The following is a 72,089-nucleotide window of genomic DNA, read 5'->3' on the forward strand; positions in this document are numbered from 1 at the left end:
CACAGTTTATAGCCAACTGAAAGTCTATTCTACTTATCTGGCACCTCATCCAAGGGTTTGGGGACTTGTATGTGGCCCTAGGTGTCTAGAATAGGGGTTATTAAAGGCAGAAACTATATTGTGCATTTTAGCTGAAGATGGGGGGGCGGAATCAAATACTTTAACAGAAACTAAGTTAGCTAGGACATCCAGTAAAAAGAGACAGCCACTCAGACCCAAATAATCACACAGAAATGGTAATATTACACTATTTGAGCAATGGCTCAGGTGTATTACTAGCTAGCACTTAAATATTAAATTAACCCATTTCTTTGTGTTTTCAGTCAATACAGCCTTTATTAACACAAAGTTTAATTTGCTGTACCATATACAAATTGGCCTAGTGTGTTACAATTTTGATGCCCTGAAGTTAAGGTTACTTCTAGACCTAACACACAGAGTAACCCACAAATACTGGTCTAAGTTAAATTTTATTTCTAGCTGCTGCTATAAATCCATCTTTTGGCCTTCAATTGCAGCTATGTGATACAAAGAACAAATACATGTTTGTTAGAGATTGACTGGAAAGCCTTGTCCTGGTAGCTCTACCACTGAGTTCAAAATACGTCCAGTCCTGAACATAAATCCTGTGTTTTCATTCCATCTATACTATGTGCCGGGATGCCATGAAACATTCCTAAAGATGACCAATTTACATTTAGCCATTTCTAATATGCTGGAAAGCACAATGTGTAGGCTTTTTTTTAAGGAGAGGTTATGGTTATGATTTTCATAGCTTCTAGAAAAGCTGTTCTGTGTTAAACAAGTCCTAGGAAGAAAGTGAAGGCCTGCATTGACAAAACCTCAGTGATAGTGTGTTTTACTACAGCTGGCATATCATACTCACTTCAGTGAAAACACTCAGTGTTTTCAAATGTTTTGTCTGTTTAGTATAAAAGCTGAATGACTACGCTATGAGTGTGACTTCAGGAGAGCCACAGCTTTTAGCATGATGACTGGAACATAAGCTAGCGGACGGTAGCTATCTAAGCAAACAACAGGGTCCATACCACATCCTCGCTTCATATTTTACAGCATTCTAATAACACAGGAATACTGAATGAGCTCAGAATACCTAGATTCTGAGTTGAGATCAGGTTCATAAAGTGCTGCAGAACATGTTTCAACACATACAAGTGTAATCCCAATGGACCATGAAGAATGAAAATGCAAGGGACCCTGGAGGCCAGCAGAAATCATGCTTTGGGCTATTCTAAACTCACAACACACAGTGATTCTATTAAAGTCCTCGTTTACTTGACTACATGTCTACAGTTCAAATAGTTACTACTGTTCCAAAAGTTGAATCTGGTAATCTTCCAAAATTGATTTTAAATAAAGTTTTTAAATTGTAGTAATAAACAAAACACAAAATGCAATTAAACAATACTGAAGTTTATCAAAACACACATAAGAAATTTCAACATTTATTCTTTGAGTTATGAAAATCAAGGTTTGGCTGAGTTGGGCTGGAGAGATGGTTCAGAGGTTGAGAGCACTGACTGCTCTTCCAGAGGTCCCAAATTCAAATTAACCCATTTCTGTTAATCTGTGTATTGCTACAAGGTTGTGGCTTAGCGGTAAGGTTCTGGCATCCTTCTCCTTGGCAGCTACATAGTGTCCCTTTGACTCTGCCTACTCTCTCTTCATATATCTCTGTCCAGATTTCCCATCTGGCTATATTTGTCCTTCCACGGGCCATAGCATTTTATTAACCAATGGCAATAAAATATATTCACAGAATACAAAGGGGAATCCCACATCATCTTCCCTTTTCTGTCTAAATTAAAAGGAAGGTTTTAACTTTAACTTAATAAAATTGCATATAACAAAACAGTTATCAAACAAGAATTATAGGTACAATATTTTGTTCATTTACATTTGGAAAATTAAGGAAAATATTCTACCTTCTAATCCTTTGTGAGTCTAAAGTTTTGTATCTAATTTATCTTTAATCATAACTAAGGAAAACCATAATTGTAAATACATAGTGTCCAACTCCATCAAAGACCCCAGAAGGATACAGTATTACCTCAGTAAATAGGACATGCATTGTAAACAACTTCCAAAACTTTGAAATTGACAGAGACATCTTACTGCCTGGACAGTCACCCAAAGGTCTTCTGTAACATTGGAGCATCCACATTCATCCTACAGGACCATAGAATCTGACAGACTTTTTCATGAAGTGTGAAATTTGAAAGACTCTTTTGCCTATATTAGCAATTTGTCAGTCACCTTTTTCTGCATCCTGCAGAATGTCTGACAGACTCTTTTATGAAGCAGAAACCCTGAAGGACAATATCACCTTTAGGCAAGTTCAACAGTCACTTTTCTGTGTGTCCAGTTCATACAGCATACCCAAAAGTAGTCCAGGGAAGAACAGTTTCTTGTCCAAATGGCTAATCTTGTCACAATGAAAGCAAATTCCATAAAGAGTTTCTTCAGTACTCATCAACCTTTCTAAAGTAATTGGTGCTGCCAGAAGCAGACATGTCTCACTGTTGAGAAAAGTCTAAGTTCTTGAAACAGTTTAAATGTCACATTCTGCAGATCTTTGAAGTGTAAAGATTATTTATTTAATTTAAATATATCTCTGTATATCTGAAACGTCTAACTAACATGAATATAGTTTGACTGGGGTATACAAACACAATACCTTAAATAAGTAGAAATACATATATACACAATGTAACAATATTGACCTTAAATTTGTATCAGTAGACCAAGAGCCATAACAATGCAAAATATTTACTTTATATCATATCCCTCTTATTTATTTATTCTTTTGAAATTGACTGTGATCATTAACCATTTATAATAAACCCTCTTTAAATAAAAATCAGTATTTATAAACAGTCATTTTGGGAATTTGGGTGTTGTTTTCTCCAAACTGATTCCTGCTATTTTTTGGATGAAGCATTTTTAAAATTCATGGAGAATTTTCCCGGGGTAGAATACCTTTCCCGGGGTAGGGGGTTGTTTCATCAAATCACATTAGTCTGAAAGAAATCCACATGTTCCCATTCTCTGTGGAAAGAAAGCAGAACCACTTTTCCAAAGTAACATATCCTTTGACTCAAATTTTGAACTCAAATTTTGATACTTTCAAAATATATATGTTGGTTTAGCTTAGCAGCCCCAGAATCAAATGTTTTTCTGCTGTCAAGAAATTCAAAGAAAACACAGTAATACATATAGTCCATACTCTTCATTATTTTTCATCTTTACGTAGCTTGTTTTTACTCTACTAATTTTAATATTTATTTTATTATCTTTACTTCTTTAATCAATGACTGTCTGTACTCTTTCTTCTCTCTTTTAAGCCCATGTACATTTATCCAACACTTTGACCCATTCAGAGGTCTTTTTCATCTGAATCTGTCTTATTGCATATCTATAATTATTTTCTGACTAGGAGAGTTTTTATTTTTTTATTTTTCATTTTTTTGAAATTTTTGCCTGTTGTCTCTCCCAGGTCCAACATGGTAGAGGTATGCTCTCTGCCACTGAGAGCCATGTTCACCGCCCCAGCTTTAGGGATGCAGCAGGTTTGTATCACCCTTAAGCAATTTGTAACATGCTACTCACAGACCCCACTTAAGTGCTCTGTAGCAGTACCTCCTAAAAGAGACAGAGCTGTTCATGCGACCAACACAAACCAGGAAGCCTTCTCCTAAAGAAGTCATGCCTCTGCTTGCAGCTGACAAGCAGAGCCTATCTAAAAAAAATGTAGCTACCAAAAAGGTACAATTGACTGCCATTTTTATGGGTCTACAAGCCTTTTTTAAAGCTTTCGTAGGCTTTATGTGGATTGCATGTTGCCAAACGCTGGGCTTCATTGTGTAAACAAAGACTGCGTGTTGGTTTCCTGGGCACCCAGACCCAAATAATCACACAGAAACTATATTAATTACAACACTGTTTGGCCAATGGCTCAGTTGTATTTTTAGTTAACTCTTCCATCTTAAGTTAACCCATTTCTATTAATCTGTGTATTGTCATGAGACTGTGGCCTACTGATAAGTTTCTAGCATCCTTCTCCTTCAACAGCTACATGGTGTCTCTTTGACTCTGCCTACTCTCTCTCTATGTTTCTCTGTTTAGATTTTCTACCTGATTATATTCTGTCCTGCCATATAGGCCAAAGAAGCTTCTTTATTAGTCAATGAGAATAAAACATATTAATAGCATACAAAGGAGAATCCCACATCAACCTCCTAACCTTTGCCTTTTAGAATAGAGTTGGTTAATTTCCCATGGTATTCTCCATTAAGGGAGTCAAATTCTGATTAAACCTGAAGTGGCAGAATACAAAGAGGGGCTAGGCGGTAGTGACTCATGCCTTTAATCCCATCACTTGAGAAGCAGAACCAGGCTGATCTCTGTGAGGTCTGGACCATTCTGGTCTACCGAGCTAGTTCCAGGGCAAGTAAGGGCTATACAGAGAAACCATGTCTCAAAAACAAAACAAAACCAAATAAACCAAGAATGCAAAGGGGGAACCTTTGCACTGTCTTGCCCTGTCACAGAGTTTCTCAGGCAGTAATCTGTGAGAAGGCAAATAAATGACAGATAGGAAAAGCCAGTAAAGCTTGCTAATGTAAATGCCTCTGGTAATATAGTTAGAAGAGTTTAAATTTGTCTTCAGTTTTTCATCTCTGTTCTGTAGAAAAGTACTCTTTTTCTTGTCAAGCCATTTCAATTTAGAAATGGAAGAAGAGTAGCAAACTTTCTAACATCTGTTGCTTCGAATATCCAGCTCAGATTTCTCAGAGTTTTAGTAGAAAATTCTGATCACCCATGTATCTGTAACAGTGATGCTGAGGCAAAGGAAACCCTGAGAGTTTCCAATAACTGTTGCAAATAGGATAGAGCTGAACCCAATACTAAGGCACCATTTAACAGGAGTAAGTGCAAGGCAAGGTATATAAGGATCATATGATTATCTCATTCTGCAAACCTGCTAGGCTAAGAAAACTTTGACGTGGCTTCTGAAGTGACAAAAGCTAGGATAGAAATTGCAGTATAATGGTTATATATTGTCCTTTGAAATGCAGTATATAATTTAAGCCGGAAATTTAATGATGGTGCTATTTTCTCAAAGTTAGAATGCATGAGTGAGCAAGAACTGCTGGTGAACCCCTATGGACCATTTTTTTTTGCAGGAAAATATGACTTGTATTTAGGAAATACAATAAAAGCAAAATTCTTTTCATTCCAAATATTTGTCTCTAACATAGAATCATTACTACAAAGAGAAATAAAACACATCTTTAATTAAATAAGTGTTAGGCCTAGAATAGGGAGCTGACCCCAGGCAAACTTCCGAGACTATAAAACAAGAAAGGAATTCCACTCTTTGATGTAACAAAGCAGGCACATATGAACAAAAGCTAGTCTTTGAGGAAGAGCAGTTCACAGCACTGCCTGTCTTATATAACTTATCCTGACTTGACCTGATTGTTGTGTTAGCTATTTGACCTTATTTATTATTTGCATAAAGAAAATCAAGCCTCTCCCATCTTTATCATGAAGTGGTTTCACAACTTAGGGCAGTGGATGCATTGTTAAGTGGCTGCATCAAAGCTGGGGGTTTGGAGGGCTAGCTCTCTCCGTGCTTAGGTTTCAAGGAGATCCACCTAAGTCCTTTTGAAGGACATGCCTCAGTCAGAGAGTTTGGAATTTTAAAGAGTCATATATATTTCAAAAATGGAAATTTCTAAGGTAAAGGTTCTGAGCAAGCAATATAGTTTGAATTTTTTTCATAGTTTCAGCAGCTTCTCATAAAATTTGATTTTTTTTTTTTAAATTTAGACAGGATGTCCCAAACTTTTCTATATCGGATTCCAACTTTTGGGCTTAATGAATTTTCTTGTCTCAGCCTCACAAGTAGCCTGAACTACCTGTATATGCCCTCAGGCTTAGTTTAATTTTGTTTTTGTTTGTAGTATAGTTGGTTATGTACAGAAAGCAGACAGTATGTGATGAACTTGGAAGCACACACTCCACTTCCACTACGTCTTTTGGTCCATCTCCCTTTTACTAATATCTTCTATTGGTATGGTATATTTCATACAATTATTATCCATTGTTGTGAACCAAAGTCTTTGGTTCACAACAAGGTCTTTCTATGTATTACAAAGGTATCTAGTGAACCAAAATGGCATGCACCACATCATTGTGGGATCATATAAAAGAGTTTCATTACTTAAATATCCCTTGATTCACTTACTTATCCTTTTCCCACTCCACTCTCATGTTTTGTTTTGTTTTTATTGTTTCTATTGTTTTATCTTTTGAAAACTATCATATAACTGGGATTTCTAAAAAAATACAAGATTTTTTTCATGGTCTTCTTCACTTAACATATGCCGTTGATGTCTTATCTTGACCTGAGAGTTCATATACTTTAAAGTACTGAATAATAGTCCATGGTATGAATACAACACAGATTTATACAATTAGCTTTCAAAGGAAATCTTCATTGTTCTAGATTTTAACTATTTTTAATTTTATTTTGTTCATACTAAATTTAATTACATCTTTCAAACAAAGTATGTTCCATCTGCTTTAACTTTTAGTTTTCATGTTTGTTTGTTATTTTTTTATCATTTTTTTCTGGAAGCTGAAGTCCTATCTTCTACACACAATAGATCAGAAGTACCAAGGAATGAACACATTAGATGTGTCCTTAGGCCCAGTGGAAGATAACTCTGAAATGTGCAAATGTCCTGACAAGATTAAGCTCCAGTACTAATGGCATACATTGCTGGAAAATTTACAATTAATTAGTTCTCTTTATTTCTCAGATTAAAGCCTTATATATTTATTAGAGCACTCGAGCATCTCCAATAGTCTTCCTGTGCCTGAATCTTCTCATTATCATTATCCAAGGGAAACAAATATATTTGGAAAAGTTTGAATCATGTATGTTGAAACTAATAAATTATTGAATTGTATTAGCAGTGCACTGAACAGCATTGGAAAAAATATGAAGAGGAAGCACACGAGACATGTAGGGATCCCCCTAGAACTGCGGCCATGGTTCCTCACTCCTCAGGTAACAATTACCAAAGTTATCCTGGAAGTTTTTCCTCCAGTTTATGCACCAGTAACCTCTCCTCTGGAGACTCTGTATTGCCTGTGAGTCCCTTTATTTCTGATGAAAGATGATAGGTAGCAGTTTGCCTGAAACTGTGATTCTCTGATGAATCCTAGAAAAGTGATTATTGAAAATGTGTGTGTGGGTGCTTCTTCAGCAAGTTTCATTGTTATAAGAATTGAAGTGATGGCTCCTAATCACTTCATTTATCTGAAGTTAAACTAGAAATTTGCAAGCAAGGCTGGAGAACTTAAAATCAATAGGCCCAGAAAATGATGTGCTTTCGTTTTGCTATACTTTCAAAGTGGAGAAACTGTTAGAATGTTTGATGCTTTAATGCAATTTCCTGAATTAGTATGTTTAGGATCTCCAAATAAAATCCTTGTGTATGTATTTCTGCTCTTGATTAAGGTATTGTGATTATGTAGTTCATTTAAAAATGTAATGTATAATTAGGAAATATAGGTTGTTAGTGGATAATCATAAATAATAGTCAAGCTTGTAGTCATGTTAGTTAGATTTTCTAGATGTACATAGATAAATTTTAGATAGACATTCTTCATATCTTTCAAAGGTTACAGAATAGGACATTTAATGTTTTAATAACTTAGGGCTTTTCATGACAATGAGACACTCTGCTCCTGGCATCACCAATCTACTTCATGAAGAAGATGGGCATCGAAGAGGATCGTTATGGAGTTTGATAGCCATTTGGGCAAGAAACTGCTCTTGCCTGGACTGTTGCATAAACTGGACACAAAGAACCCGCAGAGAGAGGACTGCTGAACTTGCCTAAAGGTGAGATGATCTTTTGGGTTCCTGATTCATGAAGGAGTCTGCAAGACATTTTGCAGGACACAGCAGATAGTGACTGAACTGACTTTGAAATTTCCTGCTTCATGGAAATGTCTCTGGATACTATGGGCCTGTAGCCCAAAGATGGATGCCCCAATGGTACAGAGGAACTTTGGGTGACTGTCCAGGCAGCGAGATGTCTCTGTCATTTCTAGAATTTGAAAGTTGCTTTTTTCTTGTTTGCTTAGATAATATTGTATCTTTCTGGAGTCTTTGATGGAGTTAAGAATCGTTAGTTATAGTTATACTTTTCCTTAGTTATGATAAAGATTATTGTAATTTTTACTTGATAACTGTTTTGTTATATGTAATTTTGCTATGTTAAAGTTAAAGCCTTTCCTTTTTGTTTAAACAGAAAAAGGGGAAGTGATGTGGGAGTGTCATATATCAATCTGTTGATTTCATTGGTTGAGCAATAAAGAAACTGCTTGGCTGGCCCTGATAGGTTAAAGCATAGGTGGGAGGAGTAAACAGAATAGAATTCTGGGAGGAAGAGGAAGTGAGGTAAGACTCCTCAGACAGACTTCATGCAGCTCCTCTCAGAGCGAGACACACATGATAGCTCTGCTCTCTGAGGCAGACGCAATGAACTCTGACCCAGGATGGACATAGGCTAGAATCTTCCTGGTAAGCGCACCTCGTGGTGCTACATAGATTATTAGAAATGGGTTAAGAGGTTGAAACTAATGGGCCAAGCAGTGTTTAAAAGAATACAGTTTGTGTGTTGTTATTTTGGGACATAAGCTAGCAAGTAGCTGGGGTGCTGGGGACACAGCCCCGCCGTTCCTTATTACAACAAAATATTAATTGACAAATCTTATTTTTTGAGCAATAAAGAGCAACCTATGTAATAGATAGTTAAAATTGTTTGGAAATAGTAGTTTTGATGTTTGATTCACCAATAAGAGCTCTTGGATCCATTACTTTTTTTAATTTAGCAATTTATGACTTGACTAATGGCTGTTTATTCAGAGTGAAAAAATATTAATCATTTTTTAAGAGTGATTTTTAAATTTTTTAACATAGCATTTAATTTTACTTTATTTTAGTTTGGTGTTTTGAGACAGGGTTTCTCTATAGCTTTGGTGCCTGCCCTAGAACTAGCTCATATAGACGAGGTTGGCCTCAAACTCACAAAGATCTGCCTGCCTCTGCCTCCCAAGTGTTGGGATTAAAGGCATGCACCACAAAAAAGCATTATAAAAGGTCTTAAATAATGTTAATAGACTCAACTACTTTTCTAAGTAATTTCTAGATAGTTTCATTAAAGCTAACATTTCATGGGCAGGAACAAAATGACGACAAAGTTTAACATTATCTATCTTGCAAATAACATGATATACAAGGCCTGAGCCAGGACCTCTCTGGGTCTGGGTGTGAGTCAAGGACCTCCAAAAGACTAGGTCTGAGCCAGGGCATCTGTGGGTCTAGGTGTGAGTCTGGGTCCTCCAAAGAAGTAGGCCTGAGTCAGGACCTCTGTGTGTCAGGGCACACCCAAGTTTAAGACCCCTGAGGGAGTTGACCAGAGCCAGAGACCTTTTCAGGACCAAGCTGAAGCCAGGGAATGATGGAGGAAGGTCATTGGTTAATTAAAGAAACTGCTTGCCCTGATAGGTTAGAATATAGGTGGGTGGAGTAAACAGAACAGAATGCTGGGAGGAAGAGGAAGTGAGCTCAGAGATGCCATGTTCCCCTCTCCCGGGAAGACACGATAGCTCTGCTCTCTGAGGCAGACGGCGATGCAGCCAGATACCAGGTCAGACATGCTGAATCTTTCCCGGTAAGACTGATGATACACAGATTATTAGAGATGGGTTGATCGCGATATCAGAATTAGCCAGTAAGGGCTAGAGCTAATGGGCCAAGCAGTGTTTAAAAGTATACAGTGTCTGTGTTGTTATTTTGGGGCATAAGCTAGCCAGGCAGCTGGGGTGTCGGGGACGCAGCCCCGCCACTCCTATTACTACAAGGGAACTCCGCAGGAGTGGACCCAGACTAGTGACTTACTGAAACAGACCTAGGCCAGAGAAGGCCTGAGACATTGACTCCACAGGAACAGGTACAAGGGAGCAACCCCTGAGGGAGTTGGACAGAATGAGAAACCTCTGAGGGACCGGAATGAGTCTGGGACCTCTGAGGGAGTAGGCCTGATACAGTACCTCTGTGGGTCCAGCTGTGAGTCTGGGACCTCTGAGAGAGTAGGCCTGAGACAGGACCTCTGTAGTCCCATTGTGAATCTAGGATCTCAGAGTGAGTAGGCAGGAACCAGAGAATTCTGTGGGTCCAGCGAATGAATCCAGAACTGTGGAAGGAGTAGGCTTGATCCAGGACCTCTGCCAGAGCAGGAGCAAGGCAGAAACTTCAGCAGAAAGAGCCCCAAGCAAACAATCTCTGTGGGAGCAGGCCAGAAAGAATCCTGGTATTGCAGAGCAAACCCCAGGAGCACCGAGTGACCTCCAGGAACATGGATTGACCAGTGGGGTGACTGGAACTGTGACCCTGACTGCACCACAAGGAGCAATCATCTGAGCCTTGGATCCACTGTCACCTGGAAGATTGATCACTAGAGTCACAGACAGCCCCAACTACACCAATCAGAAGAAAAGATGGGTAGACAAGGTAAGAACACATGCAACACCACAAAGAGCAGCACAGCATCAGTAAAAACAACTAGTGAACCTAAAACAACAAGACTTGAACAACCAAATATAGATGAATAGAAGAAAATTACCTAAAACGTAACTTTAGAAGAATGTTTGAGGCCCTTAAAGAGAAAATGAAAAATTCCCACAAAGAAATGGAGGAAAAGACAAACAAAAAATTGGAAGAAATCAACAAATCCCTTAAAGAAAACCATGAAATGGAATCAAACACATGAAAGAAACTATTCAAAACTTGAAAACTGAAATAGAGACAATAAAGAAAACATAATCTGAAGGAATTATAGAAATAGAAATCAAGAGAAAATGATCAGAAACCACAAATGCAAGCATAAATAGCAGAATACAAGAGATGGAAGAGAGACTCTCAAGCACTGAAGATACAATAGAAGAAATAGACTCATCGGTCAAAGAAAGCATTAAACCTAACATAAGCTTAACACAAAATATCCAGGAAATATAGGACACCATGAAAAGACCAAGCCTAAGAATAATAAGTACAGAAGAAGGAGAAGTTAACTCAAAGACATAAAAAAATACATTTAACAAAATTATAGAATAAAACTTTCCCAACCTAAACACACCTATGAAGATACAAGAAGCTCACAGAACACCAAATAGACAGGTTCAAGAAATTGGTCATCAAAAGAAGAAATAATACAATAAAAAAAAATGGAGTACAGACCTAAACAGAGAACTCTCAACAGAGGAATCTAAAATGGCTGAAGGACATTTAAGGAAATGCTCAACATCCTTAGCCATCAGAGAAATGTAAATCAAAACAACTCTGTGATTTCATATTATACCTGTAAGAATGGCCAAAATCAAAAACAGTGATAACAACTTATGCTGGGAAGGTTGTGGGGAAAAGGAAACACCTCTGCATTACTAGTGGGAGTGTAAGCTGGTACAGTCCCTTTGGATATCAATATTGTGATTTCTCAAAAAATTAGGAAGCAATCTATCTCAAGACCCAGCAATACCACTTTTGGGTATATATCCAAAAGATGCTCAATCATAACACAAGTACATGTGCTCAATTGTGTTTACAACAGCATTGTTTGTCATAGCCAGAACCTGGAAACAACCTAAATGCCCCTCAGTCAAAGAATGGATAAGGAAAATGTGGTACATAATGGAGTACTACCCAGCAAAGAAAAATAATGACATCTTGAAATTTGCAGGCAAATGGATGGATCTAGAAAATATCATAATCTGTGAGGTAACCCAGACCCAGAAAGACAAATTTCACATTTACTTACTCACAAATGGTTTTTAGACATAAAGCAAAGAAAATCAGCCTACAAATCCCAATCCCCCAAAACCTAGACAACAATGAGGACCCAAGAGAGACATACATGGATCTAATCTACAAGGGAAGTATAAAAAGACAAGATCTCCTGAGTAAATTGGCAGCATGGGGACCATGGGGAAGGCTGAAGGGGAGGGAAGAGGAAGGAAGGGGAACAGAGAAAAATGTATAGCTCAGTATAATCAATAAAAACAAATTGGAAAAAAGTGATATACAAAATCATCACATGAAAAATGCTTGCTTTATTTTTAATTAGGCATCAAGATATGTTTAAATTAGAGTAAGAAATGGCTTTATAATTTGTTAAAGAACAATGAATTTTCAAGTCTTTATGTGAATTTCTTAAACCAAATTTTCTTGTAAAAAACAAAATACAGTCTATGTTGCAAAAAAATACTTATTACTAAAGATGCTGTAAACCGAAACATATAAAAATACAGCTTAAATCGGTTGGTGATGTGGCTCATTAGTTCAAGGTTCATGTGCCAAACCTGAAGACCTGAGTTTGGTCCTTAAGGTCAAATGGTAAAGAGAGACAATCAACTCCAGAGAGCCATCTTTTGACTGCCCTCCTCCACACACATACACAGTTGACAGACACAAAATAGACACTCAAACTAATGCAATGGCAGTAGTAGCAATTAACAATAATGATGATGATGATGTGTGTTTGTCACTTTGTGTAAGTGATTGAAGTATTCTTTCTGTAAGTGAAGAGCTTTAGTTTTCCATTTTTGGTTTATAACCAAATATTTTAGCTACTAGAGCAGAGAAGAAAAAATAAAACATCCTTGTAGTAAAACTATAATGCAGGATTCTGGTAAGGAGCACATGTGTCCTATAGGCTGAATGTGAAGGAGATCTGAGGACAATTACTGCTTGGGCATCAGTACACAATGTTTAGACAGAAAGCATCAAGGAATAATGCACAGAGTCAATCCTGAAATAAGAGGGGATTCTTATTAGCTCTAGCTTTAAGTCTGGGTGAAGACAAACACATGGAGAAGGCTACCTGGGAACAGGCAATAGACAAAAGACATGATTAAGCACTGGAAATGTAAATGAATGAATATATTAATAATATCCTCCTCTAGGTTTTGCCTTTTTCTAACCAAATGAAGCCAAAAACAAGTGGCAAAAAAGTTAGAGAAGGTATGTGCAAAGACCCTCAAGAAGGTCCCCATCATAGCAACAGAAGCAAAATGTAAGAGTGTGTGTGTGTGCATGTGTGTGTGTGTGTATGTGTGTGTGTTACCTCTTGTTGGAAACGATAGTTTACATCTGCACTCTTAGTAATTATGAGGCTCAGGAAGGAAGTTCATAAGTTTGAGAGACCTACATGAAAAACATTACCTCTTGAGTGAAAATTCTAATGAATTTTTTTACTAATGAATTAACTGAATTGAAATAAAATATACAATAGTGGTTGAAATAAGGTTTCAACTTAGAATTAAATTACTTTATTGGATATCTGTAATGCACCCCACAACTTTTTAAATAAGTTAGTGGAAGGTTTAATCAGAAATATGAAAATTACTTTAGAGAAAGTATCAGTCTTCTTAATGACTATGCAATAAGCCAACAGACTAAAATGTCCCTGCATGGGAACTGACTAGGCCTGAGCTTTCAAGCCCTGTGGGGCTCAATAAGAGTTCTATGAAGTGGAATAAGAGGATGTGGTGAAAGAGAACTTTTCAAATGATTTTAATAACCTTTGAAATTAGAAATAGATGTTCTCTGACAAATAGCTTAACCTCGATTTTCTGTTAAAGTTTTATTGCACAGCAACTTTTCAAGCAAACTGTGGTATCATGAAAAAGTCAATTTTATATATTCAGCATTCTCTCTTGCTAATTGTACATTACTCAGAACACACTTTTTAATTAAAAATCATATTCCAGGATAATAATGGAGATTGAAAATTAATGATAACAATTAAGTCCCTTTAAATTTCAGTTGTGTTTAAAAACTTCTGTATTACCCACTGTCTTAAAATTCTTTGTGCCATTTCATTGCCACATATAAAGTGTCTTCCCTACCCAATGCCATTGATCTTGAGCCCTTCAAAGGAAGAATGGATGAAGAAAGTATGGAATATATACATATTAGAGTACTACTCAGCAGTAAAAACTAAGGACTTTGTGAATTTTGCATGCAAATGGATGGAAATAGAAAACACTATCCTGAGTGAGGTAAGCCAGACCCAAAAAGAGGAACATGGGATGTACTCACTCATATTTGGTTTCTAGCCATAAACAAAGGACATTGAGCAAATAATTAGTGATCCTAGAGAAACTAAATAAGGAGAACCCCCCCAAAAAACATATAGGCATTCTCCTGAATATTAACCTTCGTCAGGCTAAACCCATTCTTGACTTATGTTTCAAAATCATCGAGCAGCATGAATCTGTGAATCAGGTTCTATTTCAGATGTCCCAGCCCCTTTGTCCTATAACCGAATGGAGTACTGACAGAATCTGGACTCAGGAGCTACTTTCCACACTCATTATTTACACAGCTTCCCTCGTTTCCCATCATAAGAGCATCCTAGACTGACCTTGGTCTCTTGCCAGCAGGACACTGTCAATGCCAAGATCACCTACGCTAACAGCGGTTTCTAGTACATTACATATGTGGACCATCCTTGCATGTAAGCTAGCAGGAGATTCCAGGAAAGTGTTCATGGGGTTGGGTAGGGAAATGGTCTTGAGGATTATAAAACAGATATTCTGTAGTCCTGGGCTCTAGGCACTGATGGCACAATTAAGAAAAACTCAGGATCAGAAATTGGGGTTCAACCTGAATGTCTGAAAAGCAAAACAGCCAGCCACTGGCTCTTACCTTGACCTCAATCTGAAATGCTGATCCTACCTCCAGGAATCTCAGAACTAGACTGTGTGTTGAGAGCTATTTTTTCCTGTTTTATAACCCTTTCTAGGGCTGGGATTAAAAGTGTGCACCACTATGATTAAAGGCAGGCACCACCTGGTTTCTATGACAACTAGTGTGGTTAATGGGATTAAAGGTGTGTGTTATAAGCATATCCATTGGACTGTCACTACCTGATGTATTTGAAAACTTGCAATTAGTTCAGCTTCTGCCTGATCAGTAAAATATATTTTTTTTCTGATGATTCAGGCAGCTAATGGAAAAAAAAAGAAAGGTGTGTGTTTGTGTGTTACCGTAACTTGGTTTGTAAGGCTGACCAGTGGGACTGTTTTACTCTTAGATCTTCAAGCAGTCTTTATTTACTAAAATACAAATGAAATGCCACTACAGTCCGGAAGTCAGAACACAGGTGTGGAGGTCACAAACCTTTGGACTATGTCCCCACAGACTTTGTATTGATGGCCTGCCATCAGTCTCTCTTGTTGTGTGACATTTTCCTGGAGACACACAAACAAGTGTCTACACACTGCTGATAGGGCACCAACGGGCAGACTAAAGTACAATGTCATCCCAGTCCAACTTGGCAAACAAATGAGTTTGTTAGGCTTGCATACAGAACACGGGTGAGGGGTTGCTTACAGGAGTGTAGGCGACCTCAAAACATACACTACCAAAACATCTCACCAAAGCATGCACAATGACTCTCCCGTAGCTATATAGATGGAGTTCCCCCACTTCAGTTAACTTCAATTTTTTGTAAACTCTGGATGCTTTTGAGACCATAAGACCCTGTGCAGATAGGGCAGGGTTGCATATAGCAGAGAGAAGGAAATAGGCAACAGTGACCTATATGAGAAGACAGTCAACAGTTCCAGCACTGTCTCTTGCCTGGAGCTGCTTTGATGAAGTTATTAATTAACGGCTGTGAAACTTGAATGACAGCAGTGTACAACACCTGCCTTCCCGGGGGAAGACAAAACTCCCAAACTTTGTACAGCGCTGTTCTAAAGCAAATAAATTCCTCTCCTCACCAAATGGCGATCCAACTGTTTGTCCTTTTCTTTTTACCCCTAGAAGCTTTTTTTTTTTTCTGTCTGGGTGGTAAATGGTATTAGCTGGAGAAAGGGGAAAAGGTACAGATGAAGATAGTTCTTGCCTTCACAGAATCCCTTTGGAGTTTCCGTGTTACAGGATGACTTTTCTGGCCATAGTGAACCTTCGTAAGGTGAAAATGTGGGTGAAAAGATAGTTGCGTTCTCTGAACTTTGTTTTTAGCTATCTCAGTTTAAATATTAAACACTATTATAATTCAATAGTACATGCTAATGATATATAGGGCTGTGGATATATCTCCAACTGATTGGTTATGAGTACTATGATATCATATGGACAGTGTTAGTGATGGAAGGTGAAGAAGCATGGTGGAAGGCATACAAATATGAAATTTATATCAAGTAATCAATTACACAGTGAAAATAAAATTTCTTCAATACAAAGAACTGCCAAAAACCCCTTCTGTCTCCTTCGTCATAAGAAAATAAAGTGAGTGTTTTTCCAGGGTCTTACAGATATTTGTATCAAAAATTTTTATTCCACAATCTCATTTTCTTGATTTTTGCAGCATGGAAATTACTTTTTAGAGGGGGCAATTAATTACCTCATTCTCTTTCAATACTATGATAGTATAATTATTTTATTATTTCTCTTGGAACTACTACCATATATTATTCCATATTTTATTTCTCCCATTGCTTTTCATATAGTCCCCACCTTATAAAGTTGTCAGAAAAGATTTAATGCAGAAATAACAATGGGATACAATGCCTCTACTTATTCATTTATGCTTATATAACTTCAGAGGTGCTCAAAAGGTTCCACAAATATTGAATCATTAAAGCGTAGTGCCCCTGAGAGCTGCACTTGCTATTACCATTATGGTTTATTATTATTCAGACAAACCAAGTTTCCCCCAGAGTCCAGAACAACTCTTGCAGAGAGGGTTGGCTTTTTAACATCCTGCATCAGAGAGTCAAGATTCAAGTTGTTAAAATTAACTCATTTTTCCTAGGATTGTCTCTGGTGAGATGTCAGGCTTCATCTGCTTCAGGTATCATGGCTGAAATAGTGCTTACTTGGCTCCTAGAAAATTTCTAGTTGAAATGCTATTTTTTCCCCGTTCAGAGCTACAAAGATGAGACAAAATGCTTCAGGAATTGAAAGTACTTGGTGCTTGAAATGAAAATTACTGGTGTATTTGCTTGACTTGCATATGGAAGGTTGAGAGTTTAATCCTCACCACTGTAAAAGAACACACACTGACATACACGCTTCTATTCAAGTCTCTCCCAAGAACATGACTAGTCTATGTAAAGCGAAGGCCTCCGTGCTTCTTTAAATTGTTTCTTCTCAAATCTTGTTTCTACCATAATCACACTCAGTCCCAGGATCAGCTCTAGACTCTGGTATGAGTCGCCCCCCCCCCACCCCAATCTCAGTGTCCAATCTCCCCAGCACAATCTTTGAGCACCACCCACAGAGATTTGCAAGCCCCCAACTTTCTTATTTATAAATGAACATCAAGCACCTAGTGTTATAATTATAATTATGCTGGCCTGCCCCGTCACCTGGGTACCCTATCCCTTTAAGAGACAGGCTCTGCCCACTCCCAATCTCCCCTCCCCTCCTCTCAAGCCTCTTCTCCTCTTTTCTCTCTGCCTATGCTTCTGAAGAAGCAGCCTCTGCCTCCCTTCCTCCCCGTCTTCTCCCCCTTCTTTCTCTGTTCCACTCTTTTTCTCTTTCTCCCCATCACCCATACCGCCTATCCTCCCATAACCTCCAGTACCCACTAAATAAAACTCTATACCTAAGCTCTCTCCACGAGGTTTATCTGTCTGTCTCCCACCGGCTGTGGTCTCCTACCCTTAATGGAACCTGCCAGAGTCATCAGCTCCATAAATCCTAACACCCAGCCCCTACCATCATCCCCAATTATAGCATCTTCTTGACTTTTGTATTTTTCTTCCTTTGTCATTTTCCCTTCAGAAACCAAATTTATAGTTAAATCCCTTTCTCCAATTACATTGGACTCGAATATATGACTGGAAAAAATCACTGAATGTGCCTAGGAGACAAAATATGTTAATTAGTTTTAATTTTATGAATTTAATTTCATTAGTTAATGAAACAAGTGATTGGGGCAATCAGTCACTTCCTTCCTGACTCATTCAACTTTCTCATTTCAAGTGAACTTATTACTTGTGGAATCTCAGGTCTGTTGGAGATGCACTGAGGATCTGAGTTTTGTAAAGAGAGCAGAGAATTGTTAATTTTTGTTTAAGGGTGAGATACCAGGCTTAAAGGATTCTTTTCTTAAAGCCTGGGATCTGCTTACCAATCCATACTCCCTGCTGGAGCTAAAATCTTCACCATAGCAAGGTGCTCATTGTATTTGTGAAGTGCTGCCTCGTTAGACTTATCAGACAATGCCGATGAGCAGATGATAGGATGTCAAGCTGACATTCCTGCAAAGGGCAGCTGCCTTATTAGCCCTTAACTGCTCTGTGCTTTGAGCTCACATCAATCCAAGAGCTGTAAAAAACCCTTCACAGTGTCAGCATAATACACCTGCATTATCTTGTTTGTTTATAATTCATAAATGACATACTAATTTTAACAAGCATGGTTCATGTAATATCAAGTTGCTTTTGCATAACCTTCAGTTGTCAGGCCAGTGCATCTCATGGTTTTTACTCTCTGAAAATCATTTACTAATAAGGAGAACAATATTACAGGATTCTCAAGTAGAAAGCAGATCTTAGGCACCACATTGTTTGAATTTTATTGGTTGTAAGACTTAAGTTTAGTTGATTTATGAGATATTTCTATGAAAAATATTTTGTCAGTATAGCCAGTTTGGATCAGTTTTGATTGTAATTGTGAACAAAAACTAAGCTTTAGTGACTCTGTTGCTTACACTGGATGGAACTAAATGATGATATATCTGTATCTCTCTCTCTCTCTCTCTTTATATATATATACATATATATATACAATATATATATGTGTGTGTGTTACAGTGTTAAAGATGAAATCCAGAGTCCCTTATATGTCAGACTAAGCTATACATTTATCTCAACACTTTTTCTAAACATATTCAAATGTAAAACTTTAAGACAACTCTGAGGCAATTTCTGAGGCCTCTCAGCAGTAATGCTCCCCCCATCCCTGGGAACCAAGGACCTAACAACTATACATGCATGTACTGAAATGTTGGGAACTTTCCATCTCCCTGAGTCCTTGTGAATGTTCTCCAAATAGAACTCAGTTATTGGAATAGAGGCAAGATAACCCTTAGGTGTTGACTCAGTTCCCGATGTTGAGTTGGTAGAGATTGGCCATTCATTCCATTTTGGCAGAAATGATTCCACCAGCTCCTCTGGGAATTAGTTAGGGTCCTTGGGAACACCCATGGAGACCCATGAACTGTTCCCTGTAATTCCATTCCAGAACCAGTTCCTGATGACTTAGTCCCTGAGAAGAAGTCAAAGTAACCTTCAAATGTTACTCAGTTGATCTGGCAACCACCCTCCAGCCCTGGCTCAGACCAATCATTGTTAATATCCCTTTGAATAAGCCAATACTACTAATTGAAGAACAAACCCTGAGTAACCCCCCCCCCTTGTTTGTATGACTTTTTGCTTTAAAAATGGCTTGTGACAGGCATTCAGGGTCTTTTGGATTCTCAAATGCTGAAAGACCCTGTCACAACAGAATTAATTAAATCCTCTTGCTTTTACATCAACTGTGGTGTGAGAGTAGTCTCATGGGGTGACTTCTTCTCAGTGATTGGACTTCAGGGTCCAACACAAATATCTTTCTCTGGAACATTTCTGATTTGTATTATTTGAACATATTATTTTGAAAATTATATATAGCCATATAAAACAATAAACTATGAAGAATGATAAAGCAAAATTAGAATTATACATAATCACTTTACTGAAGATATCCACTGTTATAAATGGGTATATATGCTTATGAATTTTAATATTTACAACTTCCCCCTATGCCACATGGTTATGGCTACTGCTGTATTATTCCCTAGGTGAGATTCCTCCTGAGGTAAAGGAACTCTAAGATACAGGCTCTGGAATGGAATTGAATTACAAGGAACAGTTCATGGGTCTCCATGGGTGTTCCCAAGGACCCTAACTAATTCCCCAGAGGAGCTGGTGGAATCATTTCTGCCAAAATGGAATGAATGGCCAATCTCTACAAACTCAAAGGAAATTAAATTACTATATCCTACACAAGAAGTAAAACAAAACAAAATAATAAAAGCATTTGTTTCTCTTCCTCTGATTTCTCTGTTTTGAATCCTCACATCTTCAAGTCCAAAACAACGAAGAGTGAAGTAGATCAAGAATGTAAGGGGATGCTCCGCCTCCTATCCAGATCATTTCTGATTGAATAAATGAGGCCTGAACTGGGATTAATCTGAAGCAGCTTTGAAGTCAGGATGAGACTGAAGTTTCCATTAAATGTTAAGAGATTTTTACAATGAAAACATTTATTTATTTATTTATTTTTTAAATTGGAATTGCTTATATTTCTCCTAGTGACTTTTTGGAGTTTTAAAAGATGTAGCTATCCTTATGTTTCTATGACCAGGTACCCAAGAAAAGAAAATCAAAGGAGGAATGAATTACTTTACTGGGCCACGGTTTCCAGGGTTTTAATTCATGATTGCTTAGTCCCTTAAGCCTGAGCAGAATATCACGGAGCTGAAGGAGAGCTGCCCACTTCATGGCAAGCAGAAAAGAGGCCAAGGACACAAAACTCCAAGACCTAGAACCAACTTCTTCCAGTTAGGCACTGTTTACTAAACTTCTAGAACCTCCCAAAATAGTATCAACTGAGGACACATGGATCTTGGGAACATTTCAGATTGTAACTATACCAGCTATATCTGGGTATTTAAAATGTAATGGTTTCAGAGGTATTATAAAGTAAATGATCTCCAAAATAATTTCATTATTGAGTTACCTATTGTTCAAATTTCCTGGTTTATAATTTTGCTGATTTCTAGTTGTGCTGCATAGAAGTAAACAGAAGTTACCTGCAATATTACATAGTCGTATAAGCTATGCAGGTTTGCATTAGTAATAGATGTTATAGTAACATAAAATGTAAAGTTCTGACAATGTACACTTTTGGGTTTAGGTACAACTTCCTGAGTTACAGGTTACAGGTAACTACAACTATATGAGTGTTCATTAACACTGCTTATTGGTCAGTTTCTCTATGTGTGACATCATTTTGCTTTCTGTATTTTAGGAGTGGGCTTGGCAAAACTTACTGTTTATCCAGAGTTTCTCTTGGGCTTCTCTATTAGTTATTTTTCTTGTTGCTGTGATGAATTATCTTGCAAAAGCAGCTCAAGGAAGAAGAGCCTTACTTTCGGCAACAGATGCTGTGAGAACATTCTGATAGGGAACTCATGGTAGCAGGGATTTGGGGGTCACATTATGTCCACAGTCAGGACACAGAGAAATGAATGCTGGTGTGCAGCTTGTCGTTTTGTTTGTTTTTGTTTTTGTTTCCAGTCTGGGATTCCAGACTGTGGATGGGGCCACCCACAGTCGGGTTAGGTCTTCTATTCTCAAGCAAACATTTATGGAAACACTTTCTGAACTGTTTCATTTTTTCTCCAATGGTGTGCTCATCTGTCTACATCAACTAGACTGCAGCCAGTCTCTTGGGTGGAAGGAACATCAACTGAGAAATTACCTCCATCAAATTGGCCTGTTCTTCATTGTTGAATGATGGGGGAGGGTCCAGCCTAACTGGGCGACACCATTCTTAGGCAGGTGAACCTGAGTTGTATAAGAAAGGTGTTTGAGTAATTAATGAGGAGCCAGCCCGTATAGTGACTCTGGAGCCAGTCTGGGACACTGGGCCAGTCCTTGTCTCAGAATAAGAATGGAAGTACAGTTCAGTTGTAGTAGGCTTGAAGGACAATGGGAGTCCCCATTCCCACCCCTAACATCCCACCACTGCATAACACTTGAACGAAATGGATTTGAATCTACGTGTCATTTTGTAAATTTGGTCTTTAGTTTGGGCTAAAACTGTAACAAGCAAATAAGCACATGATTACATTACCTCTTTCCTGAAATAAAAAGAATTGATCATAGTAAGAACAAACATGCACAGTCCTATGCTACAAAGTAACTTAGCCTTGCAAAATAATTACAGTTGAATACATCTGTTATTTGCAGGAATCTACGTTCCAATTAATTCTGGCTACAGCCAGCTGACCTGGTTAAATGCCTCTGCAGCTCAGCTGGAATCCTATTAGAGGGAATGGTCTAAAACTTTAAATAGGAAGCTTATAAAGCAATTCGGAGAGGCTGCCTGCTGCCAGTATTTCTGTCTGTAGTTCTAGATAAACTAAAAAAAAAAAAAAAAAACGCTTAATGTGGAGAGAAAATGCCATTGAGCACTTCTTCAAGTTGAAAGTTAAAAAACAAGTTGAGTCTTTCTAGTACTTAAAAATCTTGGTAATGCATAGTACTGTTTTCTGTGGCTCACCTGCAGAAAGGCCCTCTTTCTGGGCTCCTTGTCAGTGCTCCTGGTCGCCGAGTGCATCGACATAAAACGTGGTTGTCAGGGAAATGTTGTCTTACTACTATTTATGGAGGGATATATGTTTTAAGATATTTGCCTTTTTAATATCATGAAATGATAAAGGTAGGTTTAACACCCAGAGAGGACTGAAGAGAAAAAAAAATCGTTTAATCTATTTCTAACAAAAGATGGAAAATACACTACACAGCTTATGTCAACTTTAGTAGGATTAGTAAGAAAAGTTATTTTCTCCACCATTCTGTAATGTACAGCTCTGCTCAGAAAATACTTGTTCAACTTAAGAAGATAGACCAATGAGGATGTGCCAATGTAGATGGCCATCGGAAGGCTGGCGCACTACTTGCTACCCATAAAGCGTCAGCTGCTTGGAGAGCTGTTTGATGCCTTAGCATCTTCCTCACCTTGTATCCCTTTAAAACATTGCTTGAGCTCAGGCTTGTTCATCACAAGATGAATGTGAATGTGGTGAATAGAGGAGCATGAACTACTTCCCAGATGGAAAGAACGTGGGCCACTTTATTTTTTTATACTAAATTGATCCAGCCTCATTTTTTGGAGATTTTTTTAGATAAAATTTTAGTAACATTAGAGTTTGAATAAGAAGAAATGCATGAATTGGGAAATATGCGACAGACTAGAGGGCCAATGACAAAGGGTCAGAGTTATCTAGTAGGAGCATGAGAAAGGAAAATGAATTATTTAGAGCTGAGGATGGAGCTCAGTGGAATGCTTGTCCAACATGCATGAAGCCACAAGTTTAATTTTCCACTCTGCAAAAACAATAAGCGTGCCAAAAATTTATCTATTTGGAAATCCCCAGTTACATAACCATCCTAGTTGGCTACTTATTGGCTGAGGTTGTTATATTTATCTAAAATAATCCTTTATCAGAAATGAGCTAACTTTTGTTTATATTTACAGTTGTGACCAGGGGAGATCTTGGTTCTATTTTCAATCTCAGTTAGAGTTCCCAACACCCTGTGTGAGGCTAGGGCTTGGCTCCATTCCCACCCCCATAGCTAGTTTTAAAACATTAATTTTTTTTAAATTTTTTATTTATTTAATATTTCTGACTCTTCCCCGCCACCGCCTCCCATTCCCCCCCCTCCCCCAATCCATGCCTCTCTAGTCCAAAGAGCATTCAGGGTTCCCTGCCCTGTGGCAAGTCCAAGGTCCTCCCAGCTCCATCCAGGACTAGGAAGGCGAGCATCCAAACAGACTAGGCCCCCACAAAGCCAGTACATGCAGTAGAATCAAAACTCAGTGCCATTGTCCTTGGCTTCTCAGTCAGCCCTCCTTGTCTGACACATTCAGAGAGTCTGATTTGATCATATGCTCCATCAGTCCCAGTCCAGCTTGCTTTGGTGAGCTCCCATTGGATCAACCCCACCGTCTCAGTGGGTGGGCACACCCCTTGCGGTCCTGACTTCCTTGCTCATGTTCTCCCTCCTTCTGCTCATTTGGGATGGAGGCAGCTTGGATATGGGAGTAGGGAAATATATATCTCAATTAAGGGAGCCATTTTGGGGTTGGTGAGAGACTTGACTCTAAAGGTGTTCCCAGGTGTCCATGGAGATGTCCTCAGCTAGATCCTTGGGCAGCTGAGGAGAGGGAGCCTGAAATGGCCCTATGCTATAGCCATACTGATGAATATCTTGCATATCACCATAGAAACTTCATCTGGTGATGGATGAAGCTAGAGACAGAGACCCACATTGGAACACTGGACTGAGCTCCCAAGGCCCAAATGAGGAGCAGAAGGAGGGAGAACATGAGCAAGGAAGTTAGGATTGCGAGGGGTGCACCCACCCACTGAGACGGTGGGGCTGATCTAATGGGAGTTCACCAAGGCCAGCTGGATGATGGAGCATGTGATCAAACCGGACTCCCTAAACGTGGCTGACAAGGAGGGCTGACTGAGAAGCTAAGGACAATGGCACTGGGTTTTGTTCCTACTGCATGTACTGACTTTGTGGGAGCCTAGTCTGTTTGGATGCTCATCTTCCTAGTCCTGGATGGAGAGGGGGAGGATCTTGGACATCCCACAGGGCAGGAAACCCTGACTGCTCTTTGGACTGGAGAGGGAGGGGAAGGGGGATGGGGGAAGCAGGAGGGAAATGGGAGGAGATGGAAATTTTCAATTAAATAATATAAAAAAATAAAAAAGAAAAAAATTCATTTAAACAAAACCTTAGATGGTGATAAAAACTTTAATAGCCTTTCAGAATTTCTCTTACAGGAATTTTAATGCATAGGGACAATATTATCTTAGAATGTATCTTTCTACCAGAAAACCAAGTAAAAAATTAAAANCCCCTCGCGGTCCTGAGTTCCTTGCTCGTGCTCTCTCTCCTTCTGTTCCTGATTTGGACCTGAGATTTCTGTCGGTGCTCCTATAAGGGTCTCTGTCTCTGTCTCCTTTCATCGCCTGATGAAGGTTAATATTCAGGAGGATGCCTATATGTTTTTCTTTGGGTTCTCCTTATTTAAAGACATTTGTTTTTAGCTGTCTTCATTTAAATTTTGGAATAGAAAGTGTGCATTTTTTATTTGTGTATTACTGTAACATGACACTTTGCCTTGTAGTTAGTTGCTGCTCAAAGGTCATTGGGTTAATCAAAATCTGGTATCAATATTTCACCATGTTAATTAAATTCCAAAATTCTCAGTATTATAGTTAGGTAATATCAGAGTGTCATAAAAAGGGAGATTCTGGTATCACGAAATACCTCCGCTTTTAATAGCTCTCACAGTGGTGAGATTTTGACTTAAGTCAAAACCCATTTACCAAAGCAATGGGTCATTTTCATTATTAGTAAGTTAAAATTGAAACCTCAAATCCAAAGGTTATGAAGTCACAGTGCTACTATTTAAGAAAGAAATGTACAAGTGTGGCTTTACAGGTAAGCTGAACCTCCTGATACAAGTAGTACAAGATAATTTCCCCAGTTTTCCTTTTAGGATAACCATCAACTTTTTCTTCCAAACTCAAAGAGTAGCAATAAACAGGATACAAACACAAATATATTATTTCATCCATTGGAATGAGTGTGACTGGTAGGACTCTATCACCGTCATCTAGGTGACATGTTTGTAATGTTAGGGCCTTCTGACTTGGATCACATTACAGATGCCACATTTGAAACTTTTTAAAATTGGGGGTAGGAGCTCTGAGGGTTTAAATGCCTACACCAGGTCTGGTGTTTATCTCTTCCTACTGCCGGAAGACCAGGATGTAGTTCTCACCTACTTCTCCAGCACCATGCCTGCCTATATGCCCCAGTGTTCCCTGGCACGGTGATCATGGACTAACCCTCTGAAATTAGAAGCAAACACCAATTCAATGCTTCTTTTATAAAACTTGCTTGGTCATGTTTCATCCTAGCATAGTAACCAAAGACAGTTACTGTGTAGTAGTATAACTACGCCAGCAAAAGACAAATAAGTCAACCACATTTTATGTAGGGCTAAGTCTTACAAAAATGTGAAGCACACAAAAATTACAGGTATTCCATAGTCCCAGGTATCTAAAAGCACATAGTTTCTGGAATTCTGTAAGTGGAACATCTCACTAGGTTGCCCAGGCATATCTCAAACACCCAAGATTGAGTGATCCTTTGGACTTGGTCCCCTGAGTACTGGAATGGGTGTACACTTCTATGATCAGATTTATTTTAATCTAGATATGAACTTATTCAAGAGCCCCTATTTTAATATTTTGAAAGCTATTGTTTGGAGGTTATGTTTTTAAATTAATTGTGACAAGTAATATTCAAATAATTTCATTTTAGAAAATTCTGTATCTGAGAAACAAAACAAAACACACAAAACTATCCAGGCAGAAAACAAGGAAGCAATTTCAGATTTTTAAAGATTTCTGTGTGTGCGCGCACGCGTGTGCGTGCACACTCCTGAGTATGTGCATATGTGTCAGGTGAGCAGACTGCATTCACATGTGGAGATCATGTGAGGGCACTGAGTCCCACCCTATCATTCCCCACCTATTCCTCTGGAGGCTGGGTCTTCCTGAACTTGTAGCTTATTTTCTTGGTTTGGCTGAAATCTAGCAAGCTGCAGAGATCAACCACGATCACCCTTGCTGGGATCAGATTCCAGTCCTTCTGGCTGCACAGCAAACACTTTAAACACTGAACAATCTCTCAAGCCCCAATTTCAGATATTTGAAAGTTTGTATTCTGTAAACATCCTTAGTGAAAGAGACCATATGTGACCATTTTTAAAATCAATTTTAGATTGTCAATGTCTCACTGATAGCTCATTTACATTTAAAGAGAGCAAAAATAATTATAAGACAAAATTGCTTTTGTTTCATTGGAAGAAACATTCTTTTACATTTTAAGGTCAGGATTCGTTTTGCACTTGATCTGTTTAGGGTGATGTTTTAAAACTGCTGTAAATAGTGTGTCCCATTCCTAGTATTGGATTTATGAAGTAAAGATAAATTTTGCCAAGATTGTGATGGCTAACTTCTTACAGCACTGGATTCAAAGAGCAAATTTTGACTTACGATATCAACATAAAATATAATGCACTGTACAAATTTCTGAAATTTTTCTTTCCAAGACTAAACATTAAGCACAGAAAACCATTTCTTAGAAAGTAAATATCACACTTTTCATTGTCATTTAAAAAGCTACTTGTGAAGCATACATTTAAACTTAAATGTGCTCAATTACGGTGTATGAAAACACCTTTCTTAATCCTTAAAGTTGTCTGCAGACACTGGCCTTTTGCTCTCCACTAAATCAAGGCAGACATGACATCATGTATTGGGGTCTCAGACAATATGCTGTCTTGAACACTGAAATTTACAACTTAAAAAGATGAAAACTTTGATCAAAGGAATTTACCAGAGTAAAAAGCTTCATCAACTCGTTGCTTCTTTCTCACTTCACTTTTTTTTTTTTTTTAATATCTGACTTAAACAAAAAAACAAAACAAACATCTTTATCTTCATTATTCTACCAACATACTTTAGGGCACATCTCATTTAACCTCAGCTCATCTATTTTTTACAACACTTTAACTGTGCTTAAAATAAAAACTCTATGTTGAGAAAGATATTTGAATACACATAGACCTATGTAAATATTTGAAATACTATTAAATTCAGTTTAAGAGAAGACATTTTAGGTTCAAATACAACTTTTTCCTTCGTGATTAGGCAACTGATTTAAAAGTAGGCAATGGGGAAAATATTATCAACTGTGAATCCATTGGAAAGAAAGAGAGCAGGAAGTGGGATACGAGCTGAACATTAGAGAAGATATAATGGAGGCAAGAATAAATGAATACAGAACTGTGTATAAATGTGCGGGCTGATGCAAGTTCCCAGTGGAGACTCAAAGGTGGATACAGGTGTAAAGTTAGGCTATGGTGAACAGATAATTAATGGTTTCAACATCAAAGAAAGGACCTAGGCCTTTTTTTTTTTCTTATAAAGAACAAGGGAAGAGGAGCAATAGAGATTCCATACATAAGAATCCAGAGATATTTTGGGTAGAACTTGAGTGATGTGGGATTCCCCTCTGTGTGCTGTGATTACCACTGATTAATAAAGAAACTGCCTTGGGCCTATAGCAGGGCAGAACACAGCTAGGCAGGGAAAACTAAACTAAATGCTGGGAGAAAAGAAGGGGAGGTGGAGTCAGAAGAAGCCATGTAGTCCCGCCAGAGACAGATGCCAGACGGAACTTTGCCAGTAAGCCACAGTCACGTGGCGATACACAGATGAATAGAAATGGGTTAAATTAAGATGTAAGAGTTAGTCAATAAGATGCTAGAGCTAAGAGGCCAAGCAGTGATTTAATTAATACAGTTTCTGTGGGGTTATTTTGGGGGCTTATTTGGGAACAAATAAACGGCCTCCATCTACACTTGAGGACAAAAAATGGAAGCTAGAGTGGATCAAAGAAAGAGATGTCAAAGATGAGGCTCATGCTCAGATTCTACAAAGCTGAGGGGACTAAAATATCTGTATTTACAAAATTTCAAGAGCATAAGCCAAATAATTCATTGATATAGATTTTATTTTTCATGCTAAAATGTTTTTTTACAAATTTTATTTTGTCATACACAAGTATAAGAGTAACAGTTACAAGTGAATTTAAAAAATAGCATTGAGGGGCATGTCTATTCTTTTGTTCCTATTGCAACCACATTTTCCTACACAAATGGCAATCATAACTATAATTCAGAACTGAACTGTACAAATAATAAATTTAATAGATGTACCATGATGGAGACCACTAAAGAGCAAGTATACAGAACATATTTTACATTTTCTATTCCACGATTTGAATTGACGGTTAGAGTCTAGCCAGCCTCTGTGTAATGATACTCTGCATCGAGTACAGCCTGGCTTTATTTCTCCTCATCCTGGACAGCACTAAGAATCACCCAAGACAGCTGATGCAGCATCCCCCAGACTTCTAGTTTCTAAAATTCTGAGTGAAGTGGGTCAATTTGGACTTCTACATGGTAGTAATATTACCTCTGGCCATTGGCACAATACTATTCTTTTGTGTTTTGCAGCATACAAAATATCCTGAAAACATTTTTCCTAAACACATTTCAATTAATGTAATTAAACAGAAGGCAATAACTTCCTTCTAGGACAGTTAGACTCAACTATGAAAAGCTTCTCATAATCTTGCTAAGCTATCTATGCAGTGCTTTGAGGGTTGAACACCAACCACAATGTTCTTCAACTTGAGGCTATGTTAAACATGCAAAAAAAAAAAAAAAAACTAGAAAAGGGATTGTATTAACATTTGAAAACATGGGAATTCCATTTAGTAACCATATCACTATTGGTTTTACCCAAATTAAAGATAAGTTTCAAAATTCCTCTGTGAAACCTGTAACTAAGCAAACCAAAGACACACAATGTAGTTCCAATTACAAACTGTGAATGAATATTGCTATGTAAGTAAATCTTGGATATAGAATTTAAATTTGTGATCCAAGTATATCATACATTCGTTTTAATCAAAAATAATACTTGAATAATGGTTCTTACCCAACTATCTCAGATATGTAATAATTTTTCTTAATAAGTTAAATATCTCATTTAAAACCTAGTTCCACAAAAAAAAAAAAAAAGTGAGAGGCATAAAGCTGGCCCCTCTAAGATGTTCTCTGGGCCAAGCAACTGTTGTATTTCAGTGTTCTCAAACTCTTACTAAGGGCACCCAGTTTACCTTGTGATTACATATCAACAACTTTAATATCAACTCTTATTACTCGCCAAAAAAGACAAATAATGTATTTGAAAACCTAAAGCTTGTATACTTTTAAAGTATATGAATGGAACAATCTTTTAAAATACGAAGCATTGTCTAAATGTCTATTAACTTAAGCACTATAAAAACCAAAGAGAATGGCAAAGACTCAGCAACACACTTGCCAATAAAATATCCAACATTATTTCCCAATAAGGCTAAGAACCAAAAAGGACTCATTAGGGCCAAGTTTCAAGTCTTCTAAGACATTACTTATCCTGTGTTTTGATGTCACCTCCTTCCCCTTTGTACACTGCACTGCCATTTCCTAAGTGCAAATTTCAAGATCTGAAGTGAGTTATATTTTATTCTTGTAACTTTTTAAAAAAAAATAAAATAACTACTTCATTAAGCCCAAGTAAACAGGAATCAAAAGAAAACTGAGCACAAAATAAAGTTATGGTCTATTAAATGTTACCTCAATATGGGATTTCAAGCAATTTCAAGGAATTATCTCATGTGTAATATTTTCACACTGTATTACAAATCTCAAACATAATAATCTTACTTATAAATAATTCACACTAAAATGTTTATTTTTATTGGAATTATTGAGGAGTATTAAACATTGAAACAAAAATTAAGTCCCTGGGTAGGCTTTAAAGTATCCTAAATACATTGTTCAATTTAGTTTTAGAAATATTTTAAATAGCAATTTGAAGTTGTCAAAATCTTAGCCCCTCACTATTAACTTCAAGAAACTTTATTCTATTTTTGCATGCATTTGTGTGTGTTATTTATGTGTGCATATACATTTGTACTGTGTGTGTGTGGACAACAGAGAACAACTTGTAGAAGTTAAGATCTCCCCTTTTGCTATGAGATGTACAAACTGAACACAGGTCATCAGTCTTCGCAACATCTTTATCCACTGAACCAGTTAACTGGACACTTCTAATTTTTAACAGCATTAAGCTAATTAGTCATGGCTTTCTGAGAGATATTTTAAATAATAGGGCACAAATATGAGAGACGGAGAACCTAATTCTGGCCACAGGGAAAGTATTTGCTGAAATATAATTTTACAGCAAATCCTCTCAGCATCCTGCTGAGAAGTCATGTAAGAAAAGCAGAGAGGAGAGCAACCAGTAGTGTATTGTAAACACAATATCCACACAGTCTGGGAGAGTACCGGATTAGAACAGAACAGAATTTACTTCCGAGAACATTGAGCAATGCTGTAATGTCTTCATCAAGTGTCTGGCTAGGTTATGAAGGTACCCATAAAAATATACTCATACCTACCCTTTCTCCATGCCAGAAGTCAGACTCAGCACTGACCCAAGAAAAGCCAAAGTCTCATTCATACTTCCCAATGCTTCTACAGCTATTGTTTAGTTTCTCCAATACATGGGTTCGGTTGTTGCTTGTTTCAGTTTCATTAACTTACAGCTTTTTACCACCCTGGCTTACCCAAGACTTACTTGATACCTCTTGAATAGTCATAGGCAATCTGCATCTCTCTTCCTTTTATCTTTTGCTTGGGTTTAAATTCCAGCTGTTTTTTTTTTTTTAATGACTCAAACATCACCAAAACTAGGCATTAAACCTAGATGTGTATACATGACTGAAATTTTAAAAGTTAAGAAAAAACTGCAATTGAATCACTGGGAGCAAAGTTGCTTCTAGTTGCTGCACTGTCCTGCCCCTCAGGCCTTCCACAGGCACTCTAGAAGAAGGTGAAATAGACTTGCTCACTTACACAGTGCAATCCCAGACTAAAACACACACAGAAGGAACACAGAAGGTGACTACTACTACATGAGGCATATGAAGAAATGAATGGATGATGATTTTGTACACCATGTAATGAGGCATAAAGGGTAGGGAAAAGCACAACAGAAAGCATAGAAAGATTTCTTTACATTTTGTTTTTACACATAGAAAGTCACTAAAGCATCAAAGTTAACTGACCAAACATTAAACTACATAGTTTACTGGTCAAGAAGAGACACAGGCTTGGAGCTCTAACTACTGATAACAGTGATTTTTCAAGAAATAGGATTAAATATTTCTGGACAAAAGGAAAATCAGATGAGTCACAGCCACTGGTTACGTTAAAATGAGAGAATACAGATAATGAAGTGAGTTTAATTCAGAAAGAATAAGCCCAACAGGACATTTGTGCAATTTGTGCAGACTGGAGGAGAATAAATGTGGAAGGTGGTGGGGGAGAGGATGACCAGCAAGCACAGGAAAGGAAAGCATCCATCAAAGACTGGTTTGACTAGAGAATGAATGACTGCAAAGAATGGTCTGAGTGTGACAGGAAGGCCAGCCTTGTAACCCCTGGGAATGTAAGACACACACACACACACACACAAATGGACGCTGGAAATGTTCACTCACAGTGAGGAATATGGTATGGGAAAGACATAAATGTACTTAAGGGACAGGATTAAGCCATTAGAATTTATGTTTGATACTTGAGAACCAGACTGGTAAACAGGCTACACACCACAACTAAGGTAGGCACTTGGGGATGTGAAAAGGAAAACCCAATTTCTTCAATGAGAAAACAAAGAGAAATTAATCTGGTGATATGGTATTTTCCTCTGTGTGTTGTGAATGCCACGGATTAATAAAGGAGTGCTTTGGACCTATAGCAGGACCGAACAGAGCTAGGCAGGGAAAAGTAAACTAAATGCTGGGAGAAAGGAGGTGGAGTCAGAGAGAAGCCATGTAGCCCCACTGGACACAGATGGTGAAACTTTTCCCAGTAAGGCACAGCCTCGTAGTGATACACAGATTAATAAAAATGGGTTAAATTAAGATGTAAAGATAGGCAATAAGAGGCTAGAGCTAACTGGCCAAGCAGTGATTTAAATAATATGGTTTCTGTGTGATTATTCAGCCGAGTGGCTGAAATGACCAAGCGGCCTCCTCCAACAATCTGGTATCATACTTAGCTCCTATGATTAGTGTTAGGGTCTTAGAGTTTTCTGAGTGAATAAGGTAAAGAACCTTATGGAAAATGATGCTCAAAATATGTCACAAGGTGAACACATCCATCATACTTGAAAAGAGTGCTAGATGAAATTTAAAAAGGGAAGACTATATTAACTGCTAAAAGCATCAAATCAGTATGATTACAAAGACTAAAAATTTAAAAGCAAACTACAGGTTTTATTTTGATACCGCCATCAATGTTCAATGAAAGGATTTCTTGAATAATTTTTAGTAAAAAATAATTTCCCTCCATAAAGTATTCATAAAATTGATGATACCTAATCACTGTGAAAAATATTTATGTAATTTTTAATATGAAAAGCAACATAAAAGTAAAGCATCAAACTGTTTCGTTATATATCTATTTTGTGCCTGATCTAACAAGTAGTCAGAATCTACTGATACTTTATAGATTTCTGCATTTCATTGCCCTGTTTTATTTTTTATGAACAACTTGCTTTACTTCTCAATCAGTACCACTTCATTTGACATTTATCAAAGCTGTATAAAAGCCATGCAGTTTATTTACAATATTGTACACAAAAGGAATATGTTTGATGATCACACAAAATTCACGAAGCACATACTAAGAGGTTCTTACAAAGTGTAGAACAGAATTTTGCATACTGTTATGGTTGGTAAATATTATGCAACCATTAGCTAAAAATAAGACAAAAACATGCACATGAGTAGAATTTCAACATATTAAAGGCTAAAAACATTTAGCTAATAGTTATCATATAGTCAAAATACTACCATCATGTAAGAATGGGAATTTATAAAACAGGTTAGCTTTTAAAAGTCCTCCATGACTTTCAGTAATTTCATATAAAAAATCTTCAGAAGTTATTTTTCAACTTATGTTCATGAGTGAACTATATTATCAATAGAACTATAGATTAAGTCTATGATTTTTATATGATTATTTATTGTATTTAGAGGAAGTCTCATTTTTCATCTTGGGAACGAATATCAGAAGAAAGCCAATCAGTTAACTTACAATCGAATAAGGGCTCCTGGTATGAGCAAAAATCATCGACACAGAACAAGAGTCCAGTAACCGCGTAAGGAGCAGATTCTGTCATCTGAGCCCTCAGTGTCCTAGAGTACACTTTAGACGTGCTCAATTCGAGAGTTCCTTCTAGGCAGTGCGTCCTCACAGACAGTTCTGAGCAAACCTCAGGTGTGTTCTTGCTCTTCAGGCTTTACTCTTGTGGCTGAAGGACATTTAGATACTCAGACTGGGCCAACTGGTACGTTGTGTTCCTTCCACAGTCCACGTACTGGTACCTCTCCTGAGATATTTGCTCAGAGTGTCCAAAGTACGTCGTTGTTACAGTTACTCTAAAAAGGAAAAGAATGGAAAGAATATTCAAGTTGTATGTAAAAATTATTCCAAGAAGATTATTTGAGGTTAAAAATCAAGCTAATATCAATTTATATCTCATTATATAAATTAAAAATTTATAATTTTTTTATAATTTTATAAAAATTATAAAAAACTTAAAATCCTAAAACTACTTATCGTGAATTATAATGATCAGTTACTGATAATTGGGATTTGGTATTAATGATGACAATATTATAGAGATGGGATTCTTAGGAAACAGTTCTTCACCATATCCAAAAATGGTAACTGAGCAACCCTGTCCAATTATCTGCATAGATAATATATAAAAATAGATATTAATATATATTTCTTTATAAATACATTAAACATATTTGTAAAATATATATTTAAAAATATAAGTAGTTATTTTGACTAAAAGTAGTTTATTATATGTTTACAAAGAATCACATGGTTCCCTCATGATAGGATAAATGAAAATTAAATGTTAACTAATGACCAAAATATCAAATACAACCAATAATATTTTATGTACCTAAGTAACACCTTATGGGAGGACTTGAGTACCAGCCTCGGTACCCCCTCAGGGCTCAGAATTGGATGTCTATGGCAAGCAAGGATCTGAGGGTAAAAAAATTTACTCAAGCACATTACCTCTGCATCTTCTTTAGTTTTTATATGAGGAGCAAAAGTGAAGTGAAAGGGTGTGGAAAAGAAGAAGCATAAGAAAAAGGAAAATAAAGAAGAAGAATAAGGGGACAAAGTAGAAGTAGCGAGAAGAAGGAGAAGAAGGGATGATCTCCATAAGGTTTCTAATTGTTACAGGCATAGTTGGAAAATTCCACAGGCAAGGACAATGATAATATGCATATCAAAATCACAAAAAGGGCAGGTGAACCTGACAGAGCAGTACTCTGGAACAGGTGACATGACCCAGGAAAGAGCCAGCATCCAAGGGGAAGTATCTGACTTTCCAAACCATTAGATAAAGTTAACTAAACATTCCTGACTCCTGGATTTACCCATTCTCCTCATCCAAACTCTTTGGTGATAACCAGTCATAGGGACGCCCAGATTTGGTTGTTAGCAAAGGTGGGGCATGCTCAGCACCTGTCTTCTATAGAAATTTCTATGTGGTCTATTAGCAGGCAGTTTTGTGGAATTGGCTCTATGTAAATTTGACTAAAGAGTGACTGTTATTGCTCTAAGGCTCATGGTGTGGGGGAATGAGGTAAGATCATTCTGTTGCCTAGGCAGAGGTTACACTGCTGAGTTGTTCTGGAAATGAATCCCATTTTGAAGGGAAGAATCATAGCTTCACAAGGAAGGTTTCCACAGATATGACAGCAATTTTTACAACAGACAAGTGTTCCTGCAGCTCTGCAAGATGGGCGTCCTATAAGTTGAGTGCACTCATGGGTCTGCCTTTCTAAATCTGTCAGCTGTACATTTACTGTAGAGTCCTGTGGGCTCCAACAATACCCACCAACACATTATTCTTCCTTGGTGCTGTAAGTTTACTTACCAAGCAGAAGGGAACAGCTGTTAGCCCACACTCTCAGAGTTAACCCTGCCTTCTTCCCATAAGGCCTGCAGATTTTTGACTGTGTCTCTGAACAACTATCGCTAGCTAAGTGAGAAAACATTTACATTTTACATAGCATTCTTGTAAGAGTGAAGGCCCCGCTGAGATGGCTTTCATGGGGATGCATCTCCTAAAAATCTTTATAAACTAAAAGTCTTTTAGCAAGAGCTATTTTTGCAAACATGACCATACTTACTGCATCATGAGTACTATGTTGTGTACTTTGATGGAGACCAGTGTACAGAAATCGCTGTTAAAGAAATTAAAATGGGAAGAGAAATGTTATTATATTATTTACCAAATTTCTGGTATACCTAATAGACAATGAATATCGATTTTTGTTTTATTTTTTTCCCTTTGAGATGGAATCTCCATATGTTATGTAAATTGGCCTCAATAATCTTCCCTCTCTCATCCTCCTTAATAGCTGGGAATATGGGCCCATGTGTTCATTATTAAGAAGACATAAGAAGTGCTGAAGAGATGGCTTTTTGGTAAAACACTTGCTGGGTAAGCATGAGAACTAGGGTTTGGATACCAAGCACTCAGGATGAATGGTAGGATGCACTTGTAAATTCAGTACTAGAGGCTGGGGACAGAATATTAGGTGCTTGCTGGCCAGGCAGCGTCACCAAATAAATGAACTCTAGGTTTTCAGTAACAGACCCTAACTTAAGATAAAAGTAGAAACTGATAATGGAAAACACTCAGCTTCAACCCTGGCCTCCACAAATGCATGCATGGGTGTGTTTATCCTCACACATGCAGCACACACACACAATATTAAAAAGTCATCAGAACTACGAGTGCATAAAAAATTATTATGCATTAAAAATCTCAGTACTCCTATATTAATATACCATGAATATATTGTAACTAAAAATAAGTAATATACATATAATATATATTTTGTAATATATATGCAAAATCTTGGAAATAAAGATGACTTTCATGGGTACAGGTAAATATGTACACATTATGTACACTGTAGACTACAAAGCAGCAAAGCACGCTTAGAGAACAAACACTGAAAGAGTGATCATTTGAACAGATAATGTTATAAAAATTCAGAAAACAAAAGGTAAAGCAACTAAAAATCAACACTTACTACATGTAACTCATTTCCTCAGCAATAACTGTGGGTACTGTATAATCAATCTGAAAGCAAAAACAATAGAACAGCAAGGAAAACGTCAACAGAGGATAGGATTCAAACACTAAACATAATCAAAACTTTCCAAGAGTTAGAAATCTTTTCTTCAATGAACTTGGTTTATACTTATATGGGACACATGTCCAAGTTTTTGAGGGCATCCCCCCTTGTTCCCTTTTACAACACACAGGGTGCAGAACCATTTAACTCTCTCAGACTGTCCGTGACTGAGGCTTACCTGCTTCATATCAAGTGGGCCAATATTAGTTATGTTGTTTAAGCGTGCCTTTCCAATAACTGTTTTTGAAAACTGAACTTGAGCAGTGATGTTTTCAACTTCAACAGAATAATAGTTATTATTTGTTATATTTAGTGTGTTCTGTAAAAAGAAAGGAGGCAGAGAAAACATACATTATCTTTAAATAGGCACACAAATGTGAATTCAAAACTATAGATCAAATAATTTTAGTTGTGACTATGCCTCACTTATTGGGTATATAATATTAACAAAATATTAACATGTCAAATTAACAAAAATGTCAAAGAACATTTACAGAGATCATGTGTATATGAAACACAAAATCCAAAATTTTGAAAATCAGACACAGAAAATATATTTATTACATAAAAATGTGGAAAAGTAAATTTTAAAACATATTTTTTAGTTTTAGCACAAGTTAGACCAAATGTAATTTTAAAATTTCATTTAAATGCTTATGCATTATATATATAAGTATACATTATATATATATTTATATGTGTCTCTACCAACTACATACTTAGTACTTAAAAAAATAAACAAACAAAAACCACAGTCTTGAAATGAAAATAACTGTTTTCAAATAGGATACCAAGTTTCAAGAAGTCCTGCAGACTTTGAACTCACTAGGTAGCAGCTAAGAATGACCTTGAATTTCTCCTCCTAGCTCTACAGTCCTCCTATTACAGGCATGAACCACCAAGTCTGGTTTTGTGTGGCAATAGGAACTAAGTCAGATCTTTGTGCATAATAGGCAAAAGACACTCCAAATGAGTGGCATTATCAGCCTGTTTACATGAAAATGGCATTTTCCACTCTCATGCTTATAGAGATTTATACCAAATCAGCATGCAGGGAAAAAAGGTTAGATTAAAGTTTGTCACTCTTCTGGCTTCTACTTTCATTCTTTTGCCCTAACCTCCAGTGGCAGCATCACCGACATATGCTACCATGGCCAGTTTTCGTTTGCATGTTTTAAATTCACAACTATTGTATCAAATTACTTTGGAAAATAGTCAATGAAAAAGTCTTTCATGCAGAAAAACGCAGTGTGCTCTCAGCTGAAATCTGTGTGAACACTCTACAGCAACCACTGATGCTTGCTTGGCACAGTTCCTGCATTTTGACACTGAACACCACATTTCTCCAGCACCTTTCTACTTTCATTTGTAATGATTCTCACTATTAACGCCTTTTTCTTTAAGAAATTTCTTGCAAGTTTAAAAATGTGTACAATGGAGCTATAATGGTCTGTCCTGTCCCTTTAAGAGATAAGCCATGCTCATTCCCTCCTAGTCCACCAAGGCAAGCTGATCTTCAGCTTCCAGCCTGAGCCCCTCCCTTTCCCCCCTCTCTCTCAAAGAGCCATCTTCTGCCTTGCTCCTTTCTCCTCCCTTCTCCTCTTCCCCCTCCCTTCTTCCCTTTTCCCTCTTTTCCCTTCTCTTCCATAACCCACTCAATAAATTCCCACTTTCTCTGCATGGCGTGCCTATCTGTCACAGTCTTTCACCTGCCATGTGGCTTCCTATCTGGGACCCAGCTGCCTTTGTGACCTGCTGTGGTCTGGGGACCTGCAGCCCACTGCCTGCCGCCACTCGGGGACCTGCGGCATTTTACTTAAACCATTACATTGGTGCCATCTGACTCGGTAGACCCTCCTGCTCCTCTCCCAGGATCAGGATCCAGAACCGGGTAGTTTTTCCACAACCATAGCTAAAAACATGACCAGACGACCTGGGGTCGGTCCTCCCGCACTAGCACTGCACAGGCTGTGCAGGGCATTAGACTGGGGGCCCAGGGTCCCTCAGATTTTTCTTTCTCTTTTTTTCTTTTTCTTTTTTTTTCTTTTCAACCACTTATCAGTGGTCCCCATTGTGAGAGACTACTGGGAGCGGCCTCTAGCCTCTCTGGCTTCCAAGTTGCCCGGACTGGAGCCAGTCAGGCTTTAACACCCCACTTGTCGATTGAGGACACTTTTCTATGAGCCTTGTGGTGTTTGCCACCATTTCACACCCCACCTATAGAGTAGGCATCCCCCTATAAGCCTTGCGGTATCGACATTTTTGCGGGTTTTTACGTTTTCAGCTATGGAATAAACCCTCACTCTGCTGGTGTCCTGCCAGCTCTACTGGCTCCACTTTTCCTCAAACTGTCCCTGTCACAGCTACTGCTGCCAACAAAATTGGTGGGATCCATGAGGCAGCTGTTTTCAATTCCAGCCTTTTGCTCCCCACCACAGTTTGTGGCACGGTGACTCAGCAACAGGGAGGATCATGCCTCTAAGTCTCTCTTCCATATAACATGTGGCCACTGCCATTTTGGATGTCAGGTAACTTCACCACCATCTTAACTGAGAGCTAGGTGAGGTAACCAAGTTCTGCCATCTTTACTGAGGTATTCCCTGCCTGGTCCCCGTTTACTTATGTTTTTATCTCTAAATTCCTCTTGCAGACTCTGTAGCATGTGTGTTTTGCGCAGTGGCATGCCTTCGGTAGGGCCCACCAAGAACATCTACTTCACTCAATTCCTATTCACTCTGTGTGTGTGTTTATACATGTAACTTAAATGCACCTATGTTTAGTGTTAAATGTTATAATTTTCTGTTCATTGCACCTCATTTCAGGCTATAAAAACAATAAATCTCATGCTTTAAACTGGTATGTACTTTTAAGTCTCTTACAAAAATACTTTATATTTAATCCAACCATGCTAAGCTTGGACCCAGCTCTCCAGGCAGATTCTATACTGTAACTGTACCTGATAAACATGCCTCAACTGCTCAGAGATCTGGGGAAGATGGCATTGAACTATTTAATTATTAAAAGATTTTTCGTAACAAAAAGAGACAGGTTGGCTCCTAGCAGCAGCACTCTATTTCCTCCAAAGAAGACAGAAAACAAATGGGCACAAAACAATGTCCATCGGCAATTCATTTCAATTACCAAGCACCGACAAGAGGAAAAAACTGTCTTTCATCTAAACTGAAGATCACCAGACAGTGGACAGAATCACTGGAATCGACAGCCTAGCTGCACATGTCAAGATAGGCTTGTCTTCCTAAAGATTTCTAGTCCACAGATTCTTCTGGAACCTGGCAGGCCCTATGCTAAACAGGAAAAGAAAAATACGACTCTCAGCAACCATGGAGGACCCTGAGGAGTAGCTCTAGGTGCCAACCAAGTAAGTTCTCTGTTGTTTATTAATCAATAACTCAAGTAAAATTTTATTCTTCTCAAAGATCTCTGATACAGTCTGACAGCTGAGAGGTTTTGTCATTTAAAAGGACAACCTCACCAAACAAATTTCAACAAAATTCAAATACAAGTTATTAAGGTGTGTACCTACAAGTTATAAAGAAGTGAGGACAAATACACACTATGAAATTTCTCTCTCACGCTGCCTTCCATAATCTTAAAAATACTTTTCATTGTATAAAAACATCTGTCACAGGCATTCTGCTGCTGTCTAAAACTTCTGCTTTCACAAACCCAAAAATTCTTGTGAGCTCCAGGGAGCTGAATTGATGGATTCACCTTAAACAGGTCAGATACATCCCTCTAAATTCCCTGGTCCTAATTTTTTTTTCCTAAACCTAGTTTTGTCCTCTGTTCTGCCAATACCTTAAGCAAGTATAAGAGACACCAGACATTTCCATACCACAAACACCAGACAGTAACAAAGTGACCAGCTACCCCAGGATGTGATCAGCACCCAGCTTTCTCAGGATCCCCCCTGCAAGATAACACCTACAAATAATCAGGAAGCAGTCTTGAGAATATGGCGCCCCAATTCCTTTAACTTGTTGTGCCTAACTTCCCACCATTTAATTATAAAAAAGAGATGGGAATGTAATGGTCTGCCCTGTCCCTTTAAGAGACAAGCCACACCCACTCCCTCCCCCTTCTGCTTAGGCAAGCTGATCTTCAGCTTCCAGCCAGAGTCCCTCCCTTTCTGCCCCCATCTCTCAAAGAGGCAGTTTCTGCCTTGCTCCCCTCTCCCCACTACTTCCCTTCCCCCCTCTGTTTCTCTCGCTCTCATTCTCTCTCTCTGCCCTTCTCTCTGCTCTTACCCCTTCTCCTCTTCCCTTCCAAAACCCACTAAATAAATATCCAACTTCACTCTGCATGGTGTGCCTATCCATCTCAGTCTCTCACCCACTGTGTGGCTTCCTGCCTGGGACCTGGCTGCCTTCGTGGCCTGCTGTGGTCTCATGGCCCCGCTGCCCACTGCCACCACTCAGAGACCTGTAGCACTTTACTTAAACCATTACAGTAGCCTTACACATAATAATTCTTTAGAAATTAAAAAAAAAAAAAACCTGCCACCATGGAACAAGGAATTCCATTGTGCCCATCTAACTATGCCAAGAACAGGAAAGTTAGTATTGATCCCAAGGATGAAATGCCTACAATTCAGATCCAGAGCTGAGGCCATTAAGGGCAACAATTCAGTTAACAAATACAGAGAAATCAGAATGGTCCAGCATAAAGGGGAAGAAGTAAGACACCAGGACCTTCCCTTTTGGGAGCATAAGAGGGGGAGAGCAAGACTAAAAAATTGTAGTATAGTGTCTTTTCTCCAGAAGTTGTTTCTCAGGGTAAAGCTTTTGGATAAGAGTCTCCATTCCCTGAGGGCTTCAGGAAGAGGAAAGTTTGGCTTGCTAAAGAAGTCATTTTCTTTATCTCTGGCAAGAGGAACTTAAGGCCCTAGTTTAGTGCACACAGGTGCTTACCATCAAGGTCAAGATTAGCTTCCTGATTCTCTGATTTCAGGTCACACCCCAGTTTTACCTGACCTTTTTCTCCCATTTAATACTACACACAATAAACTGTGCCGTCTTTTTTCAGTTAGATGCTGTTGGTAGCCATTCTGAGTCACCCTCAGATCAGTGTCCATCTCCTCCTCCCCCACACCAACTGCACACATCCTCACTGGGACCTGAACCCTCTTGCCAAAGTAGGTTTCCAGAATTCATGTGTATCTGTCATGTTAAAATATCTGAGACTGCTTGACTATACATTTAAAGGTCTATATGGAAACTGATTTATGTATTTTGTTAGCAATTGAACGTATATATTGTTGAGAGTTTAGTCTTCACAGTAGAGTCAAGATCATGATGAATTACAGAGGTTTTCCCGTGCCTAGTAATAGATTGAAGTGTTTCATTAGTGCAGTGCTAGTGACTAGTACTTTGGCACTATGATACATACTGTGTTCAGTCCTTGCTCCTGGCTGACAATTTCCGGCTCATTTACATTAGATTATGGTTTTGTCCAACTGCAGCTGGCTATCTTCCAATCATGCTGATGCAGCTAATGCTTCATAAAAGCTCAAAAAGGGCCCAGGTCATCTCTCAACAGATAAAACACGTGCTGGGAGTATGACATACCCCAATTCTATAGAGACAGAAGCCACACCTCTGCTGTTTACTCTGTCTTTTCATATGTCTTATGGACCTGTAGCCCTTAAAATATCCTTTTGTAATGAACCAATAAATGCAAGTATATTGCTGCCTTAAGTTCTATGAGTTGTTCAGACAAAGTAACCAAACTAAAACATAGGTTATGAGACTACCAACTGATAGTCTACCAGAATTTTGAGTGTCTGAGCCTGAAACTGGTTTGTGAAGTAAAAGTAGGACAGCTGGGACTGAATGTGTAACCCTGAGGTCTGAAGGTTACCTGCAGTTGGCCACTGTCAGAGTGTATGAATTTAGAGGTTACTTGGCTGGTTTCTTCTGCAGAACTGCCTGCCTGATGCTGAGGATAAATCCTCTAAGTTGGGATCACAGAAGTCATGGAAGAGAGAACACAGTTTTGTTTTTGTCCAGGGCATCCCCATACATTCTTAGTTACTATAAATGGAAGTATTCATTATTTTATAAATTGCTATGACCAAATATCCAACAGAAAGCAGCTTGAGAAAGGAAGGCCTTGTTTCAGCTTCTATATGAGGAGATGATGGCAGATGCTTGAGAGCTGATAACATCTCACATTCTTAGTTAATATGCATAGAATAATGACTATTGCTGCTTAACTTGCTTCTCCTACTGATTCAGCCCTTAAGATGGAACTGCCTACACCTGAGAAGGGTATTTCCCATCTTAATCAATTATAGACAATCCCTCCCAGCACTACCCAGAAGCTTGTTTATTAGATAGATGTTTCTAGATTCTGTCAAGTTGACAGTCAACACTAATACTCACACTCCTCATTTGAAGGGGCAGGAATAATACAACTCTGGTACTGTGAAAGGACCTCCAGCTTATGATCTATAGACTGACAGCCATTTACTTCAATGTCCTCAAGTGAAGCCTAATGTTCAACTTAACAGAAATTCTATTTCTGACCTAAAGGTCAAATTCCTTAATTTGATTATGAGGAAATATCTAATACTGTGAGAATCCTTGAATAATTATTTAAAACACAGTAAGACACTATCATTTAAATATACTGGTATTTAAAAGCAAATAACATACTCATGAGAACTCTGCCAAACAGACCACAGCATACACTGGGCTTGAAGTCATAAACAACTATGATGGCACAAGTGATTATATAGCAAACCATGCTCTTCTTAGCCAAACGCTAATCTTTAAATGTAGATATAAGATCTGTAAAGTTTTTCTAAGTTTGGTGGATGTATAATCCTTTTCAAAATCACATTTATGGTAAACCCACAGGCCATTTTCACATATTCTAACTTGAAACAATCGAATCACCACTTTTTTTTTTTTTTTTTTTTTTTTTTGGTTTAATGAGACAGGGTTTCTCTGTAGCTTTGGAGCCTGTCCTGGAACTCTTGTTGACCAAGCTGGCCTCGAACTCACAGAGATCCGCCTGTCTCTGCCTCCCAAGTGCTGGGATTAAAGGTGTGCACCATCACTGCCCAGCTTCAACTTTATCTTTAAGCAGAACTAAATAAAGGTTTATTTATTTTATTTCATAAAATGGAAAGCAAAAATACTGTATTCATGACATCTAATGTTTCAACTGTTAACCTTGTTAAGGATTACCTGGAGTCAAATGTTGAAAAGTAAACTGACTATATTTTTTTCTTTCCCAGAAATTGTTTATTTGATCTTCCTACAAAAGACAACTTCAAATGTTAAATGATTCTCTACATACTCAAATGCCATAGGATTATTACCTAACATTACACTCAGAACCAAAAATGGTAGTAGGAACAAAACAGAAAATTCAATGCTAGCCAGAAAGGATGAGTGAACCATCTCACAGCAAATCTGAACCAAGGGACCCTCCCCCCTCATTCTGTCCACTGTGACCTTCCCCAGGCCAAAGGAGTCCCTGGCCCTGCAGCTGCTGGGTGCCCACCCCCAATCCCAGCTGGCTTCCACCACTGAGGGACAAACCATACCAGCCAGAACAGGCCCAGGCCTCATAAGCCAGAACAGAATTCCAGCAGACTCACAGGTCCAAACACAGTCCACACTAGTTGGGAGACAGATGCCATAGGCCCACATACAGTCCACACCATCCGAAAGAACAGCCTCAGGAGGTCAGACTGGTGGTCTGACCAGAAAAAACTCAGACTTTTCTGGAGGCCAGTTCCGTTCTAGAAACCCCAAATAACTACCAGATCAAGGGATTCATCAATCACTAGAACCCTTGGTCATTAGTATCTCTCAATATCAATGAACTCAATTCACCAATAAAAAGACACAGGCTAAGAGAATGAACATGAAAACAGGATTCATCTTTCTGCAGCATACAAGAAACACATTCAACATCAAAGATAGTTGATTACCTCAGAGTATAGGGTAGGAAAAGATTTTCCAATCAAATGGACCTAAGGAACAAGCTGGTACAGCAAAACTAATATCTTTCCCACTAAAACAAATAAAAAGAATAGGACATTTCATATTCATCAATGAAAAGCCCACCAAAATGACTTTTCAATTCTTAACATCTATGCTTCAAATGCAAGGGCACCCACATTTATTAAAAAAAAAATATTACTAAAGCTAAAATCACATAATGAAACCCATACATTAATTGTGGGAGATTTCAACAGCCCAATCTCACCAATGAATGGGTCATCCAGACAGAAATTAAACAGAGAAGTATCAGAACTAACAGATCTTGATTCAAATGGACCTAACAGATATCTATAGAATGTTTCACCCAAACACCAAAGGATATACCTTCTCAGCACCTCAAAGAACTTTATCCAAAATTGACCACATATTTGGTCACAAAGTAAGTTTTAACAGATACAAAAAAATTGGACTAACAGCTTGTATTTTATCAGATCACCATGGATTAGAGTTGGAGACCAACAAACCGCAGAAAGCACTACAAACTCATGGAAATTAAACAACTCTCAACTGAATTACCACTGTGTCAAGGAAGAATAAGGAAATTAAAGACTTTCTAGAATTCATTGAAAATGAATGTACAACATACCCAAATTAATGGGACATAATGAAAGCAATGCTAAAAATAAAGTTCATAGCACTAAGGACCTTCATAAAAAAAATTGGAGAAATTTTATGCTAGCAACTTAACAGGAAAACTTCAAAGTTGTAGAACAAGAAGAAAACATACACAAAAGGAGTAGACAGCAATAAATAATGAAACTGAAGGCCGAAATCAATAGAATAGAAACAGAAAACAATACAAAGAATAAATTAAAGAGATGGTTCTTTGAGAAAATAAACAAGATAGACAAACCCTTATCCAAACTAACCAAAAGGCAGAGAGAAAATATCCAAACTAACAAAATTAAAAGCTAAAAGGGGGATATAATGATAGACACTGAGGAAATCCAGACACTCAATAGGTCATACTTCAAAAACCTGTACTCCACAAAATTGAAAAATCTAAAAGAAATGGACAAATTTCTTGACAGATACCACATATCAAAATTAAACCAAAACCAGATAAGCAATTTTAACAGACCTATAACCCCCAAGGAAATAGAAGCAGTCATTAAAATTCTCCCAAAGAAAAGACCAGGTTTAATTACAGAATTCTACGAGAGTTACAAGCAAGAGCTTATAAGAGTATTCCTTAAATTATTTCAGAAAACAGAAGTAGAAGGAACACTGTCAGATTCTTTTTATGAGGCTTCAGTTACCCTAATGCCAAACCACACAAAGACTCAAAAAAACAAAGAGAATTACAAACTGATTTCCCTCATGAACATTGATGCAATAATAAGAAAATACTAACAAACCAAACAGATTATCCACCATGCCCAAATGGGCTTCATCCCAGAGATGCAGGGATGGTTAAAAATTCTGCGAATCCACCAAACAAACAAACTGAAAGAAAAAAGAAAACACACATGATGTGATCATTTCATTAGATGCCGAAAAAGCCTTTGATAAGATCCAACACCCCTTCATGATAAGTCTCGGAGGGATCAGAGAAACAAAGAACACACCTAAAATATAATTAAAGCAAGTCGACAGCCGACATCAAATTAAATGGAGAAACTCAAAGCAATTCCACTAAAATCTAGAAAAAAACAAGGCTCTCCAGTCTCGCCTTATCTATTCAATATAGTACTTGAAGTTCCAGCTAGAACAATAAACAACGAAAGAAGATCAAGGGGGTTAAAAATTGGAAAAGAAGAAGTCCAAGTGTTGCTATTGTTTTGCNGGGGATACAAATTGGAAAGGAAGAAATCAAAGTACCTTATTCACAGATGATAGGATAGTATACATAAGTAATCCCCAAAATTCTGCCAGGGAACTCCTACAGCTGATAAGCATCTTCAGTGATGTGGCTGGATACAAATTAACTAAACAAACAAAAACTTAGTAGCCCTCTTACTTACAAATGATAAAAGAGATGAGAAAAAAAATCAGAGAAACAACACCCTTCACAGTAGCCACAAACAATATAAAATATCTTGAGGTAACTAACTAGGCAAGTGAAACACCTACATGAAAAGAGCTTCAAGTCTTTGAAGAAAGAAACTGGAGAAGTTATCAGACGATGGAAATATATCCCTTTCCCATGGATCATATTTTAACACAGTAACAATGGTCATCTTATCAAAAGCAATCTACAACTTTATTGAAATCCCCATTAAAATCCCAACACAATTCTTTACAGACCTTGAAAGACCAATACTCAACTTCATACTGAAAAGTAAAAATCCAGGATAGCTAAAATCATTATCCTGTACAAAAAAAGAACTAGAAAAAAATTGTCCTGAGTGAGATAACCCAGACCTAGAAAAGCAAACATCATTATCTACTCACTTATAAGTGAATATTAACTGGAGGAGGAAGAGAAGGCTGTTGTTGGGGTGTAACGTAAATAAGTTAATTAAAAAAGCAATACAAATTCATGGAAAACACAATCCCTGATAATCAAGCTCTACTACAGAGTTATAGTAATAAAAACAGCATGGTATTGCAATAAAAATAAACAGGTAGATCAATGGATTCTGATGAAAGACCCAGACAGAAATTCATACATCTTGATTTTTGGCAAAAAACTCAAAATTATATGAAGAAAAAGAGCACCTTTAACAAATGCTGTTGGCATGTAGAAGAATGTAAATGTGTCCTGCACAAAACTGAAGTCCAAGAGGAACAATGATGTCAACATAAATCCAGTTACACTGAACTTCACAGAATAAAAAGTGAGGAACAGCTTTGAACACCTTGGCGGAGGAGACAATTTCCTGAATAGAACACCAGTAGCATAAGCACTAAGAATGACAATTAATAAAGAAGACCTCACGAAACTGAAAAGCTTCTGTAAGGCAAAAAACACTGCTAAAAGGACAAAATGCAGCCTACAGAATGGGAAAGATCTTTATCAACACCACATCCAACAAAGAACTCAAGAAACTAGACATCAAAAACCAAATAATCCAATTAAAAAATAGGGTACAGATCTAAGCATAAAATTCTCAACAGACAAATTTCAAATGGCAGAGAAACACTTAAGGAAATGTTCATCATCCTTAGCCATCAGGGAAATGCAAATCAAAATGACTCTGAAACACCATCTTACACCTGAGAATGTCTAAGCTCAAAACCACAAATGACAGCTTATGCTGGAGAGGATTTGGAGCAAGGGGAACACTCTTCCATTGCTGGTGGGAGTGCAAATTTGGAAAGCCACGTTGGACATCAATATGGAGGCTTCTCAGAAAATTGGGAATCAGTTTACCTAAAGACCCAATGATACAACTCTTGGGAATATACCCAAAGAATGCTCAATCATACCACAAAAACATTTGCTCAGCTATGTTCACAGTAGTTTTATTTGTAATAGCCAGAACCTAGAAACAACCTAGATGCTCATTAACCAAAGAATGGATGAAGAAAATGTGGTACATTTTCATAACTGATTATTACTCAGTTGGAAAAAAAATCAGGAAATCTGACAATAAATAGATGGAACTAGAAAAAAATTGTCCTGAGTGAGATAACCCAGACCTAGAAAAGCAAACATCATTATCTACTCACTCATAAGTGAATATTAACTGGAGAAGGAAGAGAAGGCTGTTGTTGGGGTGTAAAGTAAATAAATTAATTAAAAAAGCAATGCAAATTCATGGAAAACACAGTAGCAAGCAAGCATTCTCTGAGCAGAGCAAATGCGTCCCTGTTCAACACAAAGGATGGAGTCAAGGCCTTCAGCAACAGTGTGCACTTACCGTGATATTTAAATATATGGTTCGCTTTTGAAAATCGTAACTGACATAGGCTGATTTTACGCCAATATACTTCACATCAATAGATCGAGGGAAAAGGAAAAACACAGCCAATCCAGACAGCAGCAGGCAGACAGACACGGATGCCATCACATACAGTTTTCTGAAAAGAAAAAGAGAGCTTACATATGTGCCATCCAAAATTACATAGAGCAACATGTAACAAGTTTTCATTTGAATTCTTCTGCCACATATTATAGCAGCAAAAAGAAACATTTGATTTTACCAAATTTTCACTCTAGAACTATTAGCTAAGGTTGGTGCTACTAAGAGTTAAAATAGTATCCTTAGAAGATAAACTATCACTTTTGGAAAATGAGATTTCAGCCTTATAATGAATTATTTAGAACTGAATTTTATATCCAGACTTTACATTAGAATGAAGTATAGGGCCCTTTACAAACATAGAATCCAGGTGTCCATCTGAATTCATGGAAGCAGGGTTTGAACCGGAGAGTCTTACTTCCTGCCATGACAAAAGCGTGGCATAAACACAATGGCTCCCTGCCCTCATTAGCTCCAGTCCTTTTAGACTCCCTCCCTGAGTATTCGGGTACTCAGTTCTAAAACCATTGTTTAATCTACTGAGCAGCAAAGATGTTATTTATTCTCTTTTGCTTAGTATTAATCATGTATAAGAGAAAAAAAGACAAATTACCTACATGTCTTTTCTATCCATACAACTCCTCTGAAATATGTATTTTCTTTCAAGATTACACTCAAACTGGTTTCAGATTTCTTGAGCACTTCAACATGCAGTGCTCTAAGAGGCAATTTCATTCTGAGTCCCACCCTCCCTTCACCTTCCTGTGACCTATCCATTTGTGTACTCTCTCCTCCCCCAAACTTCCTATGTCTCAATCAAGTTAACTGCATACACCTTAGAACAGCTGTTATAAACCCCCTAATGATTTTTCTAGGCACTCTGGCTTCCTAAGAAGAAAAATGGCTTATTAAGAAGAAATAAAGTAAAGGAACAAAATTTCACCAAATTGCTACCACAGAGTTTATGCTGCTGTGTGGAGCAAACCAGCCAATTCCCACTCATTTGCTGGGGAATATTTTCCATTTTAGTAATAATGATCCCCAAGTAACCAATAAACAAACTCATATTTGTCATCTCTACATATACTCATAGGCACAAAAGAAATATAAAAATCATTGTGATCACACATCCTAACTTTGTTGTATTTCTAATATTTCACTAGGTTGTTTTATTTTTAATTACTTGTATACACACACACACACATGCACACACATTTATTTGCTTTGTGTTATTTGAGACAGGATCTCAAAGAGACACAGGCCAGAGAGACCTTGAACTTCTATATAGCTGAGGACGGCCTCGAACGTATGATCTTCCCGTTTACTGGGATTACAGGTGTGTTGTAATGCCTGGTTGCTCTTACTATATTTGAAAACTATCTTCAGTATAAAGTTTGCAAAAGTGGAATTTCTTCACCAAAGACTGAAAACTTATGTAGTTTTGCTTAGAAAATACAAAATGTAGAAAGACATGAGAATGTTTGTTTTCAGTCAGTAGTGTCAACAAAACATGTTGACAAAATTCAGGGCTTTTGCCAATCTGAGAGAAATGATATCTCTCTGTAGATTGAATTTACTTTTCTTTAAGGAACAAGCTGGAGTCTTATAGTGATATTTTATTTATATTTTAATAAATAATAAGTAATAATAATAATAAAGCTTGCCTGAAGATCAGAGGGTAAAACTAAGTCACTAGAGGCCAGGCAGTGGGCACACACTTTTAATCCCAGGATTTGGGAGATAGAGACGGGTGGATCTCTTTGAGTACAAAGCCACCCTGGGCTACACAAGACCAACGTAGAAACATATCCTGGTGAAGGTGGCTCACACTTTTAATCCCAGTACTAGAAGTCACACCCCTTTAATCCCAGCACTAAAGGGGAATATAAGAAGGGAGGAAACAAAGCCTCAGGGTTCAGTCTGTGGTCACCCAGCCATGGTAGAGGTAAGACTTCTCTAAGGGTTTGGTTGTTTTGCTTTTCTGATTTTCAGCTTGAAACCCAATATCTGTCTCTGGGTTCTTACTATTCGTGCTACAGAGTTTATTTTCCTTTATTTAAAGGTAATTTATATTTTTTTTGTGAGGTATTTTCCACAGCTTCTATTTTAAGCCACCTTTGTGTAGTTGGCTTTTTCTTTCCAAAATTTGTCATTCTGTACAGAAGGGGGTCAGTCCTCTGCATATGATTTGTGGACATTACTTCTTGGTTTATCATTCGTTTTGTTTTCAACCTGTGGAAGTTTATCTACATAAGTCAAATGTGTTTTTTCATTATCAGTAGATTCTAAATCATAGCTGTTGAAAAAGTTTCCCACTTTGTGATTTTAAGTTTGGCCAAACTGTTTTCACCATTTTACTTCTCTGAATTTTAAAATAAAAGGCCACATTAGGTTTATATAAGGCTTGATTGATTTTAATTCCATGATTCCTAAATATTTTATTCAACAGCTTATTTGAAGCATCATAGCCAAGAAGTGATGAGCCAATCTGATCTTCTGTCCTTTACTGATTAAGTGAAACCTCTTGTCGGATGTTCAAACGGTTTTTCTTCTTTAAACCTCCAAAGTCCATGGTGTTCACTAGAATTTCTCTCAGGGTGAGGGTGTCTCTTTCTGGTACATAGAATTGAATGAGACCTTCTTCTATTCTAGTCATGTGCCCCTCAAGTAAACAATTAGTAATTAATCCATTCCTAATTTGCTTCTTTGTGGTTGCAATTACATACACTGTTTTCCTTAATTTCTGTCTCTCTCTTCCTAAGATCTGGAAGTAGAACTCTCACCTACTTCTCCAGCACCATGTCTGAAAGCTTGCTGTCATGCTCCCTGCTATGTTAAGGGACTAAATCTCTGAACCTGTAAATGTTTTCTTTCCTAAGAGTTAATACTGCCACGGTGTCTCTCCACAACAACGGAACACTAGGTCTCTATGTTTACATGCCTCGTGTCTACTCCATTTCTTTCACATTTCCCAGGGTGCCATATTTGCTCTGTATAGTCCAATTCTATAGAAAATGTATTCTTCTAGACATTTTAATGGGTCTGTTGGTTATCTTTTCACATCCTCCCATCAATTTATCTCATTTCTGAACTTGTCAATGTCTAAGTTATTGTTATATCTTGTATAGATTAAATTTTACATATATTTAAAGGTTCCCATCTTTCTGTGTTTTGATTTTCTGCATGTGTTTGATTTATGTTTCTCATGTTCCATATTGAGTAATGGGATGTGCTCAGCCCTTTCTGACCTTCTCAAGGCCACTGTGGGTTTTCTGCAATCTCTGTTCTTCTCATTGTAACAAGTTATTCTCAAAAATACTTGCCAGGAGTGCTGGATGTAGGCATCTTCTTTAGGGGTGGAGCATTTGATTTCTACATCAGGACTCTTGGGATCATTAGAGACTCCCTTGCCTTCTCTTCAAATGTGCACACATCTGCTAAACATGCTGCATTCTCTATGGGCATTATGCTCTGGGCAGTCATTATCATTCTGTAGCCAGTGAGAACACAGAATGTCCTATGCCTGATGAAAATGGCCTGTGCATATGTATGTTACTGCCACTATTTTAGGACTCTTAGCAAGCACATTTCTGAAGATATAGGTGGCATGAAGTTTTCAAATCCTCATCTCAATCAGTAATTTTTGTTAAAGACACAAGGCATATTGTGATATAACCTAAAAACTAGATACAGTTTTCTTCTTAAATGTCTTAACTAGTGTAATTACTGATACACAGTTTGAAAGTAAAAATATACAAATAGCAAAAAAGCAGAAATCATATAATCACTTACGTTCTTCTTGGCCGTAATCGCTGATCACTATACGGGATCAATGCCACCAATTGGTTTTCTTGCCCTAAAGTGATAGATGTACATTATAAATTCAGTAACACTAATAACTAAAATACCACGGTGTTCTGCAAAATCTGCCTTCAAAAGACCAGAATACTTCTCTCCTTATTTCTTTAGGAAGCTGTGATTTATACCTTCAAAATTTAATACAGAAGTTGAGTAACAGAGATGATACTATGGTTTTTCATAATGTCTAATTAACCAAAAGTAGTATAAATAATGAGGGTTCTGCTATCCTTTGATCCACGGGTTCAAAAACCAAATTTCAAAATAAAGCAAAACCGAAAAGTCCTGACTTTGAGGAGATCTGAACTTAGGCCCGCGCCTTCACTCCACTGTTTTCCACTCAGTCCAGTCTGACGGAAGGTAGAAGAAACACCACTGCTGCCTTTTCCTGGATCCCCAGTTATCCAAACTGCTAGTTATGTCTCACGCTCTCAAAAGCTCACTGTTCTCACCTGCAATCACTAATTTCAAGAGATTCCCTAAAGAGAATAGTTCCTTAGTTCACTCGCTCTAAAATTCACAGTCAAAACTCAACTCTCTCCAAACTCTCAGCATCACCTCCTTCATCTTCATTCTTGGTCCCTAATGTGATACAGGGAGAGAATGTCCCTAACAATGTACCTTGCAAAGGTACAGTTTTACATTTCCTAAATTAACCTACAGAAAAAGAAAAGAGATGAGTTCATTCAGCTCATGGCATCAAACAAAGAAAAGGAGCAAGTGCTCCCTATTCCTTGCCTGTATGTTAAAGAGGAAGCAACCAGACCACACTGCTTTCTGCTTTTGGAACCAAACAACCAGACAGCAAAACCTTCTCTTTCTAGCCTCTCCTACTTTCCATGGGCTTCTCTGTTTTCCTAGCATCTTTTCTAGACCCAGAATGTAAATAATTTATAGTTTTTCTCCCAGTATTTCACTATGGATTATCTTGGTCCCTTAGGTCCAGGGGATACTTTTCCAAGTGCTATTTGGCCATGCTGCTGATGACTTAGAGAATTATTAATAGGACCAGCTTTTACCTTTGGCTAATATCTGTAACAGCTAAATAGGCCCTTCGTTTCACAGACCCCTCTGCCTAAGAAACTTAACAATATCTACCCATCTATCTACCCATCTACCTGCTCCTATGTCCCTTCTTGAGAAGCTCCCTGTATTCTCTACAGGGTCACCCTTCTGCACAAGGTATCATCTTTCTGCTTCTACTCAAGGACACTGCTCCAATAACTATCTCATCCCATGTGTTAACAGTGTGTCCTCTATGAAACACTTTTACCAGCATGCACACATCTAGCACGCACTCTTCTGACTTTAGATCCTCCCAGCTACCACCACTCCTCTCTCCGATTCTAAAGCAAAACTCACAAAACGTATTTCTTTAAGATGCTACATTACTGCCCCCACACCTTTTAGTGTCCATTAATTCAAGAAAAAAAAAAGATGGTTTCACTATAACACTGTCTACACATCCTCCTGCAACTACTCAAACTACTCTTTTAAGAAATCCTCAGTAGCCCCCACATCACAAAACCAATGGGCAGCCCTCAGGCCCCACACAACTTCATCAGCCATCGCACTAGCAGTGGCTCTCTTTCCTTTTCAGAGCATTTTTCTACCTATCCTCTAGGACACCAAAGACAGATTTCCTCTTTCTCTTGCAACTGTTCTCCAATGCTGCACCGGCCCCAGAGTTCTTCCTTTTTCTTCTATCCAAACTCCTAAGAACAGTGTCCCATCAAGTTCCACTTGAAGTGTCATCTTACTTCAATGGCACCAGCTAAGATACACTTTTCAGCTCCAGACCCTTAGAACTACCCATTAAAAACTCACTTTTATGCCAAACCCACGTCCCCAAACATGTCTGAGCTCCTTACCTCACTTCTGACATGCACACTTAAATTGTTAAAATATGCCTATTTTAGTAAATAGCTACTTCATTGTTTAAATTGTTGGATAGAATTAAAAAAAAATCTTTGGGGTATTTCTTGATTAGCTACTTTCCATAATCTACACCCAGGCTACCAAAAAGCCTACTGACCATAGCTCAAAAGCATGGCTAGAAAGATAGAAATAGTATTCCTATCCTACCACACTGGTGTATTAATTTCTTCAACTACAATACGTCTTTTATTCTTAAGAAGCTACTGCCTCCAGAAAGATAAAACCACCATTCAGTAGTCCATGCAATACACTCCACTTAATGCAAGGCACTTTTCAGAGACTCTGGAATTCCTCATGCAGTCACTTTATCCTTAGGGTCTCCCCAGGGTCACCCTCTGACTGTCAGCACACAGAGAAGTATTCCACAACACACTTCATTATTCTCCTATCGGTGCAACTCAAGTACCCTATCAACAGGAGGGAGAGAACTATTTCCTTTTGTCTTCCCCATGACAAATCACACCCTCTTTTTTTTTTCCTTACTTGGCTCTTCTTCATACACCATAGATTTCCTTTTTGAAATGTCTAAGTGGGACATGAACAACTTATTGTTTAGATAATGAGTTACTGAATCATGTAACTACCAACATCCAATATGGCAAAATGACTGTGATATGGCTTCTAAAGATGTCAAAAACGACTAAAACCCTCAGTGGAAATGACAGTGCATATTGGCTATTACAGCAGACAAGCAGGAAAAATACCCCAGGTGTGCTGAAGTCACGGATAGCGATGATTTAAGAGCACTAGGAACTGTCTGCTTTTGTCTCTTTTTGACTCAACAAATAGCACTGCTAAGTTTTAACTTCGAATCCCTGAAAACAGGATGGTGTGAGGCGACAGGCTCTACATTACTTGAGCAAATGTCTGGAATCCTTCTTTAAGAGGACTATCCATACAGTAACACGTACCCCTAGGAATTCTTCCTGTTCCCTGGCAAGTGGGACAAGTGACACTATCTCTTCCGGTAAACTCCACATACGGAAACTGAGAGACATCCCCGTTTCTTCCATCTTCATTATGCACTTCGCTGCTAACCAATCCATTCCTCATATTGTCTGTCGATGTGACCCCATCATAACCATCTTCTTTATTCGAATGCAAAGGCAAATGAGAAAGAGACTTTCCCATGTCTAATGAAAGAGAAAAATCTGACAGTAAATTCCAGGCTCAAAGTAATCTCATGGGATATTTACAGGGTTAGGTAAGTGCAAATTACTTGTAGAATTAAAATTATACTCAATCAAAATTATGTCTGTCATGAGGGAGCCATTTCCTCGGAGCCAGAAGTGCTCTTCTAATGAAACAATGTGAAATAAAATCTTGGTGATGAGAATAAGGGTCAAAATGGTCAGAAACATTTGGTAAAAGTTTACAGCACAGACAGACTTGAGGCCCTCTTAGTGTTATAAGAGGTATATGTTCTTATTCTTAGTTTTTACAGAAACTAACAAACATGTCACTAGAAAGTAGTTGGTACTAAAGGTGAGATTAATTGCTGTCTTATTACAACCAATCGCCAGCTAATTTTCCAGTGACATTTGACTCATTTAAAATTCATATTCCTCTGAGTTCCAACTTTGGAATTCTTGCTTCAAACAAATGCAAATATTTACAAAAAGAAGAAAATCTCTGAATGAGAAGTTTGTTTAAGTCATGAATATTTTCCTCTAACAGTCTGGCAGTTAAGCAAATATTCAAAAATATTAAACATAATTTACAATACAAAGTAGCACCATTTAGTATATTAATGTCAAATTTTTAGGGTAACAGTTTAGATAACAGAAGCTTACAATCCAAGGAAGAATAATTAATTACTCCTACAAGTCATACAGAAATAAATCCTCCAGATAGGTCATGCAATACATTAGTCCTACATTAGTCCTACAATTTCATGATGGAAAGGAACATGAAAAGTCATATGAAACAACATGCTGGCATTCTGAAAAAAAAATTAATAGAAATTGAAAACAATTTTTAATGGTGCAATTCTATTCCTCCTATGGTTAACCATATATCGTTTATCAGTTTCTAAATACCATTAAGCAACCAGTATATGTTACTTTTAAATTATTTAATAAATAAAACTAACTAAATAATTCAAGTTACCCCATATGAAGGAAATTTACCTTTTCAAAATTTGTACAGTGTTAGCTGAATACTCACAGTACAGATGGTAACATCAAACAAAACACTTGAATAGTATACAAGAGTAAAAGGGTAAAATAATGAATAAAAGTATTTCCAAAAGTTTTATGCACACATTGCCTACCTAATCTCAAAAACAATGACTGTGACTTCCAAACAAACAGTATCCTAACTTGGCTCAATGAAAGCAAATCAGAGCCAAACCAACACACTTGCCAGCCACAGGTGCACAGGGATGAATTTTAATCATTACTGTTCCCACACACACTGTGACCTTGGAAGCTATGCAGAACACTGGGTGCTTTGGGAATGGCTGGCCTCGGCGGAAGCCATGGGGTACACCCTTTTAGCTCTCTCAGACAACAGGGTGAAAAACTATGTCCACTGAAGACAGCTAAGTGGCGTTTGAGATCCACAGCAACCTTGACATATTCGGCTGAAGGCAGGTTTAGGCACGCACCAGATTAAGCAGTAACTTGAAACCTACGGTTCACTGTCTAGTTTTTCTTTAAGGTACTGCCAAGTGTAAACACTGTTATTTTGGAGACTTACTTGAGGTTTTAAAAGGAGTGCAAGATCCCCTTCGCCTCCTCCCTGGCCTCAATGTTTATGTCGCGGTCTTGTGAACTCAACACGGTTCTCAGATGGTCTGGAAACGGAGGGGGGGGGGGCAAAGATAAAAACAGCACAGCATCCAACTGAGATGTGTCACCAGAAGCGGGGTCAGTTCTGAAGGGAACTAGAGCCTTTCAAAAGGCGACACAAGAAAATCCCCGGATGATATCAACAACCGAGCCACCTTGCAACTAGAAAGGGACAACCCCAGAGCCACTGGGCCGCCCAGATCAAGGGCCCTGGCGCCGCCCCAGCCGCAGCCGGCAGGAAGCCAAGGTCCTCGGGACAGCCCCGCACCCGGCGCGCCCCGGCCTCCCCACCGCTCGGGCAGGGGACGAGGGACCCCAGGGTCCCGGTCGCTCACCCGCACGCGGAGCGCAGCGCGGTCCCGGGATGCTCCGGAGCAGGACGGGGTCACGGCGTCCCCGGTCCCGGTGCGGGGCGGAGCGCCCGGCTGCGAGTGGCCGAGCGGGGCGGGGGAGGGGCAGGACAACAACCGCAGCAGCTGAGCCGGGAGCCGCGGAAGCCTGCGCGTGCGCCTGCGCGGTTCGCCCCCCTGAAGGCGGGGTACCACCCGGGAAAGGGCACTACGCATGCGCTGTTCCTCAGGTCTGGCACTCAAAAGGGAAGCTGTTGCCCGGTGTCGGCTGCCCTGGCTTTGTCACCTGTCGAGTCTACAGACTGGAAAGTTTAGAAACAGTGCTACTTGCGCAGGGCTTACGAATAATCGATTTCCTTTTCTTCCCTCCCAGCCTGATTTCTTTTGTGAAGGGGGAAAAATGGGCACCGTCGCAGTTTTCAGAGGCCCAGTCGCCAATGCTACAGTGGCAGCCACAAGCCTTCCTCCCTGGGGTTATAGGATGGGCTGGTTGGTGCACATCTCTGACAGATGCACGCATTGTATTTCCTTTAGAAATTCCAGTCACTGGCAGAACGACCCCCACCCACCCCCGCCGCCGCCGCCTTTGTTTAATGCGGTTTTGATTTTGTACTTAAGTTCACATCATTCTGTGCTTGCAATAGGGCATCTCTCCCAAGGCCCAAGGTCAGGTGAGCAATTAATTGTCCTGAGGATCCCACCCCCTAGTCGCTTACTCATTGCCCTGCCTTAAACCACAGCTAGTGAGTCTTCTGTGGATACTGCCATTTTGGTTGCTCTTGAGACTTATCGTCAAAGGTTGTTAATTTTTCTTTTTGATAATCGAGAAATACAAAAGATGTCTGGATGGAATTAAAATCTGATATATTGAAATCAAGGGCAGATAGGTTGCTCCAGGGGTTTTGCATTTTTCTGTAAATGGAGTTCCTGGTGAGATTCCTACAAAATTAACAGATTTGTGGCTAGAAAAGGGGAAGGGCCTTAAGCATCCACCAATTGTGCTGAAATTCTTGTTTCTCTGCTGGAAAAAGTCCTCACTCCGACTGGGTGAGGAGCTCTCAAATTGCTTGCTTTCCTAAACTGTTTTACTTGTATTTAGAAAATAGCTTGGTATATGACCATCTTCTTCTATGACTATTATAACGTCATGAGATTGTTATCGTGCTGGAACATGGTATGTGGGGTAGCTGCAGTCTTTGGTTTCAGGCACTGGTCACTCATATTTGGCTCCAAAGTAAACTCCTAACCCTTTTGAGGTAAGAGCAGTGTTTTTTTTTTTTTTTTTTTTTTTTTATCCACACAAGCAGTATGTTTTAAGATTATTTAAAAGCTTCACTCCCTTAGGTCTAGAAAGTCCACTCTGGGGAATTTATCCCAAAATTTAGTAAGGATTCTAAAATAAAGTTGTGTACAATGTGTGACCAATCACATAGTCTAAATTCCCAACAGTGGGAACGAAGATTAAATCACACCACCACCAGGGAGGTGCACTTGGTAAACATTGTACTGATTGCTTTTTTAGATAGGGTTCATTGTGTCACGGGCCTACCCTGAAACTTCCTGTATACCCAGGCTGGCCTAGAATTTGAAGATCAGTCTTCCTTCCCCATCAGTGCTTCCAGAGTACTGAGGTTAAAGGTGCGCACCACCACACCTGCCCAATATATTAGATATCACAATGACTGCTTTCAACTAGGTAGTTAGAGCATAGCAGGCTTGATAATCACTGAGGACAAACCCTTCTTTCATAATTCATAGTATGTAAAACCAAGAAGCACTGAAACTGTAGGACTTTCATTATTAATCAAAGAAGGTTTTTTAGACCCAGTGTGGAAAACTTAACATTCTGCACTGACTGCCTTAAAAAATCATAAACTCCCTGGAGGCTTGTTGATCAAGACTCAAGGAATACTGTCAGGGGTAAGGGGAGGAAACGTAGCTCCATGCTACTGTCTCTAGCAGCCTGGAGAGTTCTTTATAGAAATCTCTATCCGGGTATAATTGGATACCTGCCTTTATAATAGGGATAAATGTCAATAAGATCCAATATGAAGCCCATTCAAAGTATATTACAAGGCTTTTAAAACATACATTTTAAGCATAGAAGTTAAAAAAAATGAATGGGACTCAGAGAAAGGGTAAATCTCATCTGAGAACGTGAATGTGTGAGAGACACACTTCATTATCTTTACAGTGGCCCCATGGACATGTTGCACTGGGTTTTCAATTATCTTTCAATGCTCACGAAGGAATTTCAGTGAGTTTACAGAGTAGTTCCTCCTCTAGTTTCAGCTGATAATATGAAACAACTCACAGGGTTGTTACAAAGTCAGTTCATTGTTACCTACAACAAAGTCATTAGTGAGACCCCCACAAAATATCAAGGAGTGTGGACATACATGAGGCCTTATGTATTCAGTCTATTGGGGAGTGGGCTGTTGTTGTTTCATGTTTTAAGAAGAGTATTTTTTCTGTGTTTGCAGCCACACAGTGAATGTTACTTGTGCTGGAATCCTTAACTGTCAGCTCGTGAGAGCTTCAAACAGACTCCACAGTAGGGAGCCTGTCATTTTCTTTCCCATGTCCCCATAATTTCATCTGCCTTTCTGTATTATCCCTATACATTGCCTCAATAACTTTGCTACCAACACTCTTAAGAGTTAATCAAAATGGACCTGTCAGTCACCTAAATAGGAAAACACCTTTGAGAAGCTGGTTCGGAAAGTTGAAGCAAACAATCCCTTCCTAAACATGTAGGTCAACACAGTGGTCTCCCTGGCTGTTGTCACCCTAACCTCTGATAGAGCCTCTCTTTACAGTGATCTTTTGGCCTTTGTCCATGCTTACTATTTGGAATGCTTCACACTCTTCAATAATAAATTGTATCCATCTTCTACACTATGCTCTACGTGTGTGTGTGTGGGGGGGGATCTGATTTCTTTACATGGAGACCCAGAGCTTAGAGGAAGCTGGAAGGAGGTTATGGTAACAACTTCCCATCTCTTATTTCATCCATTTTTTTTTTTAAAGAGAAACAGAAATGCCCATTACTCACCTTCTTAAAGGCTTCAAAAAATATATATTGGATACAATGTTGGATTAGCATCTATTTCTCTAATTTGACCAGTATTATTTTCCAGCACAAGTAAGTCCTTACTCAAAAGAATTTCTAAGTGTGTATTTACGCAGCATTTTTTCTGTTGCTATAGTCATTTTGGCACAGTCTTTGTCCACGTTACTAGAGTTCAAGTAGCAGTGAATCCTGAGGAGACAGTTCCTGTGGATTCAGTGGTACAGCCTTCAGAGATAGATTGCCTGAGTATAAAATACTCTATACAGTATGTTCCCAGCCTAGGAAACATCGGGTAAGTCCCATTCTTTACCCATGTGCTTGTTATTGTTAGGATGCAGAAAGTAATCATGCTTGTTTTAAATGGTAACTATAGCAACTATTAGATATTATTGTGAGAAAGCTTTTGTTCATAAACAGTGGGGTATTTTAAAGATAACTTGAGTGATAGGCCCGTTTTCTCTGATTCTTTTTTTTTAAATCATTAAAACACATTTTAAAGGAAAAACATTTGAAAAGTTTCTGGTTGATTGGCAGAGCTTTCCTGAATTCTGAGATGTGCATCTGCCCACTTGCTATTAGGTACCAGGGGCAGGCGATGATTTAATAGTGTGAGATAGCCGAACAGAAGTTGCAGTCTGGTTAGATTCTCATGGGTGTTGAAATTAAGGCATTTCTTCATAAGTTCAATCTCAAAGCAGGCTTTTTCCTTTCGTTGTTTTCATAAGTTCCCCGAATGGGAATTACCCACATATTAAGAGCTGGCAGCCAAATTGCAAATGTCACTTTATTAGAAATTAGTTGCTAAAACTTTTGAGCACACAAATAATTCATAAATATGTTACTCTCCTAATTGTTCTGAAGTATATGGTTTATTGCTAATATGCAAGTTAGTCACAGTCTACACCTTTAAGTTTCAAGCTGGTTGGGTAACATTAGTAAGATGAGTTTACTTGCTTTCATATGTGTATACATATATCATTTTAAACTTTAATTCTGTGTATAAATATCATGCTCGTTTTGTTCTTCTGAGTCAGGCTTGTTTTACTTAACTATGTCTCATAGAACAGTGGGACTTAAAGGAAGGAGCAGAGCATTTCTGGGATAGTTTCTCAGAGACATAACAAAATTATTATTCCCTGGGGTCTTTCGCCCTACATTCACTCATAGCAAATTCTTGGTTCCGTGGCTACAACTTTGTTGTTCCCTTTCTTTTCAAACCAATATCCTGTGTTAAATTTTACAAAAAGTTCATCTCTTTATACTTTTAATTCATATCTCTGAACAATCTTTTTTGCATTGGGATATTCTAGTTAGCCCCAGGTACATACATATTTCATTCATGCCTACATAGTCTAATTTCTCTCCATGTATTCAAATTTTAAAACTAATGACTAACTTTAAATTGATTTTCAACTTTAAAAGTCTATCATAATCATCTAATGAGGAAATGTTGTGAATTAGGAAATATTTAACCAATGAAATGAATTTGTTGTATTCTGCAGTGTGTATGAAGTGTTTTAGTTCATCTCTTATTTTCTATGGGAAGTCTATAGAATTGTTCAATTATAATCTCAAATTTATCTTAAACAGAGAAAATACAGACTGGAGAGATCACTCAGTCTGTAAAGTATTTTTCCCACAAAAATGACTAATCTAGTTTCTTTCCCCAGAATGCACGAAAAGGTTGGGCATGGTTGTTTGTATCTGTAATCTCAGCTCTGGGAAAGCAGATGCTGACCTTGACAAATCAATGAGGTCCAGATTCAGTGAGACACCTTATCTCAAAAGCTGAGTTGGGGAATGTTTGAAGAAGAATCCCTTTATCCACCACTGGCCTCCACATGTGCAAATGTGCATACATGTGCACAGCAACAATAGGAAAGTAAGAAGATAGGAAGGTTCCAGGTTGTGTCTTTCCTGTCTGAACACACAGCTAGCAAAGAGGAAAAGCACAAGTTATTTCCCATTGTGACATTGTTGGGCCTCATGAGGACTGGGCACGAGGCCCAGTATAACTTCCTGAGTTTGGTGAGGCCTAGTGTAACTTTCTGAGCCTAGCTCGAGTTTGGAGGCCTATCTTTGGCTACCTGACTTAGGCCCGCTCTTCTCAGCCACCACTAACATGGCAGAATATTATTGGCCCTTGCTCCTTGCTCTGCGTTGACCCATCCCAGGCTTCCCACCCCCTATCTCAGCCTTTATAAGTTCCTGCCTGATGCAGTTAAATGAGGTCCTGCTTCAACAGACTCCCGGCTCAGTGTGTGTGTGTTTCTCCCCAGTGGCCAGGGGCGACCAGCCCTGTAATTCCATGTCCTGTATCAAAGATTTTAATTTCAAAGGGCTTGCCTCTCCAGCTTTCCTGGTTGCAACGTACCTCTTTTTCTTAGGCTGCTTTTACTCACTGTATGAAGCTCTTCTTGGGTAATGTACTACAGCTTTGTTGATTCCAGCATCTTAGGGTCTCTTCTGCAAACCATACTTTACCTTCATAGTGCCACACAATGGCCTCCTAGGGTATCTTAGCAGGAACTTCAACCCTGCCATACAGTGCCTGGTCTCAAGATCTCACTGAAGTCACTGAGGAAGAATCCAGAAACCCAATAATCTTGCATCTTTCATGTCTCTGACATCAGTACCATGTGGATGACAGCCCAGGTTCTCTACTCCTCACTTGAGAGACCCTGACTTTACTATACTAGCAGCAGCTTCTCATGACTTTGCTTTATATGAACAAAAGACTCCTTAGACACATTCTTTTCAAGATTTGAATGAAGTTTTAGATATCTTTCCCTCAGCTAACTTTTTCAATTTTCCCAATTTGGAGTTGGAGATTTTTATCTAATGACACTAATCTTCTTAACAATTGCAGTCTTTCTGCTCTTTTCCTCCCCAAACTGCATGTTTTATAATTCTTTTTGCCCCCACTTGCTGCTGTTTCGCACTGTAAATCTGCATAAAAATAGTAGTAACCATGTCACAGATTCAACATTAAGTTTCCTTGAAATATCTGTTAGCATATTGACTTTATTTTAACCTTGGGAAAAATTTTTAAGATCTGAGCAGAAACTAGCCAAATTCTTTGCCAAAAGATCACATGAAAGGCTTCTTACCCAGTTGCTTCTGAAAGAGTCTTTGTTCTCTTATGAAACCTCATGAACTATACCTCCACTGTTCAATTACTTTCAACCTTACTGATTTCTAGGCTCCTTTTAGAATGGTCTATTAATTTCTGCATACAGTACCAAACTGCTTTTGTAGTCAAGTTCTAAACAACCCACATTACTCATTTTCTTTCAGAAACACAACAGTAGCAACAACAAAAAAACATGGTCAGGTTCTTCGCAGTAAAAACACCACTATTACTGCCAAATTCTGTATTGGTTACTTTTTTGTCGTGATAAAAATACCATTACCTGTTGTGGAATGTTCTTTTTGTACACTATGAAAACCAGATTAAGAGAATGCTTAGCGGATAAATGGCAGAGTCATGGGACTCAGAAGAGTCATCAGTCAGACACAGAACAAGTCAGACACATAAAATGGGATAGCGGTAAAAGCCACAAGCCTTGGGACAGCACATAGATTAATAGAACTAGGTTAATTTGTAAGAACTAGTTAGTAAAAAGCCTGAGCTATTGGCTGATCATTTATAATTAATATAAGCCTCTGTGTTGGTTATTTGGAAACTAGAAGGCTGTAAAGAAAACTCTGCCAACAATTACTAAAAACAACCTGTAGAAGAAAGACTTTATTTTGGTTTACTCTTTTATAGGGAGAGTCCCCCGTGGGGTAAGGGGAAAGGTGTAGTGTCAGACAGCTAGAGCAGGAAGCTCACCAATCCATTTTTATCTACACATAGAAGTAGAAGAAGCAAGTAGGCTATAGGGTGGGATTATAAGTCCTTAGATCTCTCCCTTTCCAGCAAGGTTCTAACTCTTCAAGATTTCATAATCACTCAAAACAGCAATAGTCCTGTATAATATGTTACTGTACTGAATCCTGACAGCTGTCAAACCGTGATAAGGAGTATTTGTGTATAGATCCCAAACTAAACATAGAAGAGACACAGTAAAAATAATAAGCAATTAGAATCTCTAGTTATATTATAATGTGGGATGGCTCATATATATGATTTGTTGTTGACCAAAATGTGAGCTTGATTGCATTCCAGTCGGAATTCAAATAGTTGATAGAATGTGTACAGACAGGGCAAGACAGGGCAAAGGTTCTTCTGTCTTGTATTCTTAGATTTAACTATCTAACCAACTCAGATTTAACTAGAATTTGAACTCATCAATGGAGAATCCCATGGAAAATTAAACAACTCTATTCTAGGGATATAAGGTCAGGATATGCTAGACAGCTTATCTTAGCCTGTTTGTATAGAACCCATTATAGCTATCCTCTCATCTTAGCTTCGGTTCAATTCCTTCTTTCTGTGAAGCCCTGTCCCCTGAAGCTGCTGCGAAATATACCAGGACTGGTTTTATGGTTCTGCTTTTAAAAACCCCTGTTCTGTGTTCTGGACACTCAGAGTCACACCTTGGTCTGTTCCCAGAAGATAAAACCAAAACTATCAATTGACTATAAACTATGTCTGAGTGCTCATCTGTGGTGGACCACCATTAACAAATGGAAACTGACAAGGTTTATTCTCCCAAACTATAACAGTTCAGAATGTACTGAGAGCCATCTGAGAAGGTAGAGAATAATGGAAAGCTTTTATGTGTTCATCTGGGTAATTCAGCAAATTCCCAAGTTTAGCAAAAGTACTTTCAGTTTCCAGAATTAAGCAAGATTGTTACTATTAAGAAACAGAAGATGTCAGGAAGAGACAGTCTAGAAGACAGCTAGAAGCTCTCAACAAAGATCCATCCAAGAAACAGTTAAGATCAAGGCAACATGTTTGAGCAATGTTATGGAGTAAGAACCAACCCAAGAATCGAGAACTGTAGCTAACCAAGAGCCTGCAATTCTGATGTATGGAAGATCAGAGTCATTGCTTGAGTACAGCGAAGTTCAGAATTCATGGAACAGGAAATGCTGGAAATGAAGCATTTGTGGAAGAAGACGCATTACCAGATGGGACACTCACATCTGTCAAGTAGATTTGTATAGCAAGAGCAGATCACCTGATGACAGAGTGAGTGTAGGCGGGGAAGAAAGGAAAACATTTCCATTCTTTATCTGTGATTATCAGCCCTGCGGATTAAGAGAAACAGTAGGTACAGAAATCCTGTGGTTTGAAATTATTATAAAGTAAGAAAAACACAAAGTCTAGCTTTCTAAGTAACAAGACACTGTTACTTTAATCTCAGATTTTTAAACTTGATTTTCAGAAACAGAATCATATCCAAGAGATGAGGACACAGATAAATAAACTCAAATCCAGAAAGCATTGAGAACTCCAGGGAGCTTACTTTAATCTTTAGAGCAGTGAGAGGCGGAGGGACGCTCCATAAACGGGCCAAGGAAGACTGATGGAATGTTTACTGGCTATGTGTGGGCTGGAATGAGGGATTGCAAGTCCCCAGAGCACCAATCCTAGCAGCCACCTCCCAGACCTTTCCTGGAGGCTTTCAGAAAGGAAGTGATCAGCTGTGTTTTGTCAAAGGCAGAGCTAAGGCAGGATGACGGAGCACATCCATCGTCTGCAGGTCCCAGCCCTTCAGCAACGCTTCTTGTCTGAAGGCTCGGGCAGGGTGGCAAGGCTCAGAAACACAGGCAGGCTAGGGTGCACGGTGGGCATGTTTGAACCTGAGGTTTGAGGTAAGAATGTGTCAGCAGTAGAACATAAGGTACAAAGAGAACTCCAGCGCGCTGGCACCGCTTCTGAGAAGGCAAGCTTTTGAAACATAAGGCAAACTGAATCAAATTAAAGCATCTACAAATCTAAGATTCAGCAAATCTAAAGGTTTGATTGGCTCAACTTTCCTAACAAGAAGCCTGATTTAAAAAAAAAAAAATGGGGTGGGGAATGGTGGCACACGCCTTTAATCCCAGCACTCTGGATGAGAGGCAGGTGGATCTCTGTGAGTTCGAGGTCAGCTTAGTCTACAAGACCAAGTTCCAGGACAGACTCCAAAGCTACACAAATAAACCCTGTCTCAAAAAAATAAATAAATAAAAATAAAAAAATTAGGATACTTTTAAAGACATAACCAACGAAGGTCATTGGTTAATTAATAATGAAACTGCTTGGCCTGATAGGTTAGAACATACGTGGGTGGAGTAAACAGAACAGAATGCTGGGAGGAAGAGGAGGAAGAGGAAGTGAGCTCAGATGCCAGGCCGCTCCTCTCCAGGGCAGATGCATTGTACTAATACTCTGACCTTCCTTGTGTGTTTTCTTGGCACAATTTTATTCCTGTTCTCTTTTCTGCTTGGAATATGCTCATCATCTTCTGACTATGCTTCCCCTCATTTTTTTTTTTACTGATTAATCATCTCTCCTAGTTAATGTCTCACACACACAACAGATCATCAGTTCCTCATTTTATTATTGTAAAAATTAATTATCTACATGGAAGTACATTTTCCACATTTATGTAGATTTTCTTGAACAATTTACTTGATATAATTACTCTTATGATGTCATCCGACCTATTTCCAGTGACATGTTTTGTAGAACTCATGGGCTGCTTGGCAGAATGACTTTGAGTCACAAATGCAAAAGTAAGCAATGCATAGAGAATATTGAACAGACTTTGGCACCAGCCAAGCAAGTCAGTCAGAAGGAGTAATCTGCTGTTTGAATGTACTACCCAGTGACTAATGGAAAATTACCTAGATCGCTTCTCACTTTGACATTCCGACAAGGTGAGAGTTTCACAAGAGATCAGGCATAAGTATGTAATAACTAGAGCACTCAGGCAGAAGACAAGCCTTGGAAAAACAACATGTGTCAGGTGGTTCTACTTATTCTATCATTTCTATTCTTGTCACTAGAATTTGTCTGAAATAACCACTCACAGTATATTTTTGTAAACATATCTTGGAGGGTTTTCTCTTTTTTTCTTCTTTTCTTTCTTTGGTCAGGAACCTATTAGAACATGTGTAGCAATGTGTTTCCAGTTTCCGTTTTATTAGCAACCTTCTTCTTATAATAGATGATAATTAACACAGAGACCCACAGCTGGACAATGTGACGTAAGAAACTTTGCACAGCCCTAAATGGGATGTCTTATCTAGCCTCTTCCCTCAAGTGTCAGGGTTCTATTTGTTCTAATGAGGCCACTAGTTAGTTCCCAGCCACTCAGCCCCAAAATAGTCACACCAAAACCATATTATATTCAATGCTGTTTGGCCAATAGCTTAAGTGTATTTCTAGATAACTCATACTGTAATCCACCCCATCTCTATTAATCTTTGTATCTCCACATGGCTGTAACTTACCCGGTAAAGTTCTGTCCGGCGTCTGTGTCTGACGGGGCTACATGGCTTCTTCTTTACTTTGCCTCCTTTCTCCCAGCATTCAGTTTAGTTTCCCACATCTACCTCTGTTCCCCTACCGCTCTGCTATATGCCCAAAGCAGTTTTTTATTAGCCAATGGTAATCACAGCATACAGAGGGAAATCCCACATCACTTCCCCTTTTCTCTTTAAATAAAAAAAAGATTTTAACTTTAATTTTAACTTTAACATAGTAAAATTGCATATAACATCTCAGGTATCAATCAAGAATTACAGCTATAATATTTATATCTATTTTATCTTTTATCATAAGCAAGAGAATCTATAATAATAAATATCTGTTCTTCAACCATATCAAAGACTCAAGAAGGGTATAATATTACCTAAGTAAACATGAAGTGCATTGTAAGTAACTTCCAAAACTCCAGAAATGACAGAGACATTTCACTGCCTGGACAGTCACCCAAAGTTCTTCTGTACCATTGGCACATCCATCCTCAGCCTACTGGCCCATAGTATCCGGCAGACTTTTCCATGAAGCAGGAAATCTCAAAGACCATTCCACCTATATATATATATATATCAGTAGTTTGTCAGTCACTTTCTTCTTTGTTCTGCAGAATGTCTAGCAGTCACTTTCATGAAGCAGGAACCCTGAAGGACTGTCTCGTTTTTAGGCAAGTTCAACAGTCATTTCTCTGCAGGTCCTGCATGTTCAGTTTATCAAACAGTCCAGGCAAGAGCATTTTCTTGCCCAAATGGTTAACCAACTCTATGAGGAGCCTCTTCAATGTCCATCATCCTCTTGAAGTAGATTGGTGCTGCCAGGAGCAGATGTGTCTCATTGTTACAAAGAATCCTAAATCCTTAAACATTTTAAATGCCATATTCTGTAGAGTGTGAAAGATTTGAAGAATACCTGTCTATCTGAAATACATTTCTATACATCTAGAAAATCTAACAAACATGACTACAAGATTGACTATTAAAGATGATTATCTATCAATCTTTATTTCTTAATTATACATACATTTTAAATGAGGTACACAAACACCATTCTTAATCAAGGGCAGAAATATACATATAAGAAAATTTACCTTAAATTTGTATCAATAAACGAAGATCCATACCAATGGAAATCTCTGTAGTATATTCCTCTTTATATGTAAACAAATATTTATAGACAATATTTGGGAATATGAGCATAGTTCTCCTTAAAACTTCTTCCTGCTGTTTATTGGGTGAAGTATTATTGTGGGTGTATTTACAGCAACCCTTCAGTGGGTCTTGGTGCATAAAACCATATTAGTCTGGAAGCAATCCACAGGTTCTCATCCTATGTGGAAACAATAAAGAACCTCTTTTCGAAAGCAGTTAAACTTTGTTATTTAGTGTCTAGAATTCCGTTCCAAGACCTCTCAGGTTTTACATGGATTTATTCCACCATGTTGGCACACCAATTTTCTGGAGGCGACTGCTAGTTAGTTCTTGGCCACTCAGCCCCAAAATAATCACACCGAAACCATATTATATGCAATACTGTTTGGCCAATAGCTTAAGCGTATTTCTGGCTAACTCATACTATAAACCAACCCATCTCTATTAATCTGTGTATCTCCATGTGGCTGTGGTTTACCCGGTAAAGTTCTGTCTGGAGTATGTCTCTGGCAGGGCTACATGGCTTCTTCTTTACTCTGCCTCCTTTCCCCCAGCATTCAGTTTAGTTTTACCCACCTACCTCTGTTCCCCTATGGTTCTGCGATAGGCCCAAAGCAGTTCTTTTATTAGCCAATGGTAATTACAGCATACAGAGGGAAATCCTACATCACAGAAAGAGTCTAAGAGCCATAGGTGATGTGTGACTCCAGAGAAATGACATTATTCGAATAAAGCAAGATATATATATATATACATACACATATATATATATATACATATATATAACCTCAGAGACTATGACACAACATACCAAGTTCAAACCAGACAAAATCCCACAGAGAATGGGCACAAAACCTCACTCCTAACTAAGATGTTATTTGCAATTGGTACTTGCTGGGAAGGGAAAAAAGTTTTTTGTCAGTAGAAGTTGACTAGGTATATCAACCAGTCAACTCCAGGTCAGACCCTTTGCCCAACACAAAATGGACTCTGTAATACATTTTTGTGAACATACATAATTCAAGTCCTCACTCATTTAAATCAGAAATTAACAATAATTTCCATCTGATACTTTATGATATAGAATATGAACCATTTAACTCCTTCTGTTCCAGGTTCTGAAATTTTTCAAATAGGTTTTGTTCACATACAAATATTTTTTTCATTTTGATATTTTACATTCTAAAACAAGTCAAATATAGATAACACCAAGAAACATATACAATAGAAGATATTTCTAGCAAAAAATGACATACTAAATTTCATAGAATAACGATCAATTCTCATTTAAATATCCTGGCCCTTAATCACCTTTGTTTATCGGAGGAAGCAGAATAGGAGGCAGGGAGTTCAATTTTGTTCAATATGTAATTATAATTTAAAGTAATACTGTGGTATAGTAGTTAAGCATAATTTAAAATGAAATTGGCTATTAGGAGTGTTTAGCTTATATTCTTCCATGCTAATCAATGGGTGGGGCTTAATCCAAGATGTTTCCATCCATGTACTAATGTTATCTTCTGAATGATAAACACTTCTCTAGCCTCTAGTAAAGCAAGCAGAAGCAGGAGTCAGCCTCCTCTCCATTGAGCTTATACATGTAGGAATGAGGACAAACTGATAAAAGCAGAACAAAACAGAGTACTGCTCTAAAAATGTCAAGCACCGGTAAGCTCTCCAGAGTAGTGGAAGTCAGGGCAAGAAGTTAAAAAGAATTATGAATAGATTACTATTTTATGTGAACTTTGGTGAGAGACACTAGTACTTCAGTAGGGATCTGATTAAAGGGAGGATCCTGACACATACTTCTTCGGAAAAGAACACCAAACAAAGGAATGGTGATGCCTCTGAGGTGGAGAATCAATACATCCTCCGGCCTGGGACTTAGAAAGAACCTAATGTGCTTGATGAGTGAGTGATGGGGAGATCAATCAAAGCTGAAGTCAAGGAGTCTTATTACTACTTATTACATGTTGACCAGGCCTTATTACTACTGGGGCAGTGCAGTGGGAGACCATGGGAAGATTTAGTCTGTGGATTATTATGATCTGATCTACACTTACAATAATGAGATGGTTCTTACGTAATAGTTGTTATGTTCAGTTTTAAAAGGTCATTTGAGTAAAGTACCTATGGACACACAAGGGCTACATGTTAGAAAATTCTGGTAACTACTTCAACCTCACAGCCATCCCCAGTCAGCACTCTGTAGGAGCAGCTCCATCCTTAGACCAGCCTCCACCCAGCATGCAGTGAGAGCTGCTCCATCCTCAGAGCAGCCTCCAGTAAGTACACAGTAGAAGCTGCTCTATTCTCAGAGCAGTCTACAGTCGGTATCCAGTAAGGAACTGGGTACTCAGTCACAGAGATGAAAGAAAATGAATTTTGTTCACAAACTATTAAGTTTTCAGAGGCATTTTCCCAGCTCAAGAACACAATCAGTTTGGAATAACCTTGCTGACATGTTCACTGAAACATCATAAAGCCCTAAGCAAAGAGCCAGATAAGCCAGCTTGCGTTCTTGACACAGGAATGTGGCTTAACTACTAAGCTGTGGTAATACTTTTATATTGTAGATGACAGATAATATAGTTTTCATCAAAACTATAAGTAGTTTTAGTGCACAGAACTAGATAGGAAACCATTTAGAA

At 38.3% G+C, this 72,089-nt stretch overlaps 1 protein-coding gene across 3 annotated transcripts; it reads right to left on the minus strand.

The window, feature by feature from the left end:
* Positions 1–28,542: 28,542 nt before the first annotated feature.
* Positions 28,543–57,949, minus strand: Tmem106b (transmembrane protein 106B). Of its 3 annotated transcripts, XR_007592447.1 has the most exons (10): positions 57,780–57,949; positions 57,353–57,449; positions 55,564–55,785; positions 52,649–52,712; positions 48,755–48,914; positions 37,088–37,228; positions 36,805–36,854; positions 35,893–35,946; positions 29,932–34,107; positions 28,543–29,849 (listed from the first exon to the last, which is right to left on the minus strand). XR_007592447.1 is itself a non-coding variant. In XM_050145866.1 (9 exons), exons 3-9 carry the CDS (start codon positions 55,781–55,783, stop codon positions 33,969–33,971), a joined length of 828 nt encoding a protein of 275 aa, XP_050001823.1. In that variant the 5' UTR covers positions 55,784–55,785; positions 57,353–57,449; positions 57,780–57,949; the 3' UTR covers positions 28,543–33,968. The 3 variants fall into 3 exon arrangements, 2 of the variants coding, with proteins under 2 accessions (XP_050001823.1, XP_050001824.1); XM_050145866.1 differs by having other exon boundaries at positions 28,543–34,107; XM_050145867.1 differs by having other exon boundaries at positions 28,543–34,107; positions 57,353–57,546.
* Between the last annotated feature and the right edge of the window lie 14,140 nt (positions 57,950–72,089).

This window comes from Alexandromys fortis, unplaced genomic scaffold, assembly GCF_014885135.2.
Source record: "Alexandromys fortis isolate MF-2015 unplaced genomic scaffold, M_Fortis_MF-2015_v1.1 scaffold_34, whole genome shotgun sequence".
Taxonomy (NCBI): domain Eukaryota; kingdom Metazoa; phylum Chordata; class Mammalia; order Rodentia; family Cricetidae; genus Alexandromys; species Alexandromys fortis.

Excerpts from the sequence above, each read along its gene's own strand:
- Tmem106b (XM_050145866.1), bottom strand. The coding sequence starts at position 55,783 with ATGGGAAAGTCTCTTTCTCATTTGCCTTTGCATTCGAATAAAGAAGAT. Across the intron at positions 48,915-52,648 it reads CGATTACGGCCAAGAAGAAC|AAAACTGTATGTGATGGCAT; the intron begins GTAAGTGATTAT and ends TTTTCTTTTCAG. Across the intron at positions 36,855-37,087 it reads GCCCACTTGATATGAAGCAG|ATTGATTATACAGTACCCAC; the intron begins GTAAGCCTCAGT and ends TTTTGCTTTCAG.